This window comes from Ammospiza caudacuta, chromosome Z (assembly GCF_027887145.1).
Source record: "Ammospiza caudacuta isolate bAmmCau1 chromosome Z, bAmmCau1.pri, whole genome shotgun sequence".
NCBI classification, from domain to species: domain Eukaryota; kingdom Metazoa; phylum Chordata; class Aves; order Passeriformes; family Passerellidae; genus Ammospiza; species Ammospiza caudacuta.
This window is the reverse complement of record NC_080632.1, coordinates 49,962,276-50,034,364: the sequence shown is the minus strand read 5'-3', so window position 1 is coordinate 50,034,364 and position 72,089 is coordinate 49,962,276. Positions and strand designations below refer to the sequence as shown.

The following is a 72,089-nucleotide window of genomic DNA, read 5'->3' as shown; positions in this document are numbered from 1 at the left end:
TCACCTTAATGCCAGCAAACCCCAGCACAAAGGAATTCTCATTCTCCCAGGCTAAAAATGGACTGGAGAAAGTACCACTTTTTTGTATATTCTCCCTTTTACCTCAAAAGAACTTAACAGCTGGAACTTGTCTTGCCCTGATAAGCCAGTGGAAATATACATTTGAGGTAGGGGGTTTAGATCAATAACATCCACATGATTAATATTGTAGGGGGCCTAAATAAAGAGATACTTAATTTTTCATGCTTAATTTTATTTATAAATAAAGAAATTGTTCTATGAAAATTAGCTACAAACTTTAGAGACAAATTCTTAAATGTTTTAGTGAATGTATTTGTCAATTTCTTAATATCTATTTGCTGAGGGATTTATCCAATGTGAGAGACATTTGAAACTGAATCTACTAATGAGCCATGCAATAGGAAAGCAGAACGGCTGTTTCATTAATGTAAGGCACCTAGGTAGTCCACTATAGAGGGCAACACCTAATATAGGTAAAAAAAATATTGTTTTAATTAAGAATAATGGCTGGCTGGCTGACTCAGAAGAGGAAAAAATTGACCTTTGGGGAAAAAGACAAGTTTCAAGTACTACTTCATACTGATTTCAAGATTCTTTTGTTTAAGGTGTTGTTTAAGATTCAACACCTTTGTAAGCATTTTCAGTAGTTACTGTTTTCCACTACTATAAAAAATAATTGGCTTCTAAACTCTAATCCAGATTTGTCTGAGTTGGATTTCTGATTGATTTAGTTTGCTATGCTTCATCTCTTAGACAATGAGATCCTGTTACTAAAATTTCTCTCTTCATAATGATGCAGTTGTCTCTTGAAATACTCTGAATGTTATGCAAATCTTTTGTTAGGAGCATCATTACAAACTATACAATAAATTTAAAAAGGACAAATCTAGAAGGAAATAATGACATTTAGGCATACTAGATGAAAATTCTCAACTTTTAGATAGTAAAGGAGAGAAGCTTTTTTTTTTGAAACTTCATCTCAAAGAACACACACTTCAATCTTCAGGACAAGCTACCCAGTCACTAAGAAGTATTCGCAAGAAAGAGGAAGAGTGAAATAATTCAAGAGGCTGTAGTCAGAGAAGCGAAGTCAGTTTGAGTTTTTAAGATGGGAGAGACAAAGAATCCATGGGGTGGCAGGGGAGCAAAAGCCTTGCTGCAAGGAGAGAGATGTAGCACACTGGGGTTAATGCTGAACAGCTGTAGCCCATGTAAGTTTTGATGCTTGGACATTAGCCTGAAGAATCTCACTGGTGTGCAGCTCTGGATAAAACTTTACCTATTAACTGAAAGAAATGCAGTTGGAAACAGAACTTTGAAATATGTTCTTGTGCTTTTCAAAGGCGTGGCACATACTGGAGGGCTGGCAGCCCTACAAAGGCAATTGCATCGTGCCAATCAGTGAGACTCACAGGAAACTGCTCCAAGCAAAGGAACCCCACGTTTCAGTAAAAATCCAAAGGAAGATTAATGTGAGACATTTCAAGCACTACTAGTAGTGTGTGTGTGTAAGATTTTTAAAAAAAAGAACAACATTTTGCTTCTTTACCATGTAGGGCAATGCTTCAGAAATTCCTGTAAAATCAGGACAGCCTGCAGCAAAATGATTGTTTTCCCAGGATTATAGTGCCATTACCAATCCCTCAAAGATTCAGTGACCCTCCAAAAGAGGCACAGTATCTTTAAAACTTCCCTGAAAAAAGAAGGTGAAACAGAATAGAATTCCAAACATAAGATTGAATTCAGCAGCATTGAGAAGATTAGAATTGCACAAAATATCAGGATCTCTCTAAAACCCTCCCAAAGGCAATGACATAGGCTCATTGAAAGAAACATCTTTGAGGTATGAGAGAGAAAGAGAAGGTGGAATAGGGTGCATAAAAAGGAAAATAAAATCCACAATACTAAAAGATTGCATGAGCTACAGTAATAATAGAGCATATTTTGAAGAAATAAAACATATTATCAAATCCTGTGCAGTTTGTTATTCATATACAGATCATCCTAGACATATTTCTTTGATAAAAAATGAAACAAAAATTGCTGGTATTTTCATATAGTTTGAACTTCTACCTGTAGTAAAACATCATTATCACACATTCCCCGCAAAAGAATGGCAGTTAGAACCTGACCTGGACTGATTTTTGGTTTTTTATAAGAATTTGCATCCATCAGTTACAATTATGAATGTCAAACTCCTTAGACCTCATGAGCAAAGATATTGCCCTGGTCAAGGCTCCAGGAACAGAAAACCTGCTATGTATTACTTAGATGATAGCATACCTATTCTCCATACATTTTTGAGGCAGCTGTAGAGTAACAGCAAAATATTCCCCACAGATGCTGATAGGTGACTATGAAAAATTAGTAGTAAAAAAGCTCCTAATTTAACCCACCAGTTTGTATCTCTCAAAAAAGCTTTCACAAAAACAACATACCAGTTAGGGCCTGTTAAGCTTTTAAGGCAATCTGAGGAAATAACAGTCCTACTGCTTCAAAGATTTCTAAAATGGGATCCAAAATAGAAAGGCATCTCTGCTCATGGAGGTATTGCAGATGCAGACTACCCATCAATCCCTTTCTTGAAACTCACAGCAGTCAAACAATTCATATTGCAGCGTAGTACTGCAAAGCAAGCATCCTTACCGAAAATATTTTCTGCAATATATAGAAAGGCTTTTCTGCAATATATAGAAAGGCAAACACAAGACTAAAAGCACTCTTGATGGCATATTTTTGCAACTTCCCTGTTCTTTAGATATGGAAATGCATGTGTTACTAGAAAGGTTGAAACAGTGGAGATATGCTTCTAATCCTAACAGGTAACACAGAACCATTCATAGCTTCAGCTTTGTTCCTGAAAATGCTTAGTAGATTTTTTACTTCTCTCAAGTAAACTTGCAAGGGTTTTTCTGGTAATAGAACACCACATGGTTCTATTATTGTGTATCACAAATTAACAGTCCTTTAAAAAGTTGCATGAAAGATGCCTCCAGGGCACATGTTAGCTTTCAGCAGGTCTTCACAAAGAACTCTTGGACACCTTTTCCCTCCCATAGTTTTATATTTCATTTTGGCAAAGACAGAAACATGTTCCCAGGTGAAAACCACTCAGCCAACTTCTGGCCTTCAAAGAGACCTATGAAAAGAAGTAAAAGATAATGGGCTGTCCTCTTCCCTGATAAATCCCTAGCTACCCACCGGTAAACGTCTCTGCTTTGCAGGTTTTCTCTTAATTTAATACTCATTAAGAGAATATCAAACTCAGTTAGTCTCATTACTGAGTCTTTTTGATAACCCTCTTGTGTATTATTTTAATTTCTGTTTTCCATACGTTCATACATAATGCTGAATGAAACCATACTAACAGTGCCAGAGAATTCCCACATAACTATAACAGACATCTTGACAGTGAGAAAAGGCTCAGCTCCTTCCAATATTACCCCACTTATTTGGTCCAAACAATATCTACTTTTATGCCTCACCTTTCTATATGCACCTGCTTCCCCCCCTCATCCCCTCTTTGCATTAACCTCAACAATTTCACCTATTCTTCCAAACTAGCATAACCACAGAATAATTAAGGATGGAAAAGATCTCCAAAACTATTGAGTGCAACCTTTGGCCAAACACTACATTGCCAGCTAGAACACAACACAAGTGCCATGTCCAGTCATTTCTTGAACACGTTCAGGGATGGTGACTCCATCACTTCCCTGGGCAGCTTATTCCAACACTTGACCACCCTTCCAACTGAGAAATTCCTCTTTCTGTCCAATCTAAACACCTCCTGGCACAACTTGGGGCTGTGCCCCCCCATTCTGGCCTGGGAAAAGAGTGTGACCTTCACCTGACCACAACTCCCTTCCAGGCAGCTACAGGAGCCATAAGGCTCCCCTGAGCCTCCTTTTCTCCAGGATAAACACCCTAGCTCCCTCAACTCCTTCTCACAGGACTCACTTTCTAGACCTTTCTCCAGCTGTTGACCTGTGGGTTTGTGCAATGTTTCAAGCTAACACTCTACATACATAGACTAATAGTCTTGCTACTCTCGTAGGCAATCAAATGCAATCACAGAATCCTACTTAGAGAACTTGATTCATGAGAAACAAGTCAGGAGATGGAATTATAGAGGTCATAGTCTGGTCCTTATTCCGATAACAGAGCATGTCTAAGTGTTCGATATACTAGTATCAGGAAAAAAATGTGAATACTATGCAATTAAACTCTGCAATGCTATGATTAGGCAATTTCCAATTTCTTAAAGCCTGCAGTGAGAGAAGTTTGTGGTTACAAACAAAAAGAATTTGTTCCCCAAGCAAAGACAGTTACATATGTTGAAAAATCCTCCCCACCAAAAGTATACACCTTGGAGAATATATGCTCAAGAAAATAATCCAAAGCTCTTCTTGAAGTTCATAAAAGTGGATGATTCACATTTGTGTCTTTGTCTTCTATATGTGAAAATAAATAAAGCTTTATAGAAAGAAAACTTTTTCTGATGTTATAAAGTACATCCATTTTGGCCTTTCCTTATACATTTGACATTGAAATTCATTAAAAGTCTTCTTTTCCTTTAGTTCAATTACCTGACATAAAAGCAGATAAAACCTGACAAAATTTTTTATTTATGCTCTTAAATACCTGTAAAAGAAGCATACGGGTAATCTAGAATAAGTCATTCATTGTTTTAGATCAGTTAATATTTTGGAAATATTATGAGTATAACCAAACACAAGCAAATATGCAGAATAGTTTGGGAAATCAGGCAGTAAAACAGGATGGCTGTCTCAAACCTTGACTCCCTCCTTTTTCTTTCCTAAGAAAGTGAGAGCACTGTAAGAAAGTGAGTAGTACCACGGTAAGCAGCTGCACATCATCACAAATTAGCTGGCTACAGAAAAAACACTACTCAATATGAAACCTGCAGCTCCTGCAGGACCCCACTCCAGAGCAGGTGGATGCCTGCAGCAGGGTGTGAATGAGAAAACCCATATGGGAGCAGGCTCTTGGCAGGACCTGTGGCGCCACAGAGAGAGGAGCCCACTCTGCAGCAGATGTGCTGGCAGAACTGGTGGAGGAGCCACGCTGAAGCTCTAGTGTGTGGGAGGGACACACACTACAGCAGTTTGTGGAGAAGTGTATCACCACAGGAGAAACCCACAATGGAGAAGTTCATGGAGGACTGTTTCCCATGGGTGGAACCTCATGACGGAGCAGGGGAAGAGTGAGAAGAGGAAGGAGTGCCAGAGATAACTAGTGCAGCTCCCATTGCCCATTCCCTTGCACCACTGGGAAAGAGTTGGCAGAAAATTTAGGAGTAAAGCTAAGTCTGAAAAAAAGAAGGGATGGGGGCAAGATGTTTCAAGATTTGGGTTTTATTTTTCTCAGTATCCTGCTTTGATTTGATTGGTAATAAATTATATAAATTTTCTGTAGTCAAGGCTCATTTGCCCACGGCAGTAATTTGTGAGTTATCTGTCCCCAGATTTATGTTGGTCCATGAGCCTTTTGTTATATGTTCTCTGCCCTGCCCAGTATAGAAGACAGAGAGAGAGAGAGAGGGCAGCTGTGGTGGGCACCTGCCAACCAGGCAGGGTCAACCAACCACACCCTCTTCTTGCCCCAAAGTAGGAAAAAAGAAACTGAATTTTGCCAGAAAAATAGCCATTTTGTTTATCTGCCTCACAATCTACCATGCTCTGGTGCTAAGAACAGATATGGATTTATGTTTTCTCTGTTTAATTCTATGTGTGGAAATTCAGAAACACATACTGGGTAAAAGTATTTAGATCTTTTGAAGATTTAGGAAGATCTTGGTTGACTGCATCCCAGAAGAACATAAAGATAGCTGTGTATTTCCATTCACACAAATTTCTTGTTTGAAGTAAGTGTATGGATGAGGTTAGTTTTCACAGCCTTTCTGGATGCAGATTTGAAAGGTTGCTAGCTGAGGCTTACACACTGGTGTGACACCTTGAGAAGCAGGCCTCTCACTCCAAAACGTACCAGGCATTTCTGCATTGTGTTCTGCAAAGGTGTGGAGGGCAGCACGGTGCAAATATCTCAGTGCTTTTCTGCTTAGACAGTCTAAGTTCAATTGTGTTAATTTTAGTTCACCTGGACCCAAGCTATGTCAGTTAAGAGCACCTGCTCCTGTACCTACTTCTGCTTCTTTTTGCTAGAGGAAGGCATATTAAATTGAAGAGTTTCTCACAAACCTGAGGGTTATATAACAACAGAAGTACTGGACAACAGACATTGTGCTGTGGAAAAAACAGGACATATTAAGCTACTAGAGCCAAGAGCTAGGAAGCACATAAAATGATAGTTATTAATGCAAAATTATTTCACAATGTCCTTTCTTTTGCACACTCATTAAGGCTAGGGCTTAACTACAAAAGCACAGACAGTTAAGTGCACAGGCTGCTCAAAGCATTCAAGCATTCAACACTATTTTCATTTAAATAGAGTGGACAGGCACAAGAACAACATCACTGTTGCTGATTAACCTTAAATAGGATTCTTTGTGTTAATAGTGTGGTTTTCTAATCTCCAGCAAAAAGCACATTCAAAAAGAATGTATTCCAATATTCTGGTCACAGCAAATTAATGAAGTCTTTTGCTTTAAAATTATTATTTTCTCTCTCTAATTGGAGAAGATTTTTGTAAGATAATTCTGACAGTTTTTCAGTGATTTGTAACTAGCTTTTGCAGAAGATAAACATAGTAGCTGCTCTTGCTCCAAGCTGACCTTGACTCACTGATGGCAAAAAAAAAAAAAAGAAAAAAAAAAACCACACCAAAAAAAAAAAAACAGAGAGGAGTGGAAGAGGTTCTTAAAGAAAAGCAAGCACTAAAAAGCAGAGTCTTTATTCCTGAGACTGATTTTCATATGCCAACTAGCTGCTGCAACAGACACAGAATATGTTATCAGCCACTGCAAAGCCTCGAAATATTGCTCTTATCACAGGGTTTTTAACATCTGGAAACCAGCTTCAGAGTGCACAAAAAATGTACTAACAATAAAAGAGTAAAACATCTTTGAGCAGTTCAGAAAGTGAACTGGCTAAACAAAAGGCAACAACATGTTTTCCCAGTTCCCAATGTAATTCTCAAGTCATTTTATCATCTTCTATTGCAGAAAACTCAGCTGAAGCCTTGACAATGATGTTGTTCTATGTTCAGTTCTACTGTTTACCTGGGTAAAACTACTCTGGTGTTAGTTCAAGGTAAAGAGATTATGCTCAGGCAGAGCAAAGAGCAATTAAATCAGGCACTCCTGAGACTGCCTATTGAAGCAGAACTTACAAACCAGTAATCCAATTTAAGACAGGACAGCCACTGTTCTTGAGAAGAATTATGATCTGAGTCATCAACTTTATAAAATATTCGACCCTTATTAGTATTAAAGAAGCCGTCACTGAGATACAAAATGGGAATAGAGTTTTACAATGTAAACAAATCATTAGTGCTTTTGAGCTGGAGTAGGGTTTGAACAATGTTTTCCCTCAACTCCTTAAATTTCAATTTTTTAAGCATCCCAAAAGAAAAAATGCTGTCTTTGTAGCTATTTCAGAATACCAAAAAGGCAAATATTTTAAACTATTTGTAACAATTTTATAAAGCTATTAATATCCCTATTACATAAATAGAAGTATCTCTGAGATGTTTAAGTCATACATCTAGCTACAACACAGGAATATCACATCAACTCTAATTTGCAGGAATTTATTTTATGAAATAAAATTCCAAAGACTTATTACAATAAGAACTTTGGCTCTACTAAATTTCTTTGAGCATTTGTTTTGAAAAATGCCACAAGGCTGACCTCTGCTGGGTCACAAATTATCAAGCATCTGAAGTGGCACACAAGTATTAAAAATTCGTTGCGCATGAGAAAAAGCAGGAATTTTTTAGTTTCCCAAAATATTTTTCATAGATCTCAACATAAAAAGGACATGTGATTCTTCACAATCTCTTACAGGAAATTAATATGCTGCAAGACATTATAATAAACAAGAAACTAATGATCCCACTACTTATTCGCTCACCAGTATTTGAATATAAAAACAGCTAAAGGACTCAGAACTACTGCTTTTTATGAAATTAAGTTTAAAAATTAGCACTGTAAATATCCTTGAAATCACACAAGTCCTAGTCATTCACAAGGCCAGATCCTCACATGAATAAGTACTCAGGTTAAAAAAAAAAGGGGGGGGGGGTAAAGCATAAAAGCTATAAATACATTACATTGTGGCTTTGGAGTCTGCCTAGAAGTATCAAAGTCAGTTCTTCCTCTATTCAGCAGGAAAGCCCATTAATGATTCCCAGAACCTTCTCTCTCAGTCACCACTGAAGTTTCAGAAAACTTTGAAGTGATTTCAAATCACAGTTATAAAGTGTAAAAACTCTCAAAAAGAAGCAGCAGTACATAGCCTTAGACAGCCTTAAATTAGCATCTATGTTACTATAACTCATACCAGCCACCAGATCATGCTTCTGTGTATCTTACTCTCTGCCTCAACCCCAGGCAACACAACTGCAGCATGCCAGAGACATACCTTGTCCTCCTTGACCAGACTACTAGGCAGAGCAGAGATGATTTTCATTATCCTCAGAATTAGTCATGTCATGGCAACTCAAAATGTGATCCTCATTTGCCATAAACACTGGGATCTGACTGAAGAAAAAAAAGTAGTTGTTTTCTTTAGGTGGCTCAAAAATCAAGAGAGAAATGAAAAAATAAACTAAATATCCACTAAATATCAAGACACTGACTGAAGCTAATGAACTTAAATGGATGTGTGACTCACATATGAAAATCCATAGCATGCAGACTATGAGCCGTGAGATTTTGTCCAGTCTTCTACAGATGATGAGTCATTATACTTACCCTTTTCTCACTATGCCTTGAGCTTAGTGACTTGGGTTTCAGTAAATATCTATCAAAAATGTCTTCTGAAGACACAAGGAAGAGTTATACTTATCATATTCTATCATTCAGTAGCCTGAACATAAAAAAATCCCAAAACACATTCAGCTCCATCTTCTACCCAAAGAGTATTATACTCCCTTCTCAACTCAAATCTGCTGCTTATCAAGTACTGCTTCATTGTAATGTACCCCACAAGATAATCAAGTGAACCCCTGAACAAAGTTCAGAGTTCAAGAAATGATCTGTGATTCTGGGGATTTTTTCTGATAAATGGGAAAGACTGATGTAATGCGAATTCTCAGTTGAAGGAAATAGTTCAAAATACTTTGCATAATCTAGTTTTATAAAAGCTGCAAAAAATGCAATTCTCTAATGTCAGACAGTACTGAGAGTAGAGGTCCCATGAGATGAGTCATCTGATTTTATATAACAATCTCCAATTTAGACTGTCAAAAACCACATTAGCCCCTTTGCCTCAGCATTATGTCAGGAAGCCTTGTTGACTGTAAAAGAAACTTTATATAGATCTGTGATTTTCCAGAACATAGTCTTTCCTTCCTTTTCTTTTCTTTCTTACATGACCTACGTATCTTTTTGTCAGACATTTAAGTAAGAAGTGGCCGTGTTAGAATTTATTTTCTACCCGTGCTGTTCCATATTTATGCCTCTCTTGCTACTGAACAGTCTGAAAACACTCATAAGATTAGCTAACAATGCTAACACATTTCTGTTTTCACATCCTCAAAGAAAACCAACTGATAGGAAAGTACATATATTGATTTGATGCAAAAACCCATAAGGCATCTCTCCAATATTATCCCTTACCTGCACATTTAGGCAGTTCTTAATCATTAAACACTTACTGAGCATTATCCAGGAATAATTTAATCAAATGCTACTAAATGAAATGCTATAATGAGCTTATTGTATCCACAATATTTGGCCATATCCTTGGCTCTATCAGTTCTTCCAAGGAATTCGTAAAAAACAGACAAGAGCTAAGTCTATTGTTAATTTACATAAATCTTCTATAGAAATAACCCACCTTCATTAAACTTTCAGCAAAACCCAACAAACATTATAAAAGAAATGTGTAAGCTCTATTGCTAAGGAAAGCAAGTCTGCCATGCAAGAGTATGTTCTCTATAAACAATTAAAACAACATATTTAATAGACTTTAGTTCTACTATTACGCTTTGTTTTCCCACAAAAATTCTGAATAATTTTTTCTCCATTTTGCCATCAGACTTATTTACTATTGGCTATTGGGCTCATTCTAAATTACTGTCTTGAAAAATCATGCTTTTGACACTGTTCTGCTATTTTTCTAACTTTGTCAGGACAATCAAGAGATTTTTTTCAGCTTTAGATATGAAAAGTTTGAAAAAAGCCTTTTCAACCAAAGAAATTGAATATTACTGTCTGGAATCAACATTGTTTAAATATCCTGCCTCTTTTGATTACTTTTAGAAAGGACTTCACAAACATGTACCAGCTTCCTTCTTTTTAAACACATACTAAGTCTTCTCTTTTTTATTTAATTAGCTTGGCAATATTAAATGTGAGTTAAATACACAAATAAAAACTCATGAAAAGGAAGTTATGTCACATAATTTTGTACAATTATATTTAGTAAATCAGTCAATTCCTTTTAGTCAGTAGAATGCAACACTCACCTTCTAAAACATGATTTATATGGAAAGTGAAGATGTCCTAGATGCACAACTATTCTATATGAGATTCTGAAGAAAAAAAAAAAAACAAGCCCCAAAACTGACATCTAATACAGAAGATGTCAATTAAAAATATCATATTGCAAATCTATTTTCAAAGATTTGCAAATCTTTGGAAATAGATTTGCAGTATAACCCACTTAATAAGCTTTCTTTTCCTGAAAAGCTTCTCTCCTCCCACTTCTGCTTCAAGACTAATGAATTCATGAAAATAGTAGTGTCATTGCATGACAGCTATTATAAAGTACACCAAAAGTTCCAAAGTAATGAAATCCCTACAGGGTTGCATCTGTGAGTTTATGGATTTTAAATCTAAGACATGAGGTTTTCTAGAGCTAGAATCCTAGGCTCTCAGGCAATAGGAAACCCCAAAAATTGTGATCAAGAAATAAAGCCAGTTATTTGAGTTAGCATAGTCTCTGATAAAGAGAAAAATTCTCTTACAATGTAAAACATCTTCACATAAAAGATGGGCAGAAAAGGCTATGATATATCACCACAATAAATTAAAAAGTGTGGTATATTAACATACTATTTACTTCACTTTAGTTCCTTTTCCCATATAGTAGAATACGAAGGCAAGATCACATAGATTTTGCCTAAGCTTCCTCTTATATGAAGTGAAGTAACGTCTGAAAATAATTTCAGAAAATAACATTAGTCATCAATCATTCTCTGTAGTCATGAATGTAAACAGCTGATACCACAATCCTGGTACATCAATGAGGAGTTAAAGAGACCTCCCATAAAATATGAGCAATTAAATAATCCTTACATATTAGCAAATAAGAAGTGCAGCTATTACTCAATCAAAAGCACAGGACTAGACTAAAGGGTTTTGCAGATGGCTGATTGTTAATTTAGGAGCTGCAACAAGCTGTGTTTGTGGAAGGAGAAAGAGTAATGTTAAGCGAAGACTCGGCCCCCTCTCAAGAAAGGAAGATAAATACCTTTTGAGGAAGTACTGCAGCAAAACTGTCAGATATGTCATTAATAACCAGTCGGTCAGGAGAGATGTTATGCTCAAGGTGAAGTAGAAGGTGAGGGAAAAAAAATTGCTCTGCAGGAGGCAAAGATCACAGCAAAAAAACCAAAACAAAACCAAACCAACCCACTAATCAAAAAACCCCCACAAAAACCAAACAACAAAACAAAAAAAAAAAACCAAAAAAAAACCAACAACAACAACAACAACAAAAAAACAAAAACAAAGCAAGACACAAAAAAACCCTCCCATACAATGTTTCTGCTGCAAGATCTTGCTCAAAAAGTCTACTACTGCCTTGACAACTAGTGGCATTACACTAGTACTACAAGTACTACAAAGTACTTGTAGTACTACAAAGTTAAATATTATCCAAATTTAAGAAGAATTAGCTCCTACTTATGTACAAGACTACACCACATGCTCCACTTAGATGATAAACATCTTTATTTTTAAAGATGTTTAACCAGACCAAAAAAGCAGCAACATCTGCCTTTCTTGAGTCTTCCTCCTGATCTGCTTTAAAAAAATGTCAGCTCCATTTAGTGAGGGGCTTCAGAACAGTCACTAGAAGCAAAACAAAGTTTGGCTTGTGGGCCTCATGGTACAAGGGAAATAAATCCAGGGGAGGCCATGATGTTCAGTATTGGCAATATCAAGACATCACATGGCTTTAACACAGAAGTAAATACTAAATTCCTGAGGAAGCTAATATCAAAAGTAAAGTTTCTATTGCCTACAGTTTAGAGTTAGAGAATCTGTTTTTTTCTGAGATATTTTACCAAGCTTAGAGTCTTCCCTGAATTAGGTTTCAAGCTTACTTTTTCTAACCTGTGCCCTGAAAAGAATAGGCAAATTTACCTATCTAACCTTACTTTTGTGTTCCTACCCTATTCATCTTGCATATTTGTACTAGGTTCAGCTGTAATAAGGAGCCATACTCCCATAACTTCTGCTCTTGAAACCTTTTCTAAAATGTCTCCCAAGACAGGAGCATGGTTGAAATTCAGTCTGTGAGATTATGATCTCAAATAAAATTCTCTCCCTACAGTTTCTCCAAGCTTTTCAAAGATATTTTTTATTTTTCACAGCCTTGGAAATTGTGAGCAAATGGACTTTTTAGGGGTTTTTTTACCACAGTAATAGATCTCTGAAACAAAAGAATGATAATTCATAAAATCATAAGTCTTATCTTCAGCTTCTCATCATGAAAACTAATTAGTAAACTTTAATTGCTATTTAAAATAGACTCAGGAAGGCTACATATTTTTTAAAAGGGATAATAGGGAAATTTCAACAGGACAGCAGAGGGCTTATTGGCAGGCAGTAAGATTATTTCAAATGGCAGATAGATTGGCTTCAACTTCTCCTCTGCAATTTAGGAAGTGGTGGCAGAGATACCTTAGGATGGGCTTCCACTTTTATGCAAGACTTGCTTCCAAGCAGCCTTGCTCATTATTATACTCCATGGATTACTGAATAACAAAATACATGTGAGTAGTTTAGTTGCAGTCAAAGTTTGACAGCACGTAAACATACACAGAATACTATGACATATCTAAGATTTTCTCACCCTTGAAGACCTAGCACAAAAGGTTAGAAATGGCCTCAGACCATTTTTAAAAGTAATTTTTATGTTTTCTTAATTAAAAAGTGTATCTTTCTGTATCAAATTTGCTTAAGATTATTGATATGAAGTCCAAATATCTCTGTGAGAACACATCATGAAAGGATGTACTGTTCCATATCACACTGCCTAAGAAATAACCCGATCTATAACCCAAGAAGTAACCACCTTGTGATGTACATAATGAAACTTACTGACTGGTCAGGACATTAGCAAGGTACAAATGCTGTCAATACTGCATTACATTTTCTACTAAAATTTCAGAAATTTGTTGATGTCAGGTGTCTTCTCTCCAGCACAGACTACCCTGACATTCAATATGCTATGAAATGCTGGTTTTCAAATCTCTAATGAATAGCATGAACTCATGACTCTAGGTATGTACAGGAAAAGAGCAATGCTTTAATAGATAAAAAAGTGGTCTCAGAATCAACTACAATATGTACAATCAGGATATAGGCACACTAGATTTCATAATGCAAAATTAATTGAATCCATAAATGCATGTATGCTACAATGCCACTTCAATATTTGAATTCCATTTTTAGAGGAACCTCAAGGCTTTAAAATTTTCTGATAAAGTACATTCTATTGTCAAGCACCCAGCTTTGTACAATTTGCACTAAGAAAATAGGAGGAAAAGGCTGCATTGCCTATCAGAATAGGTCAGCATTACAAAAAGTTAATGGAACTTGAAAGGAAGTACACTCAACCTGTAATGCACCATATGAATCAGGAAATTGAGAACTACTTTTCGAAAATAGTTAGGGTCAGCAATGTTACAATCTGCCCCTGAGGCAGGTTAACTGAGGTTCTTGTTAACAGATCCCTCAGGGCAGACTAGAGTGATGCAACTCTGAATGAATGGTGGGGGTTTTATAAATAAAACGATTAGATAGATAGATAGATAGATAGACAGACGGACAGGCAGACAGATAACAGGTTCATTTTGGAACAATTTGGTTAAAACAGAGAGGAAATATGTAACAGATTTGGTTATTATCTATAGAAATAGAGCAATATAAAAGTAAAATGATTACACCTGAGAAAATATACAAGGAAAATAAAAAGAAAGAATAAGAACAGATAGCAAAGAGGAAAGGTATCACCACCCTATGAAACCTGATTGTTGCAACTTAGATGTCCAGTGGTTGAAGTAACAGTTACAATTTCAATCCATTAAGGCCAAGGGAAATCCCTGAAACCCAAAGTCCAATCGGTTCCACAGGTTCAGGTGGGAATGCCGAGGTATTTCTCCTCAGGGAGGAGTTTTACAATGTCTCTTGCACCACTGTGGATCATTTGCAGTCCTCTGGCGGCAGGCCCAAGAAATAAGTCTGGAGGCAGACACGACCCACCTCTGTCATGCCAGCTTAGCTGAGCCAGTTCTGCCTTAACAGAAGGGATCAACACCCTCAGGCCTAAGTGTGAATGCTCCTGTACCTCTCAGGATGGGAGAGAATCTTCTGCCTGAGCCAGTTGTGTAAGGGAGGAAATTGGCATGAAACCAGCAACATTGCAGGATATGCTTCTTGGAGGTGTTTTCCCTTGTCTGTCTCAAACCCTAGCTTGCTGCTACATAAAGGTGGGTTTGTCATGGTCATCCTCTGGTGATGGGTGCTCATCCCCTCTGCACCTGGGCAGACCAAAACCTTGCATAACCACATACCCAAAAACCCTCCCCTTCCCCTGTGGTTGAGGGGTGCAAACAGCCAATTGATTGCATCACTAACTTTTAATATTAATCTCTCACAAAAAGCAAAGCAAAATCCAGTGTTTCATACTTTTTCAAGCATGTACCGTAAGTTAATTCCTCACACTATATGTGCACTAATACAGCCTGGTTTATGCAAGACGCTCATTTTCAGGGAGGGTAAAAAGCTCTTGACTAATTACAAAAAACACATTACATTCAAATACATTTAGGCCTTAAAATGATAGTCAAAACAAACCACAGCAAGTGTACACTATCACCCATATATAGAATAATCCCCTTGAGTGTGCGGTGGGTTTGTTTGTTTAGTTTTTTTCCTGGTTTTTTTGCTTGTTTTAAAGTAACAGACATTTAAAAAAATAATGCTTTACAAAAATACTGATAGAGGTTCACATTACTACAACCTCAATACTCTCCTCTTCTTTCAACATTTTCTATGATCTTAGCAGTATCCCCAGTAGGTTTTTTGAGTAACCACATGCTGCTCAGGCTCCTTTTGCATGAGATCCATTGACAATACACTGTGTCTCTGTTTGTTTGCTGATATATTTCAAACCATTTACATCCGAAAGCTTCTGGTTCTGTGAAACGGCTGAAAAGGCTTTTTTAAGGCCCACATCAGTATTGGTGGTTTCTGTTTAGTTTTTTCAGGAAATAGCATCGCTTCGGTTTCAGGGCTTGGAAATCGTACTCTGTACACTTCAGGGTAAGATTTCTGAAACTAGAAAAGTACATTAATTCAAATTAAGAATTTATTCAAACACGTACAATAAACTATTAAAGGGAAGCTTGCATTTCTGGAATGGGGAAATTATATCTCTAATGGACTTCCTACACTGCTATATAGAAAATTAGGCAGTAATTCTGATTTGGGTTGATTCATCACAGCATAGTTGTTCTAAAGTATTATAAATCTTGACATCCCCATGTGTAGCCACTGTTTCAAATTTCAGTATTTCTCTAGAAGAATGCATGTCTAAGACTTGATAAATATTTTCAAATTGAAATTAGAAACTCCGGAGAAAAATTTATTTACTTGCTTGAGCTTCTTCTTTTTATCCTTCAAAGATATTTCTTTATTCATTACAATTTCTTCCAACAAAGCTGCCAGTGGTTCTTGAGAGCCAGTTGCCCTTTGGTATTCAAATTCACCTGTAGTGATTTGGTGACAAAATGATGGAGGAGGAAGTGTTGCATCACTATCAGCCCCAGCATATTTTATCTGAAGATACAGTAAAAAAAAAAAAAAAAGGCTAGGTTTTCTGCAAAACACTTGCATAGATTGCCTTAATCAATTTACCACTCCAAGACATTAAGTAGAGGAAATACTGAACAGAGCTTGAACTGTAATTTTTATCTCCAGCCCTAATTGAGTGAGTTCCAGTAAGTCAAAAAACATGACAGAAAGGAAGCCTATTCAGCATTTGAAATAAGTTCAAAATTACTTTTCTGGTAGGAAATAAACAAAAGAACTAAAAATCATCTTTGAACAAAAAGAAATTACGGTATCAGGAAACAGATGAAAAAACTGAGCAAGTAAGGATGGTTCTAAAGGGGGAAAAAAAAAAGAACAAGAATGAAAACACTTTATAATAATTCTGTTTTCTTCACTACCACAAACATAGTTTGCCCATTCCATGGGAAGATAGTGCTGACAAACAGGAAAACATATTTGAGACTTCTCATCTCTAAACAAACTCAGTATTTGTTTAGTTTCATTTAAACACATAATTGTGCTTGAATATCAGTAGTCAAAATTAATTAGATCTCAAAAGCTAACAGAGACAGAACAAAACCTTGTAAGAACTGTCGATCTTCGGAAAACAAAGGATAAGTTCAATCTAGAAACAGAGAGACAAAAGAGGCTTTTTCACTAGATACTTACTTGGACTCTCTGGAGATGTACAACATGATCCTCTATGGAAGACTTTAAAGCAGAAGGAACACTTAAGATCTCTTGATAATTATCCATGAGAAAAGATACTAGTTTAGCAGCAAGAAGTTCATCCAAGTCTATTTCATCCTTTGAGCAGAGAATACAACGGGAAAATGCCTGAACCATCTGAGGGAAAATACACACACCATTGTAATATATGTTTGGGGGTGAGGAGTAGAGAATCAGGCTACATTTAAAAAGTGAACTTTTAGAACAAATATTTTAACGTCACAATACTTACTGTACTTCAAACACATCAATTTTTTTTAGATGTATTATGTACAGTGACATGTGAGTGCACTGAAGATTGCTCCTGCTTCATACAGATAATCCACTCCTGACTTTAGATATAGAATGAATGAATTCCATTTTATTCTCAAGACTTTGTCAAATAGCCACTTCACATGGCTATTTAAAGAGGGTATATGTATTTAAAGATTCTTTTAAAAATAACACAGGAATTTAATAGAAATTAGGCACCAGAGAGAAAACCTGAAACCACTATTCTGAAATCATCAAATAAAATTTCAGGTCTAGTTAACTTCAAGTAGTCTTGTGCTCAAGCACTCAGTTACAAGAGTTTCTGTTTGTGCACCAATCACTTATAACATTAAAATCACAGAAGATTTTAATAAAGACTTTTATGATGTACCATACATTACATTGCTGAATTAATACTTTGTACAAAACACTCAGACTACAAGGATTCACTTCTAAAATCAACATTTCAATTACAACAATAATTTTAATGAAAGACCACTTACAGTTAATTAAATTATAACCTTGGCAGTAAAAAATTTAATTATTTTAATCAAATGCTATTCAGAGTTCTCTAAAAACTTAATTGCTGTGGAGCACATTTAGATTTGTACATGCTGTTATATGGTTTTTAGAGAATAGCTCTGCAGCTTAGTTTTCCATTGCACTTAATTTTCAAAGACTTTTAAATTAAACAAAATAAATATATGTTGTTAGCTCATCAGAATAGTTAAGTTATGCCTAATGACTTTGTAATAAGGTGTTGTTGCACACATCAGTGTAGTGATATCACTACATATGTTCCTACAGAAGAATTAGCAAAAATTGGAGCTTATTTTAAGACACTTCTGTGTGTGGTGAAAAAAAAACAACTACTGAAATAAACAGGTGGGATTTTAGTTTTTTTGAATGGCTGAAAACAGGTCAATCAGAACATTCAGCTCCATATTTTTAGCTATGACTGAAACAGGCAGTCTTTTTCATTCACACTGTCTGAAGTGATAAAGAACACCAGAGACTTCATCTGCTTTGTTTTTTTGGTTGATTTTGATTGTTCTTGGGGATTGCTTGTTTGTTTGTGCTTTTTTCCTACTCAATAGTGAATTCAGTGGTGATTTAACTTGGAAAGGTAAGGAAACCTCTAAATCCTGAGCAAATTCTTTGTGCGCTCACAAATTGCCATGAAATCCCACTTTATTCAAATCCAGATTAGCTTTCCAAATAGCTGGGACATACAAACCAGTTCCCCAAACAAGCAAATTGTATTTTGTTCATACTCTCCAGTAAGAATCTTTAACCTGTTCTCCAAAAGTCTGTCCAGACCTTTTACCTTACACTTATACATACCAAAGTTCTGGTCCTCACTGATTCAGAAAGACGTGGCAAATCCTGGTTTAGACTAATTCTTGCCATCATTCTCACCAAAAGCTGTAGTCTTTTCCTATTTTCTGGCGGCAGTAGGAGGCAAGATATCTGAAGAGCTTCTACAGCCTTGCTGGGTTTTTGCAGCAGTCCTGGTTCATATGAGATCAGAAGGTTGGGGAACATTTCTGAGTTATATATTTCCATAACATTTAACATAACATTTCTAAATCTAACTCCCAAAATTCCCTTCTTATTCACTCAAGATTGCCTTAGAGCTCCATTCCCCAATGAGACCAGAAAGATATCACTAGATTTGGACTACTAGGACTTAAGTTTTTAGAAGATTTTCTTCTGATGCAGTGGAAGACATTGATAGCCATAATCAATAAATCTAAATATTACAATACACTAAAAATTACAGCATTTTTTTCGTCCTTTGCTCTTTTATTACCTCAGCACTAAACACAACTGAATGGTATGCACAGATATAGATATTAAATCTGTGCCTAATTCTGCTTATTCCTCCTCAGGAGAGGAATTGACATTTCTCCTTTTCTAATTCCTGTTTACCCATTTCTGCATCCAGTCGAGGTTATTCTGCATGGTACTACAACACTGCTGCATAAGCTACTCTTCCCCATTTTAATTTGCATGCTTGTTTAGGGCACTGTGCCCAAGTTTAGGACAGAATGTGCCACCTCCCTGGTCATTAACAAAGTGATAATCATTACTGGCCACACTACCAGCCCTGGCATGCTTCCCACTGACTGACATCCAGCCAGACTTTGTGCCACAGATCACAACCCTCTGAGCCCAGCAACTGAACGGACTTCTGAGTTTACCTCATTACCCACCTATCCAGCCTGTACTTCCTAGAAGGATGAAATGGAACACAAGTGTTGAAAGCCTTACTGCTCTCAACATAAACAGTATCCACTGCTATCTCCTCATCCACCATTCTGGTAAACTCCATGATGTAAAACATGGAAACTGTTTCTTATTGGAAAAGAAGTGTGGACTAGGTAAGACATTTCAAGGAGAGGGGTAAAATACTGAAGCTAATTTTCATAGTAAAGCTTTTTCTAACTTCAAAGGAAGATTTGGCATGCATATTGATGCATATGCTTAGAAGAGTAAGGAATGATTCCATATCAACACTTCACTTTTTTTTAAAGAGATCACAAAATTAATGTTTGACTTCTTGAAACATAGCACAATTTTCATTGCTTCCACATACATACTGGCATGAATTCTTTCTTCTACTTTTACATTTACAAAATGGTGTGAAATGATAGTAGTAAAACCTGAAAGATGTGAAAAAAATGGAAAAGCAAACAGAAACAGAATATGAAAGCAGAAGAATAAGTTTTAAAGACATAAACAAGAGCTGATTAAAAAAAATAAGTCAGAAAATTGATTTATATTCCATATGAAGCAAGATTGACAATTCACAAAGCATATATACTAAATTCCAGAAACAGAAGTGTCATTCTAGATTCCTTTCTCATCTCAATAGTTTACCAAAAACACTGTTGTTCACACAGAAAGAAGCTCAAACATGCTACAAAGCGGGTTTACTTTTCAACTCAATTGTTCTTTCTGAAATTTGATAACATAAAATATAATCAAATATTTACTGTCTTACTATTTACTGTCTTTCTATTTACTGTCTTTCAGTAAGCCATCTGTAGGATCAGAATTGTCAATTTTAATATAGTGTGAACTCTGGAAAGTTCTATTTAATAACTACAACATTGCTTCTTTTAAACACTACATTAGTTAATGACATTTCTAAATTAAAGCAACATAGTATTTCAATTCCTTTTAAATATCATATTTCCAGGGTTAAAAACTGTGCTTAAAGCCCTAATCCTTTCTAATCTAGACTTCAGTCAAGCAATTTCTAAAAGCTTATAAGAGTTTTTAAGACATTTAAGCACTCGTAAAAAAAGAAAAATCTATTAAAATCCATCTGTTGCATGCTGAGCAATGAACAGAGGCCTTTAATAATATAAAGACAAGCAATGAAAGACTTGAACTAATGTGATTAAAAAGACACAAAAATAAAACCACTGTGTGATATGAAATAAATTTAAATATTAAACTGTTCTCTATGTAGAATGGAAAGGACAGGCCCTAAATAATTAATCTGTGATATTATTTAAGGTAAAATAACTCCAGAAAATTAACTCTAAAGAATATTTTTTTTCATTGGATTCCAAACTACTTACCTAAAACACTAACAAAAACATCAAAAAAATTAAATGTGAGAAGAGGTTCTTTCATCTGGCTAAAGTAGTCCACTATCGTTTTGAAGACATCTCTTTCAAAGCCTGAGTACGTAGGCTGCTTCAGATCTGAACAGCTGGGCCCTACAAAGAACAAAAAAAAAAACAAAACAAAAAGGAGCAAAAAAGAGAGAGAATATTGATTTTCAGCCACTGAGCAGATCAGTGTTTTCTAATCCAGCCCATTAAAATGGATCATTAGAGGGAAAAAAATAAAAAAAAGATTAATTCTTCAAAATAAGTGAAACTTTATTGATCTACTACATACTGATCTATTCCCAATAGCTCTAGTGAAGTTACAAAGCAGAGGAAAAACATTAATAGACTAGCTAAACCTTTATATAATTAATTTAAATTATTTATTTAAAGCTACACTGAAAGGAGAATACATGCTGCCAAGTCTTTTCCAACTTTCTTTTAAAAAATCATTGTATACAGGATTTAATAGAGTGGTATAGACACAGTCAGTTCAATTTATTTTTTGGGGGGTGGGTTGTTTGTGGGATCTTTCTCCCCTTCTGAATTTACTTACAATTTACTAGACATTTCATTGCAGATAATATCCAATGAGGTAGTTCCTCTGCAAAGGGAAGAAACAGAAATTAAAATGACAAAAAAGAAAAAACAAGAAAAATATTCAACTGTTAGACAAAAGCAAATCTGAAAACAATTTAACATTCTTCCTGTGCGGTAAATCAAGTGACTCCAAAGGCAGGCTATACCTTAATGCAGGATCTAGCCTGAATTACATCTATACTTCAGTACCTGCACTACTACCATACAGGTATGCATTCTGCCCTTGCAGCTTAATCAGCAAAACAGGTCATATCACAAATCTTTTACCTACTATAAAAAAAAAAAAAGTCAGAGTAAACCAGTTCTAGATACAGCCTTCCCTGGTGCTATATGATGAAGTGTTTACTTTGTACTCAAGATGACGAAAAGCACTCATATATTCAGTTTTGCCATTTCTGCTAGGAGAAAGCTGATATTTTGAGATGGTCCAACTGCCTTTGAAATGAGCACAGATATGCTCTGAAGGCAGTTTTATTCACAACCAAACCAGGTTTTAATGTCATATTTAAATTTCTCTGCAAATCTCATTAAAATCTTGGTGGCAATAATACTGTGATAGACCAGAGCAGTAAAGATGCTTTATTTTTTCTCTGATGTGCAAACCACTTTTAAACATGGCACTAGCTTCAAAGCTCAAAACTCTCTCAATGCACATCTTCGCTCTCTCACAATTTTTAATACTGAAAACTCTCCCAATGTACAGTTAGGATCTGTCAATGTACTTTTAATACATTTTTTCTTCATGTAAACACTCCAGTTTGGGTAATTAAAAGGATAGGGCCAAGAAAGTTACCTTGAAGTGATTACTATCTCTGTATTTATAAATGGTAAAAAGTTGCTGCTGTCTTACATTCATTTTTCAGCCTTACTAAAGCCAGAATCTGTTTAAGAGGGTAAATATACAATAAATGCTGACTCTTACTACTGGGATACCAGAGGAGAACAATAGCATTTTAAAAACAATAGCATTATAACAACTAGAGTTTTTACAAAGTAGATTGCAATATTTAAAAAAAAAGAAAATTTCTAAAATACTCACTTGATTTGTCCTCTAAAGTGACAATGCCTTGCTTATTGACATTATATACATTTTGAACTATATGTTTTGAATTCACAAGTTTTGTGTCTAACACTTCATCCAAAGAATCCAAACCCAACACCTTTTGTAATCTGCAAAAATACATAAACGTAGGTCATACACCATCTAATCTGGAAAAGGCAAACACGAGGTATTAGGATACAATTAGGATATAATTCAGAAAAAAATTTCATTTCATAGAGAATATATCCAGTTGGATGACAGCCATAAGGACCATTCAGTGCAATTCCTGCTTCTCACAAAACTGCCTAGATTTATAGAATGCCCAAAACTGGAAGGGATCCACAAAGGTCAACTCCTGGCTCTTCACAGCACAACCACAAAAATTATACTACATGCCTGAGAGCACTGTCCAAACACCTGTTGAACTCTGTCAGGCTTATGTGCTGTGACCACTTGCCTGGGGAGCTTGTTCCAGTGCCCAACCACTCCCTGGATGAGGACTCTTTTCCTAATATCCAACCTAAACCTCCAGTGACAACCTCAAGCCATTCCCTCAGTCCTGTCACTGGCCACCACAGAGAAGAGATCAGTGTATTCTACTCTACTTCCCATCACAGATTGCACTGCAATGTCCTCTCAGCATCCTCTTCTCCAAGTTAAGAAGCCAGAAGATCTCAACCACTCCTCATGTCTTACCTTCTAGACCCTTCACAATCTTCATAGCCCTAAAAAAGTTTTGTTTTATACCTAGAAAAGGTCTAGTAATTTTAATATCTAAAACTATACCATGTAACTGAAAGCACAGCCAACATGCTCTTTGAACTCTGTAGGGCATGGTGCTGTGCCCCCTTCTTCAGGGAGGCAGTTCCAGTGCCCAGTTACTCTCTGAGTGAAGAACCTTTTCCTAATGTGGAGTCTGAACCTCCCCAGCTGCTTGATTCCATCTCCTTGTCCTATCTGGTCACCAGAGATCTTCCACATCTCCCCCCACTCCCCTCTCCAGAAACTGTAGACTGCACTGAGGGCACCCCTCAGCTTTCTCAAAGCTTTTGGTGATTATACAGCTCTTTATCCAGATCTCACTGCAGGCCCTGTCCACCCTTGAAGGAGTCCAAAGTTCCTTCTAACCTAGTATCATGGACAAACTTAAGGTACATTCAATTCCCCCATCCATATCATTTACGAAAACATGAAAGAGCTCTGGCCCTAGAATGGAGCCCTGCAGAGCCCCACTGATGACTGCCCACCAGAGATAACCACATTTACCACAATCCTTTGTGCTTGATCCAAGAGCCAGCTGCTCACCCAACAATATTATGGGGCTCATCAAGCTGCATGCTGGACAATTTATCTAGAAGGATACTCTGAGAGACAATATCAAAAGCTTTGCTTAAATGTAAATAAACCACATCAACTGGTTTCCCTTGGTCAACTAGATGGGTGACCTTGTCATAAAAGAAAATTTAATTGGTTACATAGTATTTTCCCTTTTTGAAACTGTGCTGGCTATGACCAACGACTGTGTGTCTCTCAAATATTTTATTATTAACTCCCAGAATAATTTTCCATAATTTTACAGGCACTGAAGTTATACTGACAGGCCTGTAATTAACAAAGTCTTTGTTCTTTGCTTTCTTTAAGTTGAGAAAATAGTTGCCAGCTTCCAGACAACAGAGGTCTTTCTAGAATTCCAAGATAAATGAAAAAATAAGGAGAAAGATCCTGCAATAACAGCATCCAGCTCTTTCAATACCCTGGGATTAATCCCATTGGGCTTCATAGCTTTAAGCACATCCAGCTTGAGCAGAAAATTTCAAACAAATTCAGCATCAGTTGTGAATCTCCCTATTCCCACAGTCATACTTTTCCAGCACAGAACTGTGGGAATTCCAGTGTCAATCATCAAACTTAAAGAGTCCAGGACTTTCTGTCACATGAATGCTCACTGATCAAGCTATCAGAGTTTCAGCATCCTTCCACACAATCTGCTGTGCCAACCCTGTTTGCCCACCATGGTCTTTTGGTTGGTAGAGCTCTATAGGGAGCTTTATGTGAAGGAGGGCTTGGCCACCACTGCCCCTGGTCTCACTTGTCCTGGTCCTATCAGCTGCTGCCATGTGCGCTCTAGTCTACCAGGGTGTCCCTCCATTCCCCTGAAGTTTCCTTGGTTCAGGAAACCCAGAATACACATGCCGTCTGCTGCCTATCATGCTGTCACCAAAACTGCTCACCTCAGCACCAAGCGCATTACGTGCAGATAATGTGCTAGGTTTACACTAAAGTCATCCTTAGTAAGACCTCAACCATGCTGTAATATCATTAGTGTATATTATTTCTTCCTCTGCAGAAATAGTCCAAAGCAATAGCTTTAACTTCGCATAGGAGATTCCATTTGAATGTAGTAAATGAATCTCTAAGCTGAATCTCAAAGCTTCAGCACTCAATTAGCTATGCCATTTATCTCATACAAAGTATTGTACTTGCCATTGAAAGGTTCCATAGCACTTCTACATAAGTGCTTTTATTTCCTAGCAACAAGAAAAAGAGACAGAGAAAAAAGTGATTAAACAAGACAAAGCCCACACAACAAAGAATTGTATAACACAATGTGCAGAAGTCAAAAGGTACTAAGCACAGTGAAGTTTTTTTCCAGACTTCATTTGCTGAGTTTGCTAGCCAAATAACAAGTGGTAGAGTTAGTCTAGACACTATGGCTTTGAAGGCAACGATAAAAAGTGAGTGGGTGAAATTACAAGTATTACCAGGGAAGATAGACAAGACTATTACCTACTACACAATTTTACTATAAGAGCAAATGACTCATAAGTATACTCACCGTGATAAAGTCATGGATTTCCATATCTCTTCTATATTTGTTTGTGTTAGTTCTCTGCGGAACACAAGTTTGCATGCTGGTACTTCCCCGATAGCTATGCTGTGTCGCTTGTACCACATCTCAGAGTTCTGAAATCAGAAAAAACCCTCCTCATTAACTGGTGGCTTTTCAAGTGTTAAACAGTATAAAACATTTATAGTACAAAATTGCAAGTGTTCTTAAATTCCAATGAAGTCTTCAGGATGCAAAGTAAGTATTTGTGTCTAAGAGAAATTAAATATTTTCTCAATCTTACACATTGCTTCTCAATTCCATAACTTGTTCCAAAGCTGAAAAATTATATGTGTCAGAATAACCATTAGAGTTCTGGAGTCAATGGCCTTTAATCCTATGTTCAGGTCCTATTCATGATTAAAATCAGTTCATCTGCCATTTTAAGATTAACGATCTGTTTATGGAAAAGTTACTGGAGAATTATGATACCAACAAATTAGAAAAAAAAAATCCTTGCTCAGCATATACTAAAATAACTAAACATTAGGTTTAATAACAGGTTCTATACATAAAGTAAAAGCAAATCACTACATCTGAAGGCACCCGTCAGATCTAGTCCACAATTACAAAAGTATAAAGCTGAGAGTGCAGAAGACCACTATACTTTATGCAACCTTCATATCCACGTTTATTCTTGAACATTGTCATCAAGGTATCAATGGGTGGACATACACTGCAGCTTGTATCAGCAGCATTCTTTTCAAGGGAAAACTCCTAATCATTCCAGCTCTTTGATTTACACTACAGACCAGCACTAAAGCACATTAAAAGTTTTCCTTATAACCAGACCACAAAATGCATTCCAGGAATGCACTTAAATACTCCAAGCACTAATTGTCTCTCATTCCATGGCAGACTAGACTAGAGCTAGTTGGAAGCAAATAGTACCCTCTGAAATTAAGGGTCTGGTCTTTCACATCAGTATTTCATGACATACAACCACACTCATCAATCTACACAGAGCCACTAAGTGCTCAGATTGATGCTGAAGCAATTCAAGGTACCATAATTTTCAGCTGTCTACTTCAGCATTGCACTGGAAGCTAGACCTAATTATAAAAGAGGCAGCACAAAGAAGCTTGTAGCTTTGCCTCACTTACAGTCCACTGTATTAATCCAAACTGCCAATGGAAGAGATTTTGAGCTATGCCAAACTCTATGCTGTTGCATACAAGTCAGATGCAGACTTTTGCTAATTCTTATCAGGCCAGGATGCTTGGATGGAAATTCAGGGCACAGCTGGAGGCTGTAATATGTTACACCTTCAACAGATACTTGCTCAGTAACTACAATATTCCACCTTCTCATTCTCATTTCCTGTCTTTGGCACCATCTTTTCTTCTATCTACTATTGAAGCACTAAGGACCATGCCTTTCCTCTTCAGAAGCTTGCTGTACATGAAGAGTACATTTGATTTGTACACAGTTGGACTGTAAGTATGGAATAACCATTCATTCAGAACATTTAGATATCCAGCAAAATGGTAGGAGCTACTTTTCCAAATAGACTATGGTTTATCAAAAAAACTAAGGCTAGACTCCTGCTCTGCAGGGCAGTAATAGAAAGGCAAAAATCATCAACGAAATCCTTAGTTCACAAATTATGAGAACGCACACATGTAAGATACACTGAAGTAAGACCTCAGAATATACACAACTCCAGAAGCCTATTCTTTTACTATGTCAAGGTGAACAGAGTTCATACAATTTGGTTTACTAATAAAACCAAGTTTTTCCAACAATTTTATAAAGGCTGGATCAATCCACATAAGTATGAGGCCAGATGACTTCCTGAGCTTACAAAGGATAACTGAAAAATCAGGACCACTGCTCCTTAGCCAAAACATATTCCTTATAAAAAAGGAAATTGAGTCAGTATTTACAGCAGCTAGGAAGGTTGTAATAACTGTATATATTCTGATATCTGAAGTGTCCAAATAAGAGTTACAGTGTGACTATTTTGTCTGGTAATATAATAAATGCCCTATTGGAATTTCAGCAAATTGGAATGAAATATGGGAAAATACACCCATATGGAACTCAGGTTCCTGAGGGCATTTTAATGTGTAGCACAAAGAACACTAAAATATTACTTCTCCGGCAAATTTTAAGAAAAACTTAACTTCACAAAAGTTTAGAATAAAAATATTTAGCATTTAATTTTACAAGCAAGTATTTTGTGACACAGCACAGAGGTCATCAGCTCAGTTTTGCTTTCCAAATATGCTTTTGTCTGGGGAAATAAAACTGGGTGCCTTACCATTGCGACGCATTTCACTGGGATGGGTTCTTGAGAAGGGCCAGCCCTTGGTTCATTCCAGTCTGGAAATTTAATTACTTCCTTTCCACATGAAGGTTTCTTTGGGTATGACTTCAGTGGCGAGGAAGGAGGAAATCTACAATTAGAGAACATTTTTAAAGTCTCTGAATGCCAATCTAATCCCTATTTACCAATGCAAAACTGTAGCCAGCCTTCACATGCAAAAATACAACAAATGCTTTGGACATTCACAGCCAAACTTAGTTTGCTGTAGACTGGTGTTGCATGATATGTAAAACATCGTGGAGAGTCTTGTTTGCCCTCCAGCTGCTGCTCCACAACAGTTCAGGCACTTTGTACCTCCCATGACATAGCTGAGCCTTGGGTGAATCTCTGCTCCCCAGTGCGTCTCTTATAGCACAAGCGGTCTTTGCATAGACAATGACACAGATCTTCACTAAGAGTTGTTGATTCTGCTGAAAAAGCCGTGGGGATGTTTTCCCCCATGTCAAGTGCTTTGTTAGCATGCATTTCCTAAAGAAAAGCTACATAGCTAAGTCACATGACTAACACTCAGACTTAGTTAGAGTGCATGCAAGTGTCCACACAAAGTTTTGCCCACATTACCAGGTCCTTCTGGGTTTACATGCTTTCTGTGCGAAGATCATATCCTGCAGTTCTTTTCTGGATCATATCCTGCAGTTCTTTTTTCCAGCTGGTTTTGCAGGTAACTATTTGACTTCTTAAGGCATTTCAAGAAGTGCCTTGAAGAAATTAGCAGAAATAAGCCCTAAACCAGCCCTTGTAGAAAAGAAGGAAAACAAACTATCCAGGCTGACCAGCACCAAATTATTGCTAAGCTCAGGTCAGAGCATATACAAAGGAACTAATGACAGCGTATCAGAAAGACAAATCAGTTCAATGGAAACACCTCTTCAGACTGGCCCAGATCCAATCCTGTCGACTTGCACACCCAGGTTTTAGATGCTGAGATTGCTGATGCTTTAAGCAACTGCTTAAGCCTCATTAACTTTTTTAAAACAGAATGCAAAAGACAGATACATCAGTGACTTTGCAACAAAAACTTGCACACTGCTGGAAAGTATACATATGTATCCTCCCAGAAAAAATGCTTGAGAAACTCTCAAGGTTCTCCAAAATGTCACCTCATCCTCTAAAGGCACTTGAAACATTTAATAAGTTTTTCATTTAGATTTGTTCTGCAGTGTGGTTAGTCCAGTACTGTTACATTGAATGGTTAAATACATTGTTTTGACCACACACACTGAGCATATTCCACAGTGCCCTTCAACAGCACATCTGCAACACAGAGATATCACCCCCATCAGACAAATCCCCAGAACCCGAAGCAAGTACCTGACTCTCATCCTGCAAGATTTACTCTGTTTTTTAATGGTAAGCCAGACTACATGGCAGATGTTCAGCTGTTGAGTGTTCTCAACCATTTTTCAGATATTCGTTATTTCTTAAGAGTTTAATGTTAAAATAGAACATACCCACATATCTGCAAGCCTTTTTCCTTCGCCTTACACTATTCTCAGTAGTTTCCTGTTTCTTCTCCAGTTCTTCACAATTTTTAGATTTGTGTCATTTGCTGCCCTGATTTGCAAACAATCAGTAAAAGAAGTTGTTCTTACAGTCAGAAAAAGGAGGTGCATTCCCCTTTCTCAGGTAGCATTACAGCAAGATCTAGATGAAGAAGGATTAATGTCACTCAAAGCAAAGGATCGAGAAACACTCCAAGGCTGACACACCAAGATCAGAATTGGTTATAGCCAGCAACACTAGTTTGGGGAGTTTATAAAAAGAGGAACTAGAGATACCTGTTTGTGTCCAGAACAAAGGATCCTGAACAAAGTCAACTAGCATTGATGTTCAAGATATAACAATATTACTGCAAAATTCCCGAAAGATTGCTATCATTGCAACAGTGCTAACCCCTTTGCTTTCAATAGACTGGCTTAGATTCCAAAAAAAGTATAAAGCCCAACAGCTCCCAAAACTGTAACTTCTCATTCATTATTGTAGACTCAGCTGAGCCAGTAAGTCAGAACACACTGATAAGTCTTTGCTATTTTTAGAAGCCACATTAGATCTCATCTTCATGTTTAATACTTGCCAAATATTCTCACGCAATCCAGCTTTTGGCAATATTTCTTTTGCATACTCTGTGGATGAACAAGAGCAGACAGCTACACTTACATGTGAAGTAAATGAGTGACACAACTGTGTACCACAGTGTGCCATTACAGCATGTTAACACATAAATTTTTGCAGAAGGTACGAAGCATGTAACTTTTCCAAAGTTAGCACCGTCAGTAGAATTGACTCGTACAACTACCTCCATCAGCGCTGTGAGGAGAGAACACCCTGTATTTTACATGTAGCATTAGGATAGCCCACCAGAGGGAGCTGCCAGGACATTGAATACAGCCCTAAAATAGGCTGGAAAACCTGCGTCTAACTGCTTAAACAGGGGAGAAGCGTGTCTTGATACTTAAAGCCGCGAATAACGTATGTAGCTTATTTATGCACCAAGCGCCAATCCCAGTGAGGAAAAAAGCTGGCTCCAGTTCAAGATGCATGAAAGGTATAAATTTTTAACTGAAAAAAGTTCAGTTAGTTATTTTTTCAGTGGGAGAGGGAGAAAGAACACCACAACAAAATATATAACAAGAGTTCTGTTGCCCAATAGCAGATCAGTAGGCAGAGCATGCAGAAAATTAGAACAGAAATATTTCACCCAGCCAACTTCCACAGTCTGCAGCTCAGTAAAGTCATGACTGAAAATACAAATAAATAAAAGAACAAAATAATTTGAACATATACTCATGCTAATGCAAAATAAACAAAAAACCCCACAGCCACACAAACACAGCAAAACCAAACCAAAGAAATACAGAATAACACCAGCAGTTATCAAACCGCATAATAAATCTTTTGACAAGAATTAATACCAGAAATAAAAAGATCAATAGAGCAAAATGAAAAATTTACTTAATATATATCAAGTGGGAATTCAGTTCTACATATTTCCCCAAAGAGAATATTAAGAAATCATTACTTAAAATGAATATGTAAAATTTGAGTATGTAATAATAGCTATAATAAGTAGAAGCATAAACTTATTGCTAGCCTATTTTCCCTAATGTTTTGCATGATGAGAACTCCCATTTCCTCAAAAGAAGGGCCACCATGATAAAAGTTACAGATCTAGACTTGAAGTAATGGTGATCTTTATAATACTTCTGCACCAAACAGGACACTAGAAGATGGTACAAATTCAAACCCTGCAACTTCTGTCCACTCAAACCTTAACTGAGGTCACAAGAGGCCAAAGAATCCAGTCCATTAATGCTAAGCTTTTATTACACTGAAATTTCTTCTCCACTGTTAACAAGCCACTAGCTGAGATGTTCAACAGGGATAAGTAAGGAATCAACCTTGAGGATAAGCAAATAAAGCTTTGTCCCTTGTCCATCTACAAACTAAGGAGCATAAAAAAATGTTATAAATTTCTTAGATTCAGTAGGCCTTTCTCTTTTCCCAGAAGAAGGTGGAGATAGCAACCAAAATAGTCAGGAGGTTGGGGTGAAGGAGGACAATTGGAGCTGGGTGACCAACGGCATTCTCACTTCCACCTATGTGTCCTAATATGTACTCTTCCAGCACCAACAAACCTGATGTCTGCCATCAGCAATGAGAACTCAATACCATTTGAAAGCTGCAAAAGCTTTTGTTGATATTCAAAGAATGCAACTGAATAGAAGTGACTTTCAAAAACATTTCAGAATAGGCAAGAAAACTGAAGACAAACATGAAGTCACGACAGCTACCCATTACTAAGAAAATTAAAGTCTTTAAAAGGAAAAGGGGAAAACGTGTCAACAATTTTCAGAGGCATTCTACAAAAATGCTTCTAAGACACGAGCAAGAGTTATTATACCCTGTTTCCAAAAAACTAGGGGTTTTTTATCACCCTATAGAGGCTTACCTATATAAACGGCCATCGTCTTCAAAGTCCTCTTTGCCCCACCTTCCTTTAATATCTTCGATTACATGATTTTTCAGGAATTTTTTAAGCAGCTTAACCGTTTGATCGCGAGTCACTTCTGGACCAAAATTTTGGTTAGAGCCAAGCAGCTCATGCAAACATTCCACTGCCTCCGAGGCTTTGAAGCATCGCTCGTAGCTCTTGAAACGACAGCGATGCTTCCGTAAGGGCATCCCAGCACGGAAGAGCTCGATTATCTCGTTCCACTGGGAAAGAACAAAGCCAGTCGTTACGGGAGCTCTCCCCCCAGGTTTTCCTGCGGCCAGAACGCAGCCGGCTCTGTAAACACAGCTACACCCTTTTGTCACCGTCTGCGTTCACAACAACACCGAAACCTAAGCCCAGGATTTAAACTGTGGCGACCCGAGAACAAACACCAGGTTTAGGAGGCTGAAATATTTAGCCCCATACTACCAGCGGACCTACGGATACAGCTCTAGCCTCCCTTAGGTTTTACCGGGACAAAAGGCTCAACCTGCCGCTCCGCCCTGCCAGCCTCTGCCCCGCGCCAGCCGCGGGCGCCTCCGCCCCGCAGAGACGCGGCCTGGGAGCAGCGGCCGGCACCAGGAGGCCGGAGGGCGAGTGGCCGCGGGGGACAGCGGCGCGGGAGGGCGGCGGTGTCGGGGACGGCGGCGGGGGACTCACCAGGCGGGTGGCGCGGTACGGCCCGGGCCCCACCAGCCGCGGCTCCATGGGCGCGGCCGCGCTGGCTCCGCGCCGCGTTTGAATCCAGCCGGGCGCCGCCGCCTTCGCCCATTGGGCGGCGGGCGCGGCACGTGACGGGCCCGCGCCGTGCTGGATTGGTGGGGCGGGGATGGGGTGGGAGCCGAGCGCGAGGGGGCGCTGTGGGGCCCCGTCCCGGGCGGCGGGGGCGGCCCCGTGCGGGGGCCTCAGCGGGCGGGCGTGCCGCGGGGCCGCGCCGTGCCGGGCTCTGCGCAGGACAAGAGACAACGGGCAGAAAATTGATGCACTGCAAGTTCCCCATGAACATGAGAAGGAGCTTCTTTGCTGTGCGGGTTCTGTGCACTGGAACAGATGTCCCAGAGACGTTCTGGAGCCTCCCTCGCGTAGAGATGCCAGGAGCACCTAGACTCAATCCTGTGCCAGTCCTGTACTCTAGGATGGGCCTGCTCGCGTAGATAGGCTGGACCAGGTAGCCTGCTGTAGTCCTCTCCAACCTGGCCTATTTGGTGATTCTGTGTGTGGCAACAAGGTAAACCATGTCAGGAAAACATTGGCCAGTGAATTGCTGCCCTCATAAAGAGAACACAGCCTTGGCATTACTTAAACAAACAGAACAAAAAAAAAAAATCAACCTAAAAAAAACCCCTCCAAACACTCAATTTTCAATATTTTAAAATTGTTTCCAATCAGTTTTTTTGTTAAAGAATTTTGTTTTGAATTCAGGCAGTATGTGGGATGATAATTACTTGCAATTACATTTGATATTCCTACAGATGACAGGGGTTGATGCTGGTGCCACAGAACTCATTCAGTTGTTGTATATTAGCTCTTTATGAGTATTTTGTAAAAACGGTTACTTGGAAAGTAAATAGGAAACCTCCATTTTAAGGTAGGAGGTTGTGATACCAAGTCACCTGTCCTGCATGGGCAGGGATGTAACTGAAGCTCCTGTGGTGCCTATTACAGATAAGCTATCTCTGTCAATTTTTAGGACACTCACAGGAGAGAAGTGACTGGTAACACCAGTGTTGCTTTCCCACCAGGTCTAAGGAAAACAAAATTATCGCCTTATTCCCCTCACTGTCAGTAAACATTCACCATAACATGGATGACTTAGCTGACTGTTGGACTCCTCTTTCCAGCCTCACTCGAAAGTATACACTTAAGGATATGAGATGCACAGTTTTTAGATTCAGATAAAGACTGTGTGATTCTCATGTTGTGTGTAGGAGGACAGGATTTGTTTTGAGCTGATGTCATTGGCATCGTCTTAGGCTGCATTCATACAACTCACTGTGAAACACTGCATTCTCTCTCTCCAAATGCTTTATAACTCCCAGAAGACTAAACCACTGTGCAAGATATTATGCAGTGGCAATCTGACACGCCACTTGCTGACAGCCCGCAGAATGATTAGCATCTCCAGTTTCTGCTCCTGCTTATTAGTTCTTAATCTCAAACAACTGAATCTGGAAGCTTTTGGCTAGTGTACAACTGCTGGAATTGGAAGTTTTCCTGGCTTCTTTCTGCTCAGCACCTGTCCACATGCAGCACTCCTTAGTTTTCACTGTGCATAGTCTCAGCTCCTATTTAAGCCCAAGTGAGTTTGAAAAATCAGTTGCAGATCTAGCTCCCAGACCAACAAACAAGTACCTGTCCCTGCACAGCCAGCTGCAGGATGCATTTCTCCATCCAGATTTATGGGCAGGGAAGGAGGTATGATTGCAAAATCAGAGACCATAACTAGGACTTTCCCTACCTGCACAGAAATCATCTACAAGACTACAGAGTAACGCCTGCTTCCTTGCACAAGAAGCAGAGGGTACTATTATCCAGTCTTCACCACAGACTAGCTATTACAGCCTTTCCCTCATAAGGCCTGTATTTCCCAAACACATTTGAATGCACAGGCTCTAGAAGGCCTAAAAGAACCAAATTGTCCCATTTCCTTCAACAGTAATGCCCCACTTCCTTCATCATTAATTATGTAATAAATATTTTTATATATATGCATTAAAAAAACCCCACAAACCGAAAAACCATATAAAACTCACAAATCCTTTCCAGCTATTTGAAAACAGAGCAATAGGCCTCTGTCCTTAAGAAAAGCCCCCCTAACACTGGAGGCCAGGGACATACATACAGCCCAGAGCTGTCTGACTTGACACTTTGAATCAGGGATGGACTGCATTTCCCACCAAAGAGAGGTGCAAAGAGAGGCACATCGCAGCTGTTTGGGATCATGTGATAGAGCACCTCTCCACATGAACTGCTGGGAACTGAACGCTGATGATTCGAACATCAAGCATCTAAAATTCAGGGGCTGCAATTTAAATCTCAAGTCATCCCAATACTTTGAGATCTACTTTCAAGCTGCCATGAGAGCTGACAGCTACAGGGATTAAATAGTGAATAGATAAAATAGAAATTATTTTTTATTTGCTTAAAAAAACTTGATGTAATCTCAAAAGAAAATATTTGCAACTCATGTCCAACCTAAAGTTTACATTCCTTTAGAGTTTACAATGCACCGTAAACGTCAGTAAAATGAAAGCGTTCAGGTAACAAAGCTTATGTTCTTGGAATTGTGCAACAGAGAGGCTATTAAAATCTACCTCAAAGTCTTGAGTATTTGAAAATCCCACAGATCAGATCAAGTAAAAAGCAAATATTGCAAGTTACTTTTTTTCCTAGTGTTGTAGAAAACAGGACCTTTAATGGTAACATTAAACTAAACACATTTAATTCCTCATTTCCAGGTCTGTTGCATGCACAAATTCCTTAATAAACTCATGCAGTACAAAAGCAACTTGCAAATAGCAAGTCCTCTTGATTTCTACACAAATATGACCCTAACAATCTTCCTAACCTTGGAAAACAACATACTGGGTAATTCTACACAGAATGAAGCCATGCCCAGTCACCACTGCCTGCCCCACTTTCAGAAGCTCGGAGAATGTCACATATTTTTTTTGCCTGGTTCCAGAAAGGTAACTGGAGTAACTAACTTTCAGCTGATAAAATAAAGACGCAATAATAAAAAAAAACAAGATTACACAAACTTTTTCTAGACATGTATTTCAATAGATAATGGAAATGGAAGAAAGTAGAGCACAGTACAATCATGGTAGGCAACATTTCAGCTTAAATCATTAAATCAACTTTTTTTTACATTTTATTTGACCACTAAGATTTTGGCTATTGAATTAAAAGATTCCATAATCCACCTAGCTTCACAAGCAGCACAGGCTAGCAATTTAAAGTATATCCATAGACACACTGAATAATAAGAATATTTGGCTACTACAGTGAACAGATCAGTAAGATGTTTTGATCACTATGCTACAAGACAATTCAGATAATCCCCATATTAGTAGCTTTCCAAACTTTATGATAATGTTCAACTGAGTAGAACATGAAATGAATTCAGTTCTCCTAGTAAAAGACACTATATCCAAAAATCTGCGATCTTCAAATGAAACGCTATGTTTTAACAGATTAACATACAATCCTTCCTTTAAAGTAATACAGCTTATAAACAGATGTAACAATGTTTATGTATTAACTATATTAATATGCCTTAGATTCTATCAACAGTACTTACTGAAGAATCATTCTTATAATAAAATGCAGCTGACAGTCTTAGCAACTTAGAACATTAAAAGTGAAGTATTTTTTATCCCCCTCAAAGTGTGTTCAAAGTACTCAGTACTTGTCATACACATTTTAGTTTTTCCAATTATCTTTTTGTGCATTTTCTAGATAGACATATCTTTCTTTTTTAATCAGAGATCCACAGTTCTTCCCCACTCCCATGTTCTGCATCCCAAATAACTTACGGTAAAAATACAAATTCTGTTTTGGAAGAAAACATACAAAATATACACCATGTAGTGTGCGCACCTAAACATCTTGATTGTCAAGTAGTGCAAGTTTCCCCATTGACATATACACTTCTTTGGTTTTAGAGACAAGAATTTGTTTCACTGATCTTTGCTGATGCCGTTTCTTGCCATTTTTGGTAGTCTTTGTCCCTTCGTGTAAGCATGGTACCAGAAGTGGAGAAACAAGACTAAAAACATGGAGCCATAAAGCCAGATAATAAACATGAAAATTGGATACTGGTACGGACAATCATCCATGATGTAGATTTGTCCTATGTGGACTGTAATCATAATAAACTGGACCTGGAGGAAGAAGGTGAAAAAAATAAGTACTTTTAAAATAAATTACAATCTTACTACAGAAATTTTAACAATTTCAGCATAGCTTGTTTGTTGAAAAACAGATAGTAGGGTGAAGTGGGTGGAAAGCAAGGAGCAACAGGGACAACAATACAAGTTCCTAATATGACAGAGATGAACCTTTGTAGACCATCCCCCCAGAATATTATTCCACTGAAAAACAGGTTTACATAAAATGGAAGAGAGAGTCTGGGACAAACTAAGAAACTCATTGAAATACATTAGGATTCTACCCTGGCCAATTCATATAAAAAAGAAGGAGACAGACAGTGTTTGTCCAGTGACAAATGGGAGGCTCCTTTAGAAAAATTAGCTGGGAAAAAAAAAAGAAGAAGAAAAGAAAGTAACCATTACATGGTTAAGGAACAATAATTCCCACCTTCCCTGCACACTACTATGTGACAAAAATACACTCCACATGAACTCCAAGTTAAAAGTTCACTGGTAGTGCCTCTAGGTCAAAAAGACCAAGTTATAAATATTCAGGCAACATTGTTCGGAGTTGCACATGATTACATGAACTATTCTACCAAAACCAGCCCTGGTGCAAGCAGACAGGGTGCTCTTTTAGCTCTTTCATCAGCATCTTCACACATTCTAAGCCAATTGTTTAGCCAGAAACTGAATATTGAAAATTCACCTAATAAATGAGGTGGGCATGAAAAAGCACTCAGAAGAGCAACCTTTTGAAAGTGACCTAAAGCGGATAAAACACTTCATATACCCACGCTGCAAGAGTGGGTATATTTTAATGCTCTGGAGAGACCATTAAAGAGAAGTAAATTTTCTAAACACATACATTTTCTATGGAAGAACATCAAGTTGTAAATACATACTTTTTCCCTTTCCTTACTACATGTTACATGCAGTTACTAGTTACATGTATATTCTCTACATTAATTGTGTTTTCTTAGTGTAAAGAAAATAATAATTTTTATACAAGCAATGAGTCTTGTAAATATATTTACCAAGTACTGCATAACTGCAAAGCTTATTTGCCTAAATCTGTGATTACAGTGAATGCTGAAGTTGGCAGATATATTACTGTGGAGAGCTCAAACCTTTTGTTATTTTCAATTAAAACATTAGTAAATCTTATACCAACTGTAAGCTCCACACATGGGCATAACTGAAAGGACAAATTTATTGCTTTTAATCCATGTTAGCTGTAATTAGGTTTTTGAAAGGTGTTTATGTCAAAGACAGTTACTCACAAGTTGTATAGTTGTCATGTACTTTTTCCACCACAAATATTTATGATAGGCTGGTCCCAAAGAACAGATTCCATAATAAGTGTACATGACAACATGCACAATACAGTTCAGCAAAGCATGAAATGTTCCTAAACCACCTGCAAAAAACAAGACATAGTAGTAGGTATCACAGTAAGTAATACAAGAGGTATTTTAAAAGCCCCTGAAGTCTTAGCAGATTGCCTTGAGCCAGGGTATGAAAAACATGTACCACAAAACCTAGACTTTGACTAACATTCAAGATATTTTACCTGAATTGCCTTGATACCAGCTCTGATGGATCACATCAGTTTTTTGTCTCAGAAAAGGTTTATCTAAGCATTCCCAAAACAGCAGTAAAACCCAGCTGATCTAATTACATGTAAAAACATTTTAGTAGAATTTTTTGTTCTTTGAGTTCATTTTTTATTATTTTTTATTAAAACCTATATTTGATAGAGACATAGAAAAGTTGGTAGAAAGCATTCCTCCTGTTTTTTTCCTCCTTTCTAGACATCATGATGAACTTCAAAAAGTTGTAGAGGATAAGTAATAAGTCTCTTCGCAATACAGATTTGTAGATTCACAGGGAATGATAAACAGTTTCAGACAGTAAGTTGTCAATCTCAAAACATACTTACAGTGAAAGGGAAACTTTAGTAGGGCCCATTCCAGGATAAATTTATGACCAACCATTAACACATGAGCATTTCAAAGAACAAGTAAGGAAATACTTCCTTTTTCATTGAATTAACCATGGAGCTACATGATCCTGCTCAAAGTAGCTTTATTTTAATGAATGCAAGAAATTAGAGGTAAAAATGATCCAAGAAGCAACTGACAGCAAAGTATTTTTAAAAGAAACATGGACATGAAAACAATGATCATCAAAAAGAAAACAGGATGACATAAAAGGAGACATTTAGTGAGAAAAAGAGTGCCATTTTCCCATTTAGAATCATTCTAATTAAAAATAAAACATATTTTGTGTTTTTAGTAGCTCACACTAATCTTCCAGCTTGAGAAGGCATAACTCCTCCAGCTGTGATTGCAAACTTTCTTTGAAACTTAGCTATTTGTATTTTTAAAAATAATTTGAATGTTCCTACAGTTCAAATATACATACTTTTTTTGGCTTGTGCAGCGAATATGCAGAAGAAAAAATAAATAGCTAAAGGAGAGAAAAAAGAACCTACACAACAGTACAAAAATATGCCCCAAAAATAACATTAAGCATCATTTTATAATTCTCTATTTATATCAAATCAGAAGAAAAACAGCAACTCCATCCATAACTATTGGTATTTTACAAACAGGTTGAAAACTTTACAGATGCTGCTGTTTAGAAGGAAAAGCACTGATGAAACTGAATACAAAGTAAGCATCAGCAGGACTTAAATTTTTGGAAAAAAATTAAACTTATCAAACAAGAGTATTTGGAAAGATAAATGTAAAGATAAGCAATTGAGTTTTTGGAATATGCACAGCTCTGCATAAATATGAGGGACTGTTACTAGCAGGGGACAAAACAATTCTTACACACTTTGCTGAAAGTATTTGTCAAATTATCACATGGGAAATTTGAATCTGATGCAAAATCAGAAGCCTGTATCTGGTATACTGATCCAACATCCAGATAAAAAGGAGAAAGTTAATCACCTATAAGTGGAAAATTTTCAAGGTTGAAGAGGAGGGACTGTTACTTGCTGCAGGTTTCCCTCTGCAGACCTATAAACACACTGGGGTGCATGCTGAGACAACCATTCACAGTTTTATTGTTAACTTAATACCAGTCACTCAGCAAGATTTGAGAAATACATAATCAATTCAGCCCTTTTCTAATAACAGAAACTCAACAAATACAACAGAGGTATATCCACTTATACACAAAGAAAAGCTGCACACTGGAAAAGTTCAAAATATGTACAAATTTTCTAGAGTGCTTTCTGGACCACTCCAGAAAAAAACCAGACATAAAATAGACACTAACAGATCAGACTGAAAAGCAGTGGAATAACTGCTTCATCAATTCATCACAAATTTTCTGGGACAAAAAAAGAAAAAACCACGAAATATATTTCTAGGTAAACATGTATGAAACCCCACTATTTCTCAGTAGAAACTCCTAAAAAAGCCTAAGCTGTCCCAGAAATGGAATCATAAATGCCTGTGCATTTCTCCACTGTGTGCTTTTCAGAGTATCCTCATGGCAAGTTGTATTTATTAGTGGTGCACACGGGTAATGTGGCACAGGAAAATGCATGCAAAGACACACTGAGCAGGAAAGGAAAAAGTGAAGGTAAGCTGATAGTGGTCAAGGAATTCAAATTCAAAACAATTCAAATATGTTTCTTTAATAAAGAAGGTCCAGAAAATATTTCTGTAGTTTTATGAAAGCTGAAGTATCAGGTGTATATAAATCCCACACATGCTACCTAAATCCAGTAAAAGAAACTGCAACAAAGACCAAGTAATTTCTCAAACAGGAAAAAAAATGAACGTAGTAACTCCATTCTAACATTGTAGGGGTTGAAGGGGTTCTGACATTGAAGCAGTTTCAACAGAGTTATTTACTTCATGTATCTCCGCTAGCACTTATGATTTTTCAATGACTTCTCTTACCCAACTCTCTTCTCTGCACCTCTTCTCCCCATGAGAAATCAACACTGAACAAAATGATGTCAAATAGGAAAAACGAGTAATCTCCACCCATTTAAATAATTATGGTGATCTCAGTTGTTCCAAAAAATACTGCAGAAGTCTAAATTTAAAAACACTGATGTTTCCAAGGTGTGTAATTCTCTTTTTTTTTTTTTGTCTACCATAGGTAACTTTCACTACCAGAAGATATGTTCAACCTAAACTCCACTCACTCTCCATACCTGCAGCAAATTTGACTCCAAACCACCAGGTCCATGGCATGATGGAATGATGAAAGACATGCAGGAATGTAACTTGGTTGTTTTTCTTACGGAGCACAAAAAATATCTGAAACAGATTTTTAATGAACAGAATGTTGCAGAAGAATATTTAAAGAAAGATATACACATCAGTGCTGGTTGCTCACTACTGTACATTTAAAAGTTCTTCACAATTACAGTATTGGGAGAAGAAGGAAAACTGAGCAACTCTCTGGCTATGCAAACTAGTTTCCAAAAAAACTTAAAACCAATAAGTAAAATCCACCTGTGAAATGTCAAAAGCCAAGGCAAGCTTTGAAACTAAATGTCAAAGGTAGAGCCATCACCTACATGTGCATCAAACCATGTAAGATGGACTTGCCTGGACTGAGAAGTCTCTACAAGCATCAGATTTTAAGCCCCTGAACCATTAATGAAAGGCCATTTGAGAAAATTACCTGAAGGACTAACAGTAGAAAAACTATGTTAGAGAAATAGCACTTTATTATGAACTCTAACTTAGCTACCATTGGAAAACATTAAAATTGTACAAAATATATGTAGGTACTCCTAAATGATATTGAGAGGCTCCATTTTAAAGGGCAGGCATCAAGGGAAATGTTAAGGGAAGACAGCAAAAAAAATGTAAGAAATCAGGTCATGGAAAGGGTAGTATCAGATGGCAAGCAAACAAACAGAAGAAAAGAAGTCTGGTGTGCCAGAGAAAACATTTGGAATCAGCTGATTTAAATACAGCTAAGAATTTACCTTTGCAATAAAACAAAAAAGCTGATGAGAAACAAGTGCCTAGTTGTCTGTATTCAAACAAAACAAATTTTAAAAAAAAATTAGGCTTGTGACTAATTAAAAAGGAGCACTATAACCTGTGGGGAATAAAGGAAAATAGAGGAATATACATGTCAGGATTTTCCAGTTTTAGCATTCCTGACACTTCCATTACCATTCCATTTGGTTTAGTCAGTAAGATCTCCCAGTGTTGAATCATGAACATTTGCAGATGAAAAGTCAGACAGCCAGCTTTGCTCAGAGGATGTAGAACATCCTCACTGCTCGTGAGTCAGCTCCTGAACCGTCACTATTGCATCTCAAACAACAGGGCAAAAACTGCAGCTAATTCCAAGACTCAGAAGCTGTTTTGAAAGTACCCATCAGTCCTATCTGGTGCTAGTCTTGGGAAAACGGCTGCTGGTGCTGAGCGAGGTCTGCATTCTACTTCAATGCATTGCTGCTCAGACTTTGATCGAAACAGGTTAGAGTGCCAGCCTGACATCAAACATCTCTATAATCACAACACTCAAGACAATCTCAGGAATTTAGAGCAAGTAGGTATGGCAATTTTGTCCTGCATTCAGAGCTGCTGATGACATGAAAGGGGAAGATAAAATCTGAAAATGATGTGAAAAAAATATTCAGTGTGATCAACTGTTTTTTATCTGCAGTGTTGAGACAAGCATAACAGATTAGTGTACTCAGCTGTTAGACAAGTTATCCAGACTTCCTAAATATTGTTGTTCCCTCATGAATATTTTTCCTGATAATGAAGGAAGAACAGTGTTAAAAAGACAAATGAGATACAAAGAGACAAGAAGGGTAAACATTGTGATGGTATTCTAATAATTGAAGATTGGAGGATTAAATAAAAAGCAACTTATGTCCTAAACTCTAAACAGTACCAGTTCTTCTGCTGTGAAAAGAAAACAGAACCACTTCTTTTATTAGGCTACAAATACTTACAGTGTCTAATAATTCAATGAACTTGGAAAAGAAGTAAAGCCAACAAGTTCGCACCATCTGCAAGAATAAAAATCAAATTGTCAAACCATAAAAGTCATAGCAGGACAAATGAGTATCTATATAAAGGAAAGTATTGGGCCAAGTGATGTTCCAAGGTTGACAGAAATATTTAAATGTACCGTTTGACTATTTTTTCTTTAAACTAAAGGAATTTTAAAACCAACAAAAACAAGCCAATGAATTCCTTGCCTCTTTCTTTATCCAACTAACCAACCAACCATCCCTCCAGTTAATTCACGTGCTCTACATTATGCAAGAGGGTATTTCCATTTAGTGCATTCCACTCTACAAGAGTGCATTCAAAAAGCAGGCTGTTCAAAAAGCATTGCTAAAACTAAAGTAAATGTATAACACACTACTTTGAACAACCTGGTCTAGTGGAAGTTGTCCTTGCTCATATCAGGGGCATTGGAACTAGATGATCTCCAAGGTCACTTCCACCCCAAACCATTCTATTGTTCTATGATAACAGTTCACCTTTGTCTTTGGCAACTTACTCTTAGAGCTGTCGGTGATCTCGAGTAGTCAACAATATCACACCGGAATGAGTATCCTGTGGCCCAGCCTGACATAAGAAACTGGAGGAAAAAAAGGGCTAAGATTAACTTTACATCTTTTGAAAAATTCATTAATTTTGGATTACTTTTGCAATCACTAAGCAGGAGGGGAAAAACAATATTAAAAACACCTTAAATCAGCAACTTTGTCAATCATCTACCTGTGTGTGGGATAGCTACCACAAAAATCCTTTGCTGTTGCAGATTAATGAATTTCTAATTCCAGGACCACACCCATAGACAAGAATTTTCTTCCTACACCCATTATTTCAGCTTTAGTAACTGAAGAGAAGAAAGAGATGCATCTCAAAACCAGTGTTAAAAAACAACTTACTGTGTAAGCAAGACCACAAAACCAAATATAATTATTTTTAAAATTGCTATCACAGCTAACTATCTTAACACAAAAAGAAATACAACACAGCATCTTAATACTCTAACAAAACCAGCACAACAGAAAGCCATTTCTAATTATCATTAAAGACAAGGAACAAATCAATATGCATGATGTATATTTAATACCATACTCTCTAAAATTCTGCTTAGTTAAACTTCATGGTTCAATTAGTTTTCCACTCATATGAGTGACCAGAAGCTACAACTGAGAGCACATGACCAAAGGATTATATGTACCAAATATAAAATAATCTTTACTCTTGGAATATAATAAAGTTTGGACAAGAGCAACAATATTAGTATTATAGTTGGCCTATTCTACTGCCAGCCACTATGACATCTGTATTGTATTTTATACCTTCAAGATGTTTCCTATTATCATCATCCACTCATGCATGGTAAGAGCTTCACCACTCCTAACTGAAGCAGGCTTTAGCCCGTTTCACTTCCTGACTGAGGAAGAACTGATTGCTTAAAAAAAACAGGTTTCTTTAGAACACCAGGACTAGAACACCCACCAAATGACTTGGTTCCAAAAAGGGGAAGAATTAGCTTCTTGCTGACCACCAGACAATAGCAGACATTCAATTGGTTACACTCTGTCCATGCACTCTTTGATGAAATTATAACATGGAAGCCTTGACAGCAGACTTATTGAATACTGTGCCAGTGTCAGGCACTAAAAGAAGTTCAATTTTTTTCTTTTATTGTTCCTTTGTGGGTTTTTTTTTTTGTTTTGTTTTTTTTTTTTTTTTTTTTTTTTTTTTTTTCTGAGTTTTATAAACAAAACCAAACTTGGAACCAAATTCCAAAAGGAAATTCAGCAATTTTTTTCAAAAAATTGTCTAAATAGCAAAAGTGTTCATCTTGCCCACCACTTTCCATGAAGTCACGACACCAATAGCTGCTGCTGCGGTGCTTTTAGAGAGCTTGGAAGAAATGTCAGGTAGTTCACTGTAACTCAAGATTGATGCAAATTAAGCTAACAGGAACATATCCTTCCAATTTGGCAAAATAATCTGACATGTTTTATTACTACTTTGCCAAGCCTGAAATAGCCAGCCATATGGCCTGGGAGTCACACACGGGGTCACTACCAGCACAATGGTGCTTCACCAAGCAAAAGTGTAAGGCTGTCATTCACACAATACCATCAACAAATAGCTACACTTCAAAAAACCCCACCAAAGCCCAACAAACAAATAATGCCCAACAGCAGCAAAATCTCAACATTGCTTTTTGAAAAAAAGACAACTTGCTATTTTGGGGTTGTGGGGAAAAGCAGCATTAAAGATACTAATAATTTGGGCTTAGGAGGGGAAAGCAGGGGGCACAGGTTAGAGGTTTTTTTGTTCAGAGGGGTTTTGTTTGTTCATTTAAAGGACAAAAATGCCTTGAATTAGATTTTGTTAACCTCTGTCATTGATTTCTGTCATGTAAAAGGCAGATCTAACTGAAGAGTATTTCATAATAGACATACTCTATACAGTGTTTGAAATATCAGTTGTTGTTCCTTTCCTTTAGGGCAGGTTGTCACATTATCACCTAGGAGGATAGAAACAATTACAAAATACTAAGAAAAGCATATTGTCTGCTTTTCCTGATGCAGTACAAAGAATTTAAATGATGAAAACTTTAAACTTTTAAAATTATATATAATAACACAAAATGTTTCATGCTCTCTCTTTCTGGGTATGACTTATTCTCTTTTTCCAAGAATTACAAGTTTAGCATACAGCTTGGAGGATGATAATTACTGCCATGACAATAACTTTTTTTTTATAATTGCAGTGTAGGAATTATATTAATAAATTTATTAAAAGTTAAATACATGATATACATAAATACATTACAAACATAGTACTTACTTCATAAGTCATATATAAAGAGAGGGCTACCACACTAAAATTATAAAACGTCATGATCTGCCTGAGTTCAAAAGGTTTTTTATTTTCCATGAGTTTGGGTCCCAAGGAAGTGACAAAATAAACGTAGGTTCCAATGATAAAAGTTGTTGGAAAAGGTGAAGACATGAGTGGCCAGCCTTCCAGTCTTGGATCTAGAGGGGGTAGAGGGAGAAAAAAAATCAGGTGTCTACAATACTTAGTAAAACAGCTACAGAAAAGTATTTAATTCCTGATGGTCTACGTTTTTCTGTCACCGATCACATTACAGAGTCCATTCACCTCAAATCCATACTGACTGGATAACATGATTTAACCCATGTAGGACTCAGAGCTTCTTTCTTCACATATGATGAAAAGCAGACACAGACTCATGAGAGACATGACTTTCTGTCTTTACAGCACAACAAAGCACACACTTTCACATGACAAGAGAGTTATAATGCAACAAGCAAATGTTGCAAGTTATTCCACAGTTGTGCCAGAGAGCTGTCTTGCAGAGGCACCTCCTCCTAAGCACACCCCACTCCCCCTCCCTGCAGATGAGGCTGGCAGGTATTTCATCTGAGCATCACCATGATTTCACTGCACCCTTCTGTGGTTCATCACAGAGTCCCAGATCACCAAAGACTGCCACATTTCTCCATAAGCAGGTGAACTTACAAAACCGCATGTAATTTTCTTTACACTGACTTTTAGAAGATTTGGCTCAGAATGGTCCCAAACTTAACTACTGATTGCTTTCTGTTGCTTTCATGGTTTGCTGCAGTATTTTAAGGGTAAAATTATACTAGTGTTATTTTTGTCAAGTGTTTAATTCATAGCCAAATATTTCAAGTCAGCAAATTTTCAACCCACAGCTTCAAGCAACCTTTCACCCATGAGACCTTCTGATGTGGTTAACAGCCACTGGAAGTGTAAAAACAGATTGAGGAGGAGAGCGCATTACAATGCTGCTCACAGCTTGTGATGTGCCAGTGCTGCTGCCCACAGACCAAGGAGGACTGTGACCCACAGCATGAGGAATCTGCTTGTGTGTGCTGCAGGAGAACCATCATCTCTTCACAGCTGATTTTTTTTGTTGTATCCACCCTTGCCCTGCTCCTACTAAAACTTTCCCAGTGTTCTTCCCAGCCTGATCCTGAGAAAACCATGTTCCTCCACTAACACTATGATACAAAATGCCAAATACAAGCGCTGTTGGGCCTGGAGATAACTCAGGTTCTGGAGTCATGGACACTGCCGCAGAAATGCTCGCTCCCTCCCAATCCACTTCATTCTATGAGTCATACTAATTAAACTCCCTGCTCACTTGCAGGCTGTGCTTTTATAAAACAAGAAAAGTGGTGTTCAGCTATGCTAGAAAAGATAAATCAGTAATCATATATATCTAACCTTAACCACTTCTCAATTTTTTTCTAGGAATTAGCTAATCCCTGTCACTAGCTGTCTACCACAGTGAGAAACACTGAGAGTGATGGGTCTTAACCCCAAAATTGAGGTCTTCTCTACCAGCTTTTGGTAAGCAAACAGAATAAGAGAGTGGCAACATAAAATCAAAGTGTGATTAATATCCCTTACTAACTGCAACAAGAAACAAACATCCCTTTTCAAATTACCACTGTGACAGAGTTAATTACTCTGAGGATTAATTTCAAAATACTGAAACTTATCAGGGCTTGGGTTTTGTTTTTTTTCATTTTGCAAAAGTAAAATGCAAGACGCAATGTGCATTAATTAACTGATAAAATGCAATTGTTTGGTAATAAAAGAGAGTTGAAACTATACATTCAGCACCATAGGAAAAACTCAAACTATATATTCAGGCAACCAGAGAAACTGACAGGATAATCACTATGCACTTTATTTACTCTGACTTTAATTCCATGAACTATCTGAGTTTTGTTTACTCCCTATTTTAAAATGGAGAAACTAGACTGCCACGTTAATAGGTAACCTGGCAAGTCTTACAAATATTCACAGGATGACAAAACTACTTCTAAGCTGATAAACAGCACACCTAGCATAGCTACACATTGCTATTCAAAATTATTGGGAGTTAGTAAGTTTTAGATTTAAATGACTCACCGGCATCTTTAATCCATTCATCATACAGTAGTATAGCCTTTGATGTCAGATTGCTAAAGGCCATTTTCACTTGATTTTTATGATGCTGCCTGCAGAAAACAAGCCAAAACAGAAATACAGATTTTTATCAATAAAGAAAGATTAATAAAGTTTTTTGGGAAAGATTTTCAGGAAGCAGAGTGGTAAAAAAAAGAAAAGACTAACAGAGCACCATATGTGAAATACAGATCAGGAAGCATTAGCTGGCCACATCCCACTGTCCTTGGGTCTAATTCATAGCAGAGCTGTTATGCACAACAATATGATTTTGCAATCTCTACATACAAACCAGGTGCTTCCATGCCATAAAGTGTTATCTCAAGAAACTGTGCTGTGGTTAACCATTACAGTTAAGAGGTAAATATGAATAAAGAACAGATGCTTAAATTATTTTTTATTACCATCTCCACTTAAAGTCCAAGCTGCTGATATATGAGGAAGTTCAGCCTTGCAATATTTATTATTGGAAAAAAAATTCTAAATAATAAGTATTTCTAAGGTATGTGGGAAGGAGAAAAAGTATATATCAATACTTTATATTGTATAAAATATATATATTTATATATATATATAAATATTGTATATATAAAGTATATACCAATATATCAGCATACTCCTTTTAAATACAATAATTAACCATGTTATAATTAGAATGCAAATCCCACTCAGATGAATCAACTGTTTCCGCACCAGAATCATGGAATGTCATAGTACCAACGGCAGCACCATTAACCCAAAAATTATCCAGCACATCCACTTTGCATGCAGTACCTCCTACTTATGTAAAACTTTTCAGAGAAGTATTCTTATATGAATACTGATTTTTGCTCCACAATCAAGCACTCATCACCCCTTCCCTTGCCTCATTTCCCTTAGAAAATAACTTTTAAAAATCCCAGCACATTTGATGATGTTTTTCTCGTACCCCACTCAGTGTCTCACTTTACCATATGAATTCTATCAATACCTCTGCACAATCTTCACACTGTATTCACCTTTATTAGTAGTATTTATTTATTATTTCAGGCTGGAGCACACCTTGATAACCAGCTCACTTCCTCTGGCAGCCCTTCTGCATCTCTTCCAGCTAAGCCAGCTGCAGGCTGAGAGAGCCAGTTCTTCCCTCATGATGGTAATGCATTGCTCTCCTCAGATCTCCCCACTATCATCTTCTCATTTACCTTCACCTTAACAGTCCAGAAAAACAATTTCACCCTTATTTCCACCTCTACAAGTACATCCTGTTCACCACCATTTCACAGGAATTTTTAGCCACTTCACTCACCCTTCATTGCAAGATGCAACACAGACAAGCCTGCCTCCATGAGAGTTCAACTGATCTATTTCATCTCCATTCTCATTTTGCTGCCCACTTGTTTTCCTGGCTGCACTTCTGTCCTGTGTCTCCGAATATCTGAAACCATCACCAATTTCAGGCCTGGAAAATATTCCCTCTGCAAGTCTCTTTTAAGTTCACATTTTCTAGAAATATCATCCTCCAGCATCAGCATTTCCCAATTCAATATCACTTCCTTCACGCTGAGCATTTTCATGCATCCTGTATTCATATTACAGTATTTGCTTCAGCACTCTATGCTGATTAAGGTGCTGACAAAACAAGAAGTAGGGGGCATCCTCTTTCTTTCCTAATGGTAGCATAAGAAGCACTCTTGCGTTTGACACTAGCAATCACATGAGAGAAAGCATTTTACGGTTAGAGGCAAATTATAAATATTATTGTCACCTTGCTCCATAAGCTAACTATGGATGATATCAACAACACATAAATCCAACCCTGTCCTGAACACCAGGTACTTCAGAGTGCTCAACTGTGACAGCCAAGCTATTCAGCCATGACTGGTGCTGGGGAGGAACCATTAAAAATGTTTACTTTATAAATAACTATTGTATTAAATGGCTAGACTGATTACAATAAATTATCCTTTTAATCCAGTATTCTTTCAGTTCAGCACATGAGAACAGTATGTCAAGAGAAAAGGCATGGCAAACTGAACTGTACTTCATGCAGAGGTTATAACAGAATTCTGCCAAAGCCCACAGAAATCTTGTGCAGAGCATGGCTCAATTTTTCAACAAATATATTCACTGAGTACAAATAATCATATTATATTTAACTGGTTCTTTGGTAAGAAAAGTAGCTTCCTGATTTCACTGCCACCCAGTTTTCCCACCCTTGCATTACTGGAACTCAGACTGGCTAGCTCAACATGCTGACCAAGAGTAAAGTTAAAAAAGAAATCTGCTTCAAGACTTGCTCTTAAAAATCCAGAAAATTCAGTGTAGATTCTGGCACTAAAACAATTGCCATATAGTATCAGTGTATTTGGTTTGCATAGCCAGTCTTTGGTGGTGGGGGGGCTATAGGGTGGCTTCTGTGAGAGCCTGAGAAGCTTCCTCAGTGTCCAACAGAGCCAGTCTGTGGTGTTTTCAAAGATGTATGTGCCACTGGCTAAGGCTGGGCCAATTAGAAATTAAAAATTGTGGCAATGCCTCTGTGGTAACAGATGTAAGAAGAAAAAAAAAACCACCCAATATTTGTGCAGTTGTAATTGCCACCAGAGAAGATCAGAGTTGAGAACATGTGAGAGGAACAGCCCCACAGACGTGCAAGTCAGCACAGAAGGAAGGGCAGGAGGTGCTCCTGAGGTCAGAGCTGAGGTTCCCCTGCAGCCCATGGTGCAGACATGGGGAGCAGCTGTGGCCCTGCAGCCCCTGGAATGCAGAGATCCACTGGCAGCCCATGAAGGAGACCCACACTGGAGCAGGCGGATGCCGGAGAGGAGGCTGTGAACCCATGGGGAGAGAAGGCCGCACTGGAGTAGGCTGTGGCTGAAGGACTGCATCCATGGAAGAGCGACTGACATTGCAGCAGTTCATGGAGAACTGTTGCCCATGGGATGGACTCACACTGGAGAAGTTCACAGAGAAGTTCTGGAGAAGTTCGCCCATTGGGAAGACTCCATGCTGCAGCAGGGGAAGGACTCCTCTCCCTGAGCAGCGGCAGGGATGTGTGATGAACTGACCACAACCCACATTTGCCACCTCCCTGCACCACTCATGGGGGGAGGAGGCAGAGCTGGGAAGGAGGGGGGGGTGGAGGGAAGGTGTTTTCAGGCCTCATTGTCATGCTCTGATTTAGTTAGTAGTAAATTCAGTTATTACCTTTAATTCAAGTCTGTTCTGTCTCTGATGTTATTTGGTGAGTGATCTTTCCCAATCCTTATCTTAACCCATGAACCCTTTGTTGAACTTTTTCTCCCCTGTCCAGCAGTGAAGGGGAGTGAGAGAGAGGCTTTGGTAGGCATGTGGCACCCAGACAGGGTCAACCCACTACAATGGGCTTGGGGTGTTGATCATGACATCCTCTTACAGTTGTCATTCAACAACTATAAACTCACAAATAGACAATTCTTTACATTTACCCACTTGAACACCAGACAATTCTACATTTACCCACTTGACTCCTCCGCTTTAGTTTTTATATCAGAAGTCAGACAAATGTGCTGGCAGCTCTTATGCCTGCTAGGCATTGAGGCCAAATGCAAGACTTTTATCTGGAATCTATTTCCAATAGATTTCTTCTAGCTCCAGTAGAAAGGCAGATGATGAAAATGGTGAAACTGGCCCTTGCCATACTGATGGTGAGGGATTTGTCCCAACTGTCCTGACCCCAGCACTCACAGCTCCTCTTACTTTAAAAGTCCTCAAAAGTTTAGACAGGGGAGGCTCTCAGACTTCAAGATTTCTTTTCCATTCATAGTTAAGCAAGAAATAACTCCACCACAGTTAGCAAACTTTTTCTGAAAGTTTCTGGAGTTCAGTAACACTGGAGTTCAGTAACTTAGAGAAGGATAAGTTCAGTAAACAGAGAAGGATTTACACAGAAAGCAGCCCCAGCCTCAGCACTCAATAGTGACTGATCTGAATCTGAATCTAAAGGTAAGCAAAATACAGTAAGTTAACTCCAATTACTTTAAGAAACAATGTCTGCAAGAAAGACAGTGCTGTTCAGAACTTTCCTACAGTTAAAAGGTTTATTTAAAACCAACTTTTATATATGACATTACTATTTCACTTTCAATTTGCTTTACAATTCTACTTATTTTCTTACCTAGCTACAAAGTTTTCCTTCATAAATCCACTTCTGCGAACAGAAGAATGTTAATGTTAGGTTCTCAGGATAATTTTTTGTTTACCACCTACAAAAGGAGAGTTAATTGCAGCATGAAAAATATTTTGTCTTACCTTGTTACACTTACTTCACACATATTCATACGCACTGGAAAATAATATGATCAAGGCCTGCTTGATAATGGAAGAGTGGAAAAAAAAGGAAATCACATACCTACATACAAGATAAACAACTAGCTTGTGCTTCACCAAAGAAACTAAACCATTTCTGAAAGACTGTTTTTTAATAATATAACTGTGTTGTTAAGCAGTAAACTGATAATGCTTTGACCGTAATGCAATCTTCCAAAACATTTGGCAGTAGGCTACAGAAATTATCTTCTAAGAGACTGGAAAGAGTTCACCTAAGGGGTCAATGAGTTGGGGCCAGAGAAGGCCATTTGTTAAATACAGAGTTTAGTTCTTCATACTATAAGCTCATCTGCCCGTTATGCATTTGTATAGCCCTAGTTCAGTCAGGAAAACTTACATGTGATTTATCTACCTGCTAACGTACTTACAAAGTCAGTACATCAGCACTTTTATTTCCAATCTTCCCCTTTCTGCTCATATCAAAACTTAAAAATGCCATTAAAATGCACAATAGATTGCCCAGTTGGTAGCAAACTCTCTCAAAATTAGGGAACACAAGCAGACTAATTTTCAAAATTGGGTCATTTTAAACAATATATTGCAAACAATTTACATAAACTCAAAAATACAGTCATATAAATAGTCTGGCCAGCTTGAAAAGGTCTAAATAACAGAGACAGTCCTCTCAAATACATGCAATTGGAAAACAACTTTCAAAACCACCTAAAAAACATATGCAAGATATTCAGCTCTTCAAAAGAAATAAGCACTACTTTTTTTTTTTGTCAATGGAAATAATACTGTGTACCTAAGTTCAAGTCAGTGTAGCAGCATAATTTCTGAAGATATCTTTAAACAAATGTGCCTCCGCCATTGTAAGAAAAGGAGATATAAGTGAGGCAAAGGAGGAAAAGTTTTGTGTTAAAGAGCAAAGTAATGCTCTGCTGTGCTCTGGTAGCCTGCAGCTCAGCAGACAGCTGGAAGAGCCCAGTAACTGCAGCTCAGCTAAGGCATACAGCTTGGCAGAACCAGTTCCAGGCTGGACCATTACCTTTACTGGAGAGACAAGGGCAGATAGGATTGTTTATGCCAACAGAAATGCCACAAATACTACAGCAAACCATATGAGAATGTCTAACGATGAGAAGTGGTAAGGAAACAAGCTGTTGAAAGTGCTCAAGTTCACTTAGCTCACAAAACTATTAGCGATTTTTGTAATGGGAATTACTGGTATGCCTCAAATATTCCTAATTTTTAAATGAAAACAAGAAATTTCTCACATTCCTTTGGTTAACCCACATGAAAGATATTTGCCATTCTTTATGCTCATTTATTCCCCCTACATAGTTTTTAAATAATAAAACAGATATCAAGATTTGCTTTTAAATAGTAATTTTACAAAAATTGTTTTATGTTAATGGCTACTAAACAAAATACGCACATAAAAGAACTTCACAAAAAAATACACACAAAAAAAAAAAAAAAAAAACAAACAAAAAACCCCCTCAGAATGAAACAATCTAATATAAGCTCTGTCACTCCAAAAAAACAATTTTCAATTCACATGAACTTAAACACTTAACATTAAAAATAAACATTAGAGAGAAAAAAGCTTATTTCTAAAAAGACAGACAAGATACTTTTACAGTGAACCTTTAGAAAATGTCTGGAGATTATGACAACCCAGGGCAGAATTCAGTGGTCTAATTTACACCCAAGATGGGTCTCAAAAACAAAGCTTCTGGAGTATCACACCTAGCCCATGATGACTGGAGGATCATCCACCCTGCAGACCCCACTGGAAGAGAGGGAGAGCCTACAGCAACATTGACACATGCAGGTCTGATTTCAAAATTATAGCTTAAGAAATGGCAGTAATACTGGCTTACATATTCAGGCACAATTATGAAACTTTCATGTTTCAGAATCACTTTGTATACTGTTGTTAATTCTGCTCTTGAAGTTCAGAAGGTAATTAAATTAGGACATTTTGCAGATGGTATCTTAAGATTTACCTGGGAAATACCAGCTCTGCCCTTCCTATTTCCCAAGGCTGTGTGTTACATAATTGCAGTTATTTTAACTACACTACTCCCTTATGTCACATGGCAAGCAACTACAAACTGCCTATTATATTACATGGATTACTCACCCATGTTCTGCAACAAAGTTTTAAACTTCAGCTGGGTGTCACCTCTTGTTATGGATTTTGCTGAGAAAAGTTTCTGTCACCTTTTCCATTTTTATGCCTTCATATTCAGCCCAGTTTGTGAGATTCACCTCACATGCATTTTGCTACATCCTGCTTTAAATTATATGGCTTTTTCCTCTTTGATAAACTCACTTATAAACACTGCCCCTGCTAGATGACAGTGAACATCCTAAAACCAGATTTCTGAGGCTTAAGAAGCTTTATTAGAACATTTTCTAAAATTCCTCATTGGAACTATATAATAAGATATCTAATGCTTATCTTGTATAGTCACTCTTACTGATCTTTTTACATAGCACCTCATTATTTAATCCTTTGCTTTTTAAACTAGCATCAAATCTGTTATTCACCTATGTGACAAAAGTACTTTAAGTAGCACAACTAGTGAAAACAGGTTTAATTTCAACTACACTTTTCACTGGTTTTTTGTCTGTCCAATGCATTTTCCACTCTGCTGCTGCGTAAAATAAAGACCAGTTTGTATTTGCTTCCACACCTCTCTATAAATAGTTAAAGGAATAGATGCTGAAAACTTCATGGCAAAGCTGAACAGCAACAACAGGCATGGAAAATCCCCTTCTTATGGGAACAATTTCAGGAGTATAGCCCTGCTTTGTCAGTCACCAGTGTCTGAATGAGGAAGGCCCCCTGTGCAGTCCAGTCCCACAGCATCACTGCCAGTGGGGCTGCTCCAGGCAGCTGCAAGATAAGCCACAGCTGTTCACCAATCCAAATTAAAGCTTAGGCTTTGAGAATGAAAAAAAAAGTTATTATTTCTCAGTCAACTCAGACTTGAAAGGCTGCACTGGCTTGTGCAAAGGAAACATTAAAACTCACAAATTGAAATGCCATAGAAAGGGAGAAAAGTAGTAATAACAGCCCTGTCATAGATCCCTTTAAGCTGATAATGAAGTCCTGTAGGGAGACCACATCATCATCCAGTCCCACCTACTCATAGACAATCCTGGATTTGATTGATAGTCAAACACTTCACATGCTCCACCTCAAAAAGTCATCCCACTGTCCACCAGGACACTCTACAAGATGAGATGTGAAACCACAAAAATTACATTGTGCTACAGTAAGGCAGGAAAAGATCTGTCATCACCAGTATCTTACATATCTAAAACATATCACCTGAGGTTGCAGGGATGCATGTGAAATTATCCTAGGGACTAATCTTCTACATCAATAGAAAGACTTTTCAAGTCTAAATAGTTCTTGCAACTATAGCCTGGAAAGAAGTTTCTTTGCAATTCTGAATCTACTTATCAGGTTAAATCAAGTATGACACTCTGGGCACATCCCTGAAAAAGTTCTCAGTTTCATTTAGGACTTGAGCACCATGGACATCACTGTATCTTCACCAACTTTCTCTCCCCATACTTTCAATGTTTCAGAGAAAACAAACAACATTAGCAGATGTAAAGTTCCTAAGATTCCAACTTGCTTTCAGTGCTCCCCTGCCTTTAACAAAAGCTCTTTATTGAGCATTTAAATGTCAGCCATCCTTCAGCCAACCAGTCTCACCTCCCTACTCTACTGCAGTGAGTGGCTCCTCACAGAGCTTAGAGCAGCAGCTCTTCTCCTTGGTGCCCCAGTGCACTACTTACCCTTGGCTGTTTTGAGTTTGTTCTAGCTCATTGTGATACCAGCTCACAATGTCACCTAGACCTGCATACACAGTGACTCCTGAGGCACACACAGCATGACAACCTTCACTTAGAAGTCAAAATAAGGTTGCTAATGCAACCTCACTTCCGTTAGATAGTGGTATATCATTAACCTTATCAAAGGCCTTTGGTAATGCATTGATTCAGTAGCTGGGCTATATTCAACCCAGGTTAATATCCTCCTTTCCCAAAGGATTTAGACTCGCCTGCTTCCTCCTTACCTTATTGTACAACTAGGAAAGCACCATTTCAGAATTACTTGAAAGACCACATCAACTAAGCTTTAGGTCATTTTAAGCAGACTTTCACAAAACATGAACTAAAGGCTAGAAAGCAGTAACACAATCTAGTATTTTCAGCCGTGCTGTGCAACCATGCTAACTCATACCCCCTGCACTCCCTGCTCGTTCATCTACAAGCCAACATGTTCCTAACATACAGAGCTCTTACCCATTCTGTTTGTTTTTCCTCTACAAACAGCTATAGTAGAGACAGTTCTGATAAGGATATGTAAGAATTATTTAGAGCTGTGGTGTTTCTAAAGTGCATACACATCATTAGTAACCAAGCAAAACAGAATATAGAGCTCTGTACTGAACTAGAGGGGTAAGGACTGCTATTTACCTGCACTGCGAAAGATAACACTGAATTTTTTTAAGCTGCCTCAGAAGCACATTTTTAATACTCAGTTTATAGGTAAGCTCTAAAAAGAGAGAGGGAGTGCAAGTGCCAACTAAATACTTTGAATGAAAGGGATCAAAGATGTCTAATGTCTGAGAGTGTCCCCTTCGCTTAGCAGCAAGCTGAGTCACTGAGTCACTCCACCATATCATCTACCCTAATTTACAGTTAAGAGTTAATGCATAAAAATTAACTGAATAGCATAAGAATTACCTTAATATAAGGCTCTCATATATTGAATGAATCACAATAGAAGCAGTTTGCTACCAAGGACTTGGTTTGTGTTTACCCACCTCTTAGCAGAACAACAGCATAAATTGTCATTAGATAGTCACAGTGGGGGTCACTCCATGGAAGCTAAACAGAAACAGAAAAGCAGAGCTAGACTTCAGCTTCCAGAGAAGACTCCTTAAAAATAAAGGGAACAGGACTCCTCTCATAGGTAGCAACTTGCTAACCTAGCCAATGCCAATGCAAAAAAAAGTAGACAAGCTTTTTTATTTCCAAAGACATGTCATAACCAAGTAATCAATGGTAATATACCAGTTGGTATTCAGCACTAGGGGAAAAAAAATTAGACCATAATTTTCACTTACAGTAGACAAAGACAGGTAGATGGAGCTGTCTTTGTAACACGAAAATACATCAGAAAAGAGTTTCATAGGAAGAGGAGATGGAAAAAGAAAAGTAAATAATTACCTTAAGAACACAATATTCACCTTAAGAAAGAAGAGGTAAGCAACTAAAGTGAAAAATATTCATAATTATTAAAGGAAGAGGTGTTTTTCCACAGTTACATCTTGTGTATAGCATACACTCAGCTCTTGTCACTGTAGTTGCCATAGCAAAACAACATTGCAAAATCAATGCCATTTTATGGAATTTTTATTGCACCAGCTCTACCCTTGCTGGGTCCAGAATATTAGTAAGTAGTAACACTGATAACACCCGTGCAGAGTTGCAACATACTATTTTGTACACCCTCTAACGCAGCAATTTACAGTAGTTGAACTGCTCCCACACCACTCTCCCATGCTGACGTGAGCTAATTTGCTTTACCATTGTTTCCCACTGCCTTGCACTTGCTCAACCTACCCACCCTCTGGGTCCTGGGCTGATATCCTAGGCAGCAAAATAATGCATTCCTTCTGCTCCTATTTTGCTTGCATTGCAGTAGGCAGGCATAAATTTTAAAGGCAGCTGACCTAGAACTGACACCCTCCCTTCCCTCCCCCCTCTTTTTAAGCTTCCATGCACCATAGTGGACATGCTGCTGAGCATTGTAAACATCAGCAACTGCACCCTCCCTGGGAGGCTCTTCCGAGAGAGGGGGAACCAGCTGTGCTAGCACCTTTGGCAGTGACCCGCACAGCGCAACGTCAGCTCGGGGACGTGTGACACGGTCACAGTGACAGGTGGTGGCAGAACTTTGGGGGGACAAAAGCCACTTTAAAGGAAATGTCCTAAGTGCTTTTTAAACTAAGGTCTCAGAACACTCCTCCTACCCAAGAAAGCATGCTGACAGTATCGTTAAAAAGCTGCCGCTCCCATGTCCAGTCTTGGCACATGTAGTTTTTGGAGCACTCCAGGAAGCAACTGCCACATCCTAAATCCTCCCAGTCCAGAGCTGGTAATTTATACAGCTGCAGCTGGAAGTTTCAAATCACTGAGGGTTTGCAGGGAGGTATACAGGCGTTAGGTTGTTGTTGTTTAAATTAACATTCTTCAGCATGATGAAAGGTTTGGTTAATCACTATGAAGCACACTCATGAGTATTAGTATCAGGCAACCCATGAAGGCACATTATACCACTGTTTGGAGACACAGGCCTCTCAAGCAGAACAACTAAACAGAGCAGTAAAGTCAATTTCTCATGGCACTCAATTTTTTATTTCTACATCCCAAAGAAGAGCTCCACTTAAAAAAAACCCCAATAAATAGGTAATTAGCTTACACTTGCACATGACTAGAGTTACTGTGGAAGGGAAAAAGTGAAATACAAGTTTCTGAAATGGAAAAGCCAGATATTTCTAATATATCTTATACTCAATGGAGGAATCACAATGGGGTGGAGAATGGAAATGGACAGCAGACAGGTATCTGAAGTTTAAGGATAACTGGAGGAAATTACCCCACACGCTCATCCTGAAGTCAAAGCCACTTGCATTGTGATTATATGTTGAATCCAGAGATGAATGCATGGAAATTAATACATTATGAGCCCCCACTTGATTCTATTCAAAATTTGAGTAAGTTTTTGGGTACCACTCCAGCCATCCTGCATGTTGCTTACACTACTTGCCTGATAACTTTCCCCAGTACCTTTTGTTTTTGGGATGACTCACCCGTTGGAGGCAGATCCAGTTTGGCAGCTTGGGCACATGGGGTGAACACTAGAATGGGAGCACCTTTGCTTTCATACGGTGCTAGCAGCAGTTCCAAAAATACTCTTTTCCACTTGCTATGGAAAAGCTTCTAAGGACTATGGAAGTGCTGGACTTTGAAAGGGTTCTTGTGACAGACTTGGAGGTCAGAACTCAAGAAACAGTATGGAATAGGAATATTCATGTTTGCCTATAAGTACTGGAGTGAGGAAACATCCAGACACAGTGACCCAGAGCAGGCAAAGGCCTGTAGGAACTAAAGAAAAAGGCTGTGTGGGCAACACAATGTTGCATGGACAGTATTCAGAAGACAGCCTAACCTCAAGAGCTCTCATGAAAGCAAAATCATCCATTACCTAAAAGCATTAACTGGTTTGATCTGCAAAGATTTTTTAAAACCAGATCTTGTTATGAAAATTCAGCTTTAAAATATATACATTTTTCATTCAAATTCCAAGAAATCAATATGCAAGAGTTTACAGAACAAAACACAAAATAGAGGTTGATATTATGGGCAAAGATACATTAATAAAAATACACAGCTGTGAAGGCATACTCAGCTCCAGATCTAGTTATCTAGACCTTAGTTCCTTTGCTAATAGGGATTTCTAAAAGTCTTCATTATTTTGCACCTCCTGGAAGCTCAAGAATGGCACAAAAAGCAGCACTGTGCAGGCCATGAGTTTGTAACTCAGAGCTTTTTTAAATCAGCCTGGAACACCAAACAGTAACTTCACAGAGAAGCAGAATCAAACAACACATCCAAGCACAAGTTTGATCACAGGTATGTAAGAATTTTTCCATCTTCTATCAATATTTTCCACTACCACAACAGAATGTACTTTTAACTATCTTTCCAATCACTTGGAGACAATCCAGGATCACAAGACATCTCTGCAGTTTAAAATACAACAGTTCATCCAGACAGCATGTAGGGATGAACCAGCTATCTCTGGGCAAGGCAACTGCACATTTTTTGTCCTCTTTTCGATCCTGAAAGTTTGCCAAATACAAATAGCTTAAAAAAAAAAAAAGAGATCCCATCAACAAAGTGCATTAAACAATGGATATGCAACATCAGAATAACACAGGAGACAATAATACTTCCAATAAAGAAGCTTGGCAAGCAGCAGAGTACTCAGCCTAATACTAATGCTCCTTTAAAACACCAGTATACTAGAAACAGACAAGTGTCTAACAGTCTACTCAGCATGCTACAGCAGTATAACAGGATAAAACTGGACTGTCTCCAATACAAAAGAAAATTAGACTTATGTATAGCTATGCATTTAAGTTATCAAAAATAGTATTTTGACATACAAGTTTCAAAGCCTTGCAGGAGAGATCCGTCAGTGGGTTTGGTTCACTCTCTGTATGAAGTTCTCAGCCCCCAGAGAAAAAGGGGCATGTCTGCTACCAATTAACACAGCAAAGCTGTAAACAAAACCAAAGTGTTGTGTGCTCGTTCAATACTCCAGTTAATATGCAAAACTAGTGGGCCACACCCCCTTTTCTGAACCTAAAGCCACACCACAGCCCTCATCATGAAAGCAAACCTGGTTTGCTTCTACTCTTCTTCTGCCTCACTTCGCAATGACTCTATTGCTCACACTTAAGCCAAACAATTTGCTTTTGCACATATTCTTTGTCTTATATATACATTATTCAGGTGCAGGTTCAACCAGCTGACCATATCCAAAAAGTGTGATGCCATCCCACTGACTGGAAAGGAAGACTGGATCTCTTCCCGCTGCAGTCATCTCAAAGAATGAGCCAAGGTCATATAATTTCATGGTCTCTAAAAGTGACTCCCTCACTTATCACAGAAGTCTTTTTAGATTCAATCAAGGGTGATGCTTCAGCACCTTGGATGAAAGCAACTGATGAAATATCACATTTTACAACAATATGCGTAAACTCTCTACAGGATAAAAGCAAGAACACCAGATTGCACAATTTCCACACCTCCAGAGGCAATTTTCCATTCCATACTTTTAAATGCAGTTCAAATGGGGTATATGAGATGTTCAGTTTTAAAATAAAATAGCAACCTCATTTCAAAACTGGAAAAAACTTCAGAGCAAATCAGAACTCAACATGGTCCAGTCAATGTTCAGGAACATTTTCTCCACAACTTTCTGATAAGCTTCCCTAACTGATTAAGTGGATCGCTTCAGTTTACAAAAAGCTGTTTCAGGATGATCTGAAATTCAGATGGAGAATACTTACCCCTTAAGATTTCAAGCAGTTATTAAAGGACTAGTTGAAGAGAGCCACAGAGTATTCTAATGGCACCTGTATTTTTCATTCCCTCCTCTCTTTCGAAAATCTGCCATGCTCCTAGTTAGAAGTTAAACTGAGTTGACTTCCTAAATATCTAAGGGCTATGGCACAAGGCTATTTACAGTCTTGTCTTAAAAGGTTGTTTTCCTTTTTCATGTAAAAACAAACTTAAGCAAACTCCCAAACAACCTGACTTGTTACAGAACAACAGGTGCTGCAGAAACAATATTGTCAGCACAGCAGAAATAATGAGAGTGATTGTAACAAGACTTTCAAGAAGTACCTTACAAGTAATTTTATGAAAGGTTTCATTTCCAAGTCGACAGTGAACATTTGAGTTTGCTTCATTATCCTCTTGGCTTTGATCAGTTGTATATTCTACAATTCTCATTCACAAGAGACAAAAGGGGACAAGGACACATCCAAAGTAATAATAATAGTAGTTATAATAATTTCATTAAGCTTGTCACACCCCTTCTGTAGAGCTAAAGACTAAAAAGTGATTTTTTTTTCTTCAGCACGGAACAAACAAGCTAGAACTCTGACTACAAAATGATAAAGAGTGTATTTTATCTAGATTTTTCCAACTGTACATTTAAACAAATACAAAAGGGATTATTGTGGATGTAAAGAATGCAAATACTGTAAAACACACTGTTCTCTTGCAATATACTTGAATCCAAGTAATTTTCACCTGTACAAAAGGAAACCTTGCCAGCTACCACTTCTCTGAACTGACTACAGACATTTCCACAGGCCCATCTCCATCTATTCATAACACCACAACTTTCCTAAAAGAAAGAACACAGTACCAATGTGAACCATTCCCATACTCTAAAAGCATACAGAGAACCACTGAATCAGGTTTTTGTGACTTGGCTTTAAGTCATTTCAGGACTGATGATACAATGCAAATTATTTCCAAATCAACAAACTGATCTTTGTGAGTCAGAGTCCAGCAAGAGTCATCCCCTTCTTTTGTTAGAAAACAAAGAAAAAAAGGAATAGAGTAAGCTATATTTTTATCTCAGGCATAGCCATAAACCCTGAATGCCATCACTGGGATAGGAGCATTCTCTTGAATTCCAGCCCATGAGATGCCTGTTGAAACTTAGCAGCTTTTCACACAGTACATCCTATTTCTTTGCACAGGGTTTTGCAGTGCACTAGACAAACTTATGCTCATATTCACATGCATTCAGTGAGGCATTGCTTTAAAAAAAAAAAAAAAAAAAGTCTTTGAATAGAGGTTCCAGGCACAGAGCCCAAAGTGCAAGGCCCATATCAATATAAAACATAATCCAAACTACAAAGAATTTCACAATACAATTAAACACAGGCAGGCAGCATGTAGGAATTCATAAAGCTGCTACAAGCAGCTTCTCTTGAGCACAGCCTGCTCAAGCAGAGCAAGTCTGGCTGTTTACAGGGTAAGTTTGCAATTATAAGAGCACTTTTAATAGTAGCAATGTAATTTTAATCAACCTCTCTCCCCATTACTCATACCTGCTCCTATGTCACCCTTGACTTCTGCTGGAACAACCATTTTTCTGGCTGCATAATAAAACAGATTGAGAAACAGACTCAGCACAGCAGAGCAAGCCTCACAGAAAAAGAAAGGGTTTTTTTTAACCCAGACTGTTTCCTCAGTGCTTCTTAGTACCAGCTTTCACCAATAAATACTCCAGTCCAAAACAAAAGTGACACAAGAAGCATATGCAAAGAAAAGCAGGTGGAATAAGAGAAATGTTGGGGAAACTGCAGCATCAGCCCAAGTAGGTATCATAAGTGGAGTGGAGATAAGGGTTCATGTGTTTGCTGCTTTTACCCTGGCACAGTGTAAAGGGGCAATCCGAATACCATTGCTCCTAGCAAATAAGGTGATTCATAGAGTTTACTGACACCTGTATTTGTCCTCCTTGTGACATGTGTGCCTCTCTGCAGGTGGAAGCCAGAGTTTGCTTTGGACTGGATAAGCTTCACAAGTAGTTTTTAAGAGATTTTGAAAGATCCTGCTACCTCAGGATTTTGAAATTAAATGCTACTGAAATTCAATTCCTCTGACTCTCATCGAGAACCAAGACAACACTTAAAGACACTTAAATCTGTGGTTCTCTAAACTGTTTATTCATCTCACATTACTCCATTCACGAATCACTTATAGGTGTTTTCTAATCAACATCTTCAGTGATAAATTGCTTTGTGTAGCCATCATAAGCAGACAGAATGAAAAAACAAAAAACATGCAGAAGAAAAAAAAAGACATCTTGACAGACACATTGAAAGCATTTTACTTTGTGAATTGATTAAAAATAGAAAAAAATGACCAAAAAGCAAAATGAAAACCAACTAACTATTCAATATTTGCATGTCAATGGTCAGCATTAAACACTGAAACCAAAGACAAGTAAAGATAAGAAACACCTAAGTTATTCTGGTGTCTCTCATCAGTGTAAACTCACATATTTAACTTTTTATGTTTTGGATTTCAACTAAATGTCATATACATGGAAAAAAAAATTTTAATTGCTACATCACTGGCAACTTTGCCAAACTTTTGGAAAATTGGAAATGTGACAAGAGGCACTTAAATTACTGCATGTCCTTCTAGCTTTAGAGGTACCCTTTAAACTGAGCTGTTTAAAAAAAGTACAATTGGCTTACAAAATTAACTACTAGTTTTATTAATTCTTTTGTTCTAATAATCTCATCTTTTTGAGGAGTAAAACGTTTTGTTTCCACCCTTGAGGCCGTATTTGCTCTTTACATGCAGCAATGAGCCTCAGTATTGGGTGAGGTCCCAGGGCAAGCACATGGGACTTGCTCCCTAGCACTGTGGAAAAATGCAGAATAACCACTCAGCTTTCAGGGCAGCTTTCAAGCAAAGACCAACTTCCCTTTAAGTACTCAGGCCTACCAAAACTGCTGTTTGAAGTTAACAATCCATAAACTGCAGTAGACAAAAACACACCTAAGTCTGCCATTTCTTGAATTTAATACATACTTGGGCAACAAGAAACTGATAAAAACACTGCCCATGTGACACACTGCCCATGTGTCACATGCTGTGACTTCATGAAAGAAAACCAGAATAGTGAAGAGCTGCAGTGAGGGACAGAGGAATAGTGAGGGGAACGAGTATTTCTTCCTTTCCAGTTGCCCAGGCTTTGAGAAGCAGCTTAAAGTTTCAGGCATCCATTAGCCTGAAGAGAATATGAATGTTGGGCTATGACATTATTTGTATAAAATATGTTGTGCCACTGAAGATGTCAACATCCTACCAATTCATATTTGCCTATGTACTATAGCTCTACTATCCCTATTTTACAAGTTGTCCTTGAGCCACTCCAGGCAAAAAAACACAGTTAGTCTAAACCCATAACTGATATCTACACCATCTTATTTCAGCACACCAGCCTTCACCAGGAAAATTATGGGCAGCAGCCTCTGACAGCCATGCCGAGGCAGTCATCAGGGGGAGAGATGCCACATGAAGTCTGCCAAGCTAGATCCACAGTACAACAAACACAATTTCACAAGCAGCTAATGAAGATCCATAAAGGGATCTTGGCTCCCTTCCACCTCCTGACCTTGAACATGGCACAGAGGTGACATTCACCCACTTCCCTCACCCCACACATGCCTCCCATGCCCATCCCATGTGCTGCTTGTGCCTCTGCCTCACTCTGCAGCTGCCCACACCTCCAGAAATTTGTGTGTTAGGCAACCAGATACGGGCACGCCAGAGGAAACAGACACACTGTGCAGAAGCAGTTTCAAGAAGAAGAGCAGAAGTCCACAGTGGGGGTGGGGGGAAGTTTGCCAGTTTATTGCAGCAGCGAGAAACAAAGTCTGGAAAGGCATGGGGTTCACACTTGGCAAATGCCATCAAGTCATGTCAAAATACAAAAATGCCCCTGATTAGTTCTTTTACTGATATGCCACTAGTTGATAGGCATTTCATGGTATTTCCTGAGTTTCATAATGAGTTAAATCCTATTTGGCTTGTATTACTTGACTAATGCTGTGGCATCTTTCCCAACACATTCCATGAATATTGCTTCCTGTACCAGAACCTGTCTTGCTCTACCAATAAGTTCTAAATAGAAAGATCACATTGTATTGAAATACCATAAATTTGCATTATTCTGTATTATCAACAGAGGTGCTGCTTAGCAAGAATTTCAAAGAATCATAGAATGGCCTGGGTTGGAAAGATCACCTAGCTCCAAACTCCTGCCATGGCCAGGGACACCTTTCACTGGACCACGCTGTTCAGAGCTTCATCCAGCCTGGGCCTTCCAAGGCTGGGGCATCCACAGCTTCTCTGGGCAAACTCTTCCAGTGCCTCACTTTAAGCCTATGTTTCTCTAGGTTTTCAAATTCTAGGTCTTTGTACATTTTCTTCAGGTAAACCTGTGAGCACAAGCACTCCCACTCCTCAGGGAAGTGTTTCCAGGGTACATCCATGCTGCCTAATGCCATGTCAATACACCATGATTCCACCTCTACCTGAGGCAGCTCCAAGGCAGCTCGAGTGCGTTCCGGGCAGCACCCCAAGTGTTGAGCAGCAGAATAAATCAGGCAGCATGTTCCCAGGCTGCTCCCAACAACCAGAAAAACTTGTTGGAACTTCTCCCACATGGTAGTAGGGCTCAGTACAGACCTACACATGGGTCTGGGAAGAACTGAATTACAATGAAGTAAGAGAGTATCCATACATGCCTGTAAGTTTTCTGGTTTGCCTGAATACCTTTAATTAACATACCTTGATTTCCTATGCAAGCAAAAAAAAAAAAAAAAATCTGTAAGAGCTGGTTTGCTGCCTCACTATGACTTTTCAAGCATCACACTATTTTGTCTTGGTGGTAGCGACACCCAAGACCCAACCAAAGTTTCAATTCAAAACGTATTCACAAATGAAGTATCCACAAACTTACAATTCTATAACAATGTACATGACAGCTACAGTTGCAAAGGACAAGTAAATCTAAGAGGCAGCTCCAATGTAGCCTCATCAACCCCCCCCCCAGCTGGCGCGGACCTGCCTCCTTGGCTCCTGGCCTCACTGCCTATGTGGCCAGTCCTTAAGGACAGACCTGCCCCACATGGCAGCAAAGGTGACCTGTCTCCAAAGACGAAGAAGGCAGCAAGCCAGATAGCCACCCTTCCAGCTTGCCAGACAACCCCTGGCTAGACATCACCCCTCCAGCCCTACATTTTAATATCACCTTCTTAAGCACATGGGCCACACCTCTCCCCTGACTGTCTCCAACCTTCACCCTTGAAGAGAAAAACCTCCGTTTCTTGCTGCCTGGGATCACCCTTTGGGATCAAAAGGTGTGGGAAGAAACAGCATTTTTCAACAATAAGGTCCCTGATGCAGTGGGATCATGCACGTGCCTCGATATAACTTGTTCATGACAGGAAGGAGAGTTCTGTTCATGGGAGGCACAGCCACAGGTCCTTGAGAGACAGGCACCGGGAGGTGTGGGGCACAGCCAGAGGGTTTGAAGGAACAAGAACTGCTTGGTGCCAGACCGGGTGAAAGGGTTTAGGAGCACAGACGCGGTGCGGCGTAGGGCACAGTGAGAATGCTTGGAGGCAAGGCACCGCAGGGTGAAGCACACTCAGTGGGGTTGGAGGAGGAAGCACCACAGGGAGCCTGAGAGTCTGGAAGTATGGCATAGAGGGTGCGGAGAGGGAGAGGGACCAGGGATGCAGGCGCACCCAGAGGACGAAGGTGCGGAGCAAAAAAGCTCAGCGCGGAGCAGCCAGGGGTTGCGGGAGAGAGAAGAGGTACACGGGAGCAACCAGGGAGTTTCAAAGGAAGGTAGGCAGGAGGCAGCCCCGGACCCGTCCCGTCCCGTCCCGTCCCGCCCAGCCCTGCACGCCCAGCGCGGGACAGACCCTGCGGAAGAACGCCGAAGGCTCCTGCTCCCAAGATCGCCGCGCTGCGCCGCGCTCCGCTTTCCCGCTCCCGCCGGACCCACTCACGTGGCAGCAGCGCGCCCCACCTGTCCCCGCACCGCCGGGCGGCAACTGCGCGGCGACACCGCGCGGCCCGCGGGAGGGCGCCGAGGGGGCGGCCCGCACCGCCCCGGCACCGCCCCCTGCACCGCCCCTGCACCGCCCCTGCACCGCCCCCTGCACCTCCCCCTGCACCGCCCCTGCACCGCCCCCTGCACCGCCCCCTGCACCGCCCCCTGCACCGCCCCCTGCACCGCTCTGCTCCGCCCCGGCCCGCCCGGCGCCTCTCACTCGATCGAGGCTCAGGGCTAGGGGTTGGGAACCATCGTGAGCGAGACCAGAGCAGCCGCAAGTGCGATCCGAGAGTTGGAGAACTTCCCCTGTGAGCAAAAGCAGAGGGAATTTGGGCTGTTCAGCCTGAAGAGAAGTCTTCAGGGAGATCTTATAGTACCTTTTACTGCCTCAGCGGGGCTATAGGAAAGATGGGAAGGGACTTTTAACAAGGGCGTGTAGTGATATGATAAGGGGGAAATGGCTTTAAACTGAAAGAGGGTAAGTTTAGATTGGATATTAGGAATAAGTTCTCCATTGTGAGGGTGTTGAGGCACTGGCACAGGTTGCCTAGAGAAGGTGTGGATGTTCCATTCCAGACAGTGTTCAAGGCCAGCCTGGAGAGGACTTCTGAACAACCTTGTCTAGGGAATGCTGTCCTTCCCCACAGAAAGGTGGCTGGAAATAGGTTCTTCAAGGACCCTTCCAAGCTAAACTGTTTGGTGGTCCTGTGACAGCTGCTTTTCCAACTGTTGTGGTACCCACTGGTGTGGTGTTAAGGGGTTCTCCAAATGCCCTTAGATCTCAATCTCACTACCATGGAGGAAGGAAAACTGGCTTCTTGGCGTTGCTTTGGGATCCATGGCAGCTAAGTGTCACCCAAGGCAACACCAGGAAAGTGTAAAAATTCCTTTTTAAAAAAAAAAACACAACCAGTCAGCTTTGGCTCGCTGCTTTTGGGAACACTCCCACCCCAAAATATACTCCTCTCTTAGAGGATGTTCAGCATGACAGTAACTGTCCCCAGTGACTCCCATCTAGACAAGTATGGGGCACAAAGAAAGGTAACTGGGAATTTCTAGTGTGTAAACAGGTGCTCCATTTAAGTTGGTCTATCATTTTAGTCCACAAAAGGCTAGAAAATATAGCTTTTTGAGATGGTAAGCATGGAGATGATTGCTTGAGTCAAAAGACTGCAAAAACAGTGAGGAGGGAGAGAATATGAAGGCAACTTGAAGAAAAGAGGCAAACTCATTTGAGATGTGCAGAAATGCACAAGATGAAGGGTCTGTGAGCTAATGCTGTGAAATGAATGCATGGTCAATGTCAATGCAAAGATGCATAAGGAGTCTCTGAGTTGGAGGACAACAAGAAGCTCAAAGCTCAAACCTGAAGTTTGTGATAACAAGAGGCAGAACCACCACAGAAAGCTTGTTAAAAGTGTGGAAACATTATGAGAAGCTGACAAATAGATGGCGGGATGTGGAATACAGTTTGTAACAGAGATCCTGCAGAAGCTCCATAACACTGAGTGATTGATTAGGGTGGGGAGTAGGAAGAGGATCTTTTCCTTTAGGATTTGCTTCATGCTTCTATTGGAATTGTAAGGATTATAACAGATTATGAAATCCCTGGGCTTTTGAAAGAGCGTCTTAATAAGATCATTGGGTTTGGCCAAAAGGGATATGTCAAAATATGATAAACCATTGAGCAATACTGTATGTCTCACCTAGGAGGGGAACAATCACATAACAAAATTAAATCATCCCCTTTTCCCTTTGGCAATCAGAAGTTAGAACCATTTTTTGTTTCTTGGTTCAAACCCATTTTTTTGTCTAAAATATTGGGCAAGAAAAACAAAAAACAAACTTTAGGAACCACCACATCCCTGCTCAGACAGAGTTCTTGGGAGCCTCAAAGGTAGTAAGTCTTAACTTTGTCCAGAGGGATGTGGCTTAGCCAGCAACTAATACTCCTCCTCTGTTGCAAAATCTGTTTTGCCCTGCCTGATAGGGCTGCCTTGGCTAAGAAAAAATGTGACACTGGGGTTCAAAGCGATAAAAAGTAGGTTACCCGGTGGCTTCAAAAATACACAGCTGTTGTCATTAATGCAAAAAAGAAAAGCAAGCCAAAAAACAACAACCAGATGCAAACTAACAGCTCTAACACATTTGATGCCAACAGTGTTAGCATCAACAGCTTTTCTTTCTTTGGAGCCCATAAAGACAGTAAGAATCCTTGCTTTTCCATGCACTTCAGGAGCAAAGGTAATTTGAACCATCAGGCAAGTTTGTGAGTGTTGGGGGAGGACAGAAATAATGGTTGACCTGTTCAGGGCAGGTAAATCATTAACATGCATCAGGAAAAAGGCAGCATGAAGGAGACAGCTGTGCCCTACACACACAAAGAAAACCAAGAGACAGAGACATTTACATTGTAAAAGAGGAGCTAGCAGCTTCTCAGCTCTTAGCATGTGAGAGCTGCACATGATATTTACTGTAAATTTAAGTAATCTATTAAGTTCACTACATGCACCATCCAAGAATAGGACAGGAGATAAACGTAGACTCTGGAGACAGCCCAATGGATTTACAAGATGGTAAAGACACAACTACTAGTGTATGATGAATGAAGAACTGTGCTTGCCATGAATAGTGACAGCCAGTGCTTTACCTTATATTTTTTTGTCTTACTAGAATCCAAGTAGCTTATATCCTTTAAGAGTCTTTTAGAGACAAGCACTCGCTGGGGCTGTATTTGAAGCCTTGAACAGCTGGTCAGCAGGAGAACCACTGGAACCACTCCCTACTCCAGCAACAGTGTTAGCTCCTTTCACTGACACAGTTCAAGGCAGTCATCCCAAGAACACCAACAGATATCTGCACACCATCTTTGAAGAGAGATGACAGGGTAACCCAGATTTTGTTTGCAAGCTTTGCTTTTCTGGAGAGCACCTGGTTTGCCTGTGCACTTGTACTGGTGCTCTGAATCAGAACTGCCAAACCTGTCCGAGGCAGATTCTGTTGCACATGGCGAGTCTCCCACAGCCATCACAGCACTGTGTTGAGCAGCTGGATTGGCAAAAAAAGGGCCCTCTATGCCCCTTCTCATTTTCCGTTGGAGTTATTTTCAGACTTTTCTTACTGCTTGATGCAGAAAATATTGCTTCTTCTTCTAATCCTCTGAGCCAGAATAGTGCCTTTCATTTAGCTGAGGATTTCTGATAATTTTTCTGCCCAGGTCTCCTCCAGAACACCATGAATGGCCCCTTGTGTAATGCTGGTAGTGACTTTCAGGAGCAGTTTCCACACCACAAAGGAATTCTTCCTCAGACATGTATCATCAACTTTTCTGTGGACACAGTGAGAAGATGACTCAGTCCTGCTCATATCTCTCTTGATGAGCTGAGTTTTGCAGGGAGGTTTCCCCCTCCATCTGGGGACACAGTCACCGCAGGTGACTGTACAGAAGTGAATAGTCACTGCTGGGTTTGCATGGCTTCTTGGCACCACAAACACACCACAGCGTACTCCGCTACTGTCACGTCAGCCTGTTTCAATAGCCACGTATTGACCTACATGTTGGGTTCCAGTTTTGACATTTGAACAATAGTGAATTTGATGAACTCTTGCAAATATGACAAAGCTATTCAGATAGAGAATTTTCCATGTAAACCCACCTATCTCAAGTAAAAATATTAAAACCATTATGTCCATAGAAAGTTGTTTTGCCTCTGAGATTGATGCTAGGCAGGAGTGAAGGAAGAAGGTGCCACAAAAGTAGGGTGAATAATGACTGTTACAAAAGTATAAGAAATAATATTAAGTGTATGAAAAATGTAATTAAAGGGGATGTTTAATAGAAGCAGTGTCATGGTGTTATACGTCTGTAATATACATATGTAATATATATATTCTACTACATGTGTACATTTTAAACTTTCTTCCTGAACACAACACATGTAGAATATACTGTATATACAAATAAACTTAAAATACATGCAAACACATATTATATAATGTACTTTATTATATACACACTGGGCTTTTCAAATGAATACTGGTAGTGATTCACCTCCTCAGAGTGTATTGCTTGAATGCAGGCTGATTGCAACTCAATCTATACCAGGAAGGAAAATTAAATAACCCACAAAAAGTGCATTGCAGTCAGCCAAAGAAGCCTGACTGAACATAATGAGAAAACCAAGGTACACCTGGCCAGCCTGTTCCCAAAAATCATAACCTTGTATCAGCAGATTTTTCATTTTAGTCTGCCCCATGTCTGAAAACTGTGTCTGGAAAAAAGAGCCGGACAGTGGCTGTTCTGGAGACTACATCTTTCAGCTTTGCACAGCTGAGAATTCTAATTCAGATGCTATCTACCAACTGTTTTAAATCTTTTGTAAGTCAAATTTTACCTCTATGCATTACTAACACTGATGGGAGCAAAAGTTTTATCCTGTAGGAACTCAGACAATGCTAAAGGAAGTGTCAATCTTTATAGGATGCTGGAGGGCTATAGGACCTGTTTGCTGTTCCTGGACGAGAACAGCATGCTGTTATTAATCACTGCCTTATCCTTGAACTGGATGCATAAACATGTGTAGAAACATAAGCTCCTTTTAGAGAGTAGGAACTCCATGACTCCAAAAGGATTCTAACATGTATCATTAAGAAAAATAAAAACACATGACAACCAAAGGTCAACAAAGAAGTGAATGTTAACTTTGCAGAACACCTGCACAGTGCTGGTTAGGCTATAGTTGGCCAAGATGACAGGTGCATGCTGTGGTGCAATCCACCAGAAGGGCTTGCAGTAGGAAGATCAATAACAATAAGATACTAGTACATGTTATACCATTTCCGAATCAGAACAATCAACCAGGATTTTACCTGATTAAAAGTTTGTTTTGGGCTTTTAGAAACAAGTAAGTTAATGAGGCAAACAAAGATAAACCAATATAGCCTGTGGAAACTCTTTGCTG

The 72,089-nt window shown here is 38.7% G+C and overlaps 2 protein-coding genes across 3 annotated transcripts; both read right to left on the bottom strand.

Annotated features, from left to right (window-relative positions):
* Window positions 1-13,778: 13,778 nt before the first annotated feature.
* DEPDC1B (DEP domain containing 1B) lies at window positions 13,779-32,401 on the bottom strand. 2 transcript variants are annotated; one of them, XM_058823862.1, is made up of 11 exons: window positions 32,354-32,401; window positions 31,649-31,914; window positions 27,634-27,769; window positions 25,320-25,447; window positions 22,481-22,611; window positions 21,398-21,445; window positions 20,809-20,949; window positions 18,560-18,726; window positions 16,904-17,080; window positions 16,055-16,240; window positions 13,779-15,739 (listed from the first exon to the last, which is right to left on the bottom strand). In XM_058823862.1, exons 1-11 carry the CDS (start codon window positions 32,399-32,401, stop codon window positions 15,578-15,580), a joined length of 1,590 nt encoding a protein of 529 aa, XP_058679845.1. In that variant the 3' UTR covers window positions 13,779-15,577. The 2 variants fall into 2 exon arrangements, with proteins under 2 accessions (XP_058679845.1, XP_058679847.1); XM_058823864.1 differs by having other exon boundaries at window positions 16,055-16,170.
* Window positions 32,402-35,498: 3,097 nt separating this feature from the next.
* On the bottom strand, window positions 35,499-67,162 carry ELOVL7 (ELOVL fatty acid elongase 7). Its single transcript, XM_058823763.1, has 8 exons — window positions 66,995-67,162; window positions 47,529-47,617; window positions 45,405-45,595; window positions 43,081-43,161; window positions 42,524-42,580; window positions 40,751-40,856; window positions 37,851-37,987; window positions 35,499-36,579 (listed from the first exon to the last, which is right to left on the bottom strand). The coding sequence occupies exons 2-8, from the start codon at window positions 47,590-47,592 to the stop codon at window positions 36,376-36,378; spliced, it is 840 nt and encodes a 279-aa protein (XP_058679746.1). The 5' UTR covers window positions 47,593-47,617; window positions 66,995-67,162; the 3' UTR covers window positions 35,499-36,375.
* Window positions 67,163-72,089: the final 4,927 nt, after the last annotated feature.

Bases quoted from the DNA above. Each gene is read 5' to 3' on its own strand.
- DEPDC1B (XM_058823862.1), bottom strand. From the start codon at position 32,401: ATGGAGCCGCGGCTGGTGGGGCCCGGGCCGTACCGCGCCACCCGCCTG. The intron at 27,770-31,648 runs GTAAGCCTCTAT...CTCTAATTGTAG, and splicing joins GACGATGGCCGTTTATATAG to ATTTCCTCCTTCCTCGCCAC. The intron at 22,612-25,319 runs GTGAGTATACTT...GTATTTTTGCAG, and splicing joins AAATCCATGACTTTATCACG to ATTACAAAAGGTGTTGGGTT.
- ELOVL7 (XM_058823763.1), bottom strand. From the start codon at position 47,592: ATGGCCTTTAGCAATCTGACATCAAAGGCTATACTACTGTATGATGAA. The intron at 45,596-47,528 runs GTGAGTCATTTA...TACCCCCTCTAG, and splicing joins TGAATGGATTAAAGATGCCG to ATCCAAGACTGGAAGGCTGG. The intron at 43,162-45,404 runs GTAAGTACTATG...TTTTTCCTCCAG, and splicing joins CTTTATATATGACTTATGAA to TTTCTTATGTCAGGCTGGGC.